We start from the raw sequence: 72089 nt of genomic DNA on the forward strand, positions 1-72089 counted from the left end.
GGACAGGTTGTTATCTAGGGTCACACCCAGATTCAGTATAGCCAGTATAAAAAAGTAACTGTTGATAATAATAATAAACAGGAATTATATTTGCAAAGTAGCCTACTTTGTTTCCAAAAAAAATGTTTTCACTCCTGTCGGTTAGGGGGGGCCTCATCTCACAATGTCTCTTGGGGCTCCAACTTGGCCAGGGGCGGCCCTGGTTATACAGTATACTCAGGAATCCTGAAGTAAAATTTTAAGACCCTTTCCTTTTAAGACCTCATCGCCACTTTCAGTTCTAACCGGTTACCTTGGTGACACACTTCACCTCACATTGACTATATACAGTATTGATTGTCCTTCCTCCTTATCTTCCAACCATTTGGACGCAGACTTGCATTTCCCCATAACGATGTTGTTTAACAACCGGCGTAAACGGACCTCCGCGCTATCAAGCAGTGAGCGTGCGATGTCCTGTTCAGATGACGTCAAACCCAACGGGATGCCATCAATAAACTACACAGAATCACACTACACACATACGCCATGATTACATTCAGGCAGACTGTAGAATACAACCTCTTTGGACCATTTATATACTTATTGAAAACAAGCTACAAAATGTAACACCTTGGAAAATGCCGTTTAATACTTTTTTTTAATAGCCTTAATTTTTGCTAAATTGATTGATCAACTTTTAATACTTAAGACCCCGCGGACACCCTGATACTAAACTGCATATCTCTCACATGTACACTGAGTTTTCTTTCTACAGTAAACATTTAGAAAGGATGAAGGCACATTGTGAACCATGTTAATGCTTCTTTAGCTTTCAGAACATTAACAATGCTGTCATCTTCTGCTCTTCGTTAAGTGAACACACCACTTCCACAGTGCATCTGTGACCTTCACACACTGAAAACAATGAGCGTACAAAACAGGATGTTTTTATATTTCAAATGTTACTGCCACCATTTTCATAAAAATGCACACAATAAAACAAACACTTTAAAAAAACATACAATTGCATTGACAAGAATGCATGATTTGACTGTTCCAGCTCCTTTGTCGAAGCTAGAATATGTTCAATACATAAATGTATGAACAATTCTACAATGAATTATTTTCCATGCCTTAAACACTTGGACATACAAATACACAGCAGAGGATGAAAAACATCAACAAAAAGATCATATGTAAAAGAAGCAGGTGTTACACCGTCACACGACAAGCAGTTTGAAATGTTCCGACTCCAGTAGAAGGTGGAGATACTGGGACGAGGGGGATGACCTGGTTTCAGGAGGTTCTTTTGAGGTGGAATAGATTTCTTTAAGAACAGGTTATCAAAGGTTTGTCAGTTTGCATTCAACCTCAACAATGACAAAAATGTGTCAATTATTTATTCAAAATGTTCACTCTTGGGATTGACTATTGTTCCGTGTAAAATTAGCATGAAATCTAACAATCAACCTCCTGGTTTTTGAAAGTGGTGTTGCTTGATTTCCATCTATCAGACTTGTTTGCATGAAACGGAAGCAGCTGTTCTGAGGAGCACCTTCAAACAGAAGCACAGCTTTAGCACCTACTGCTGATGTTTGATGAACAACAACACTGGTGATATGCCATGAAAAGTAGCCTACATGTCTGTGAACCATCGGTCTCTTTTTAAATGGGTGTCCATTCATTTCAGTATTCAAATAAACTTCCAAGGATTCAGAACTTTTAAAATGCCTTAATGGGCTTTAGATTTACAAATCACGGAAACCTGAAACTTGTTTAAGGTAGGTCAATAATCAAAAGGTGAACTCTACTTGGCAAAGTCTGTCAGCATTGTGTCGGCTGAATCAAGATGCTCATTCGGATGGAATGGTTATTTAAAGTTAATCTATTTAAAGTGTACTGAAATGAATCAAACTGTCGTCAGTAATATCAAGTATAGACTGTTTGTAGTCAGTGGGCTTAGACATGGAAACATACTAGCTCTGTGCTTCAAACAACTACACATGGACAGGCTGCACTGTTGGGGAACTCCAGGGCAAGTAGCCCCTGTTCCAAATCATCAATATAACGAACAAGTCACCCATACACATTCAAATGTCCCCTTGATGATGATTTCTGTCACATGGCTTCATGACACTCTTTCATCAATACAAGTTAGTTCTCCTCTTCCTCTCCCTCTTCCTCTTCCTCCCCTCCAAATGATAGAAGGCTGTTATTTTTTACTTTCTTTCCAGACTTCACCTCTTTCTTCACTTCCTCCCCCTCCTCCTCCTCCTCTTCTTCATCACTCTTCTTCTTCTTCTTCTTGCTGGAGCTGGCCTTGATGCCCTGGAATTTGTCTGAGGAGGAGCGCTTGGCTGGTTTCTTGAAGAGGATTTTACCATCAGGAGGAGCTGCATCGTCATCTGTGGACAGGACGGATGCATGTGATTCATCAAAACAGTCAGTGGTAGGTCCCTGCTGATGCCTTGGCAAAATACAACACTTGGAGCCTATCGACAGAAATGTCAATAAAACATGGAACTGGACTACATCGTTCCGTTTCTGTCCAGAACAACAAAGAAACCCTTGCTGGTGTTACCTGCAGGACGCAGCTCGTCCTTGATCTTCTTCACGTCCTCTGCGCTCAGGTCCCCCCCCTTCAGAACCACCACCTGAGGGAGCTCGTCCTCCCGGTCACTGCCGCTGTCATCATCCAGGACTGGCATGGTCTGCAACTGAGAGGAAGATAAAACACAGACATGTATCTAATGAGAGAACTAAACCCGTGTGAAATGTTTCGTTCATATCTTTCCAGGCAAAGCGGTGTTCCGAATCAAAGTGAACGTGTTTTGTTAAAATGACAGACAATGATTCAATCAACAGACTGTCACTGAGACCCAATACAAACACTATTCTGGTCAAAAGAAAGCTATTATTTCACTAAAATGTGTTAGCGGTGTGCAGGCTTTGTGTTGCTAGCTTAAACGTAAATACAGGAATACAAACCCCCACGTTATTTACATATTCACCTTGGTTTCAACACTCGGTCCTTCTTTATAACCAACATCCTTCTTAAACTTCTTCAGAAAGGACGGCTCCGCGGGTTTCACCCACGTCACGCCACTGGCCTTGCTTTTGTTCATTGCAAATAAGTTAATACGATCGAAAGACAACAAATGTTTGCAGGCCTAAATCTAAATACACTACGGTTTCACCAAAATCCTGAGTACGTCATTAAGATGGGCCGCTGCAAGTCACGTGCTCTCAGGAGCTACTGCAATTGGGCGACCTTTTCTTCTTCTACTTATTTCTCCGCAGACAAGCCACATTTGAGTGCACTGCTGCCTCCCACCGGAGTGACACGACGTGACACAGGAAGTTGACTGTCAGTGGGCTGTCTCCTCTATAAAGAGTCTGAAGCTGGCCATGGACTCCTGCCGCAGTCAGTCAGATATGATTTCAGGATCTTTTTACGCGGTATTTGCCGGCTTTTTGGCAGCCACTGCCTCTCTGTCCGCCAAGCTGTCCCTCGGTGCCGAGCACCTGAGAGGGATGTGCGTGTCCGGGCTCAGCTGGACTCACATACCCGGAGAGACTGCAGCCTGCGATTGGGTGAGGAGGACCGCTTCAACACAACTCTGGGTCTTTAATACTTTCCGGAAATGTTAGAAGAAATACATGCATATAACTCGAGGGTCATTTTCACTTAGTTTGGGACATGGTACTGTGTAGAATCTAGTGAGTCTAAACGAGTGAAGTTGTTCAGTGTTCAATCTTTTCTACTTGTATTGTGTTGTAACATCTTGTACAACATGCTTTGGCAATACTATGCTTTTGATATGGCCGTGCCAATAAAGTTCCTTTGCATTGTAGAGTCTTTACTGTAAGTGTAACATATTGAATAGGAGGACAATCACAATCATCTATCAATCAATCACACAATGTATTTATCCCGGGAAAATTCGGTTTTGTGACAATTGCTGTATTTAGAATGAAATAAATGAATGATATATTTGTAATATACATAAGAAATGTGTTATTAGAAGTTGTTGTGCAATTAAAATAAATATAATTAGAAGTTAGTTAGTTATTTACTCTAAGAAGTTAGAGTAAAATGTCCAAAACATATTAGATTAAAATAAATAGACCTTTTCTTAACAGTAATGGTAAAAGTTACTTTTAACTATATGCTGCAACTCTATTTTCCTACTATTGATTTATTCTGCTACATCAGCGAAAGCACATACAGATTTGGCCACAAACAGTTGCTCTCAAATAATGAGTCAGGCCACAATGGTACACACACGCACACACACGCGCACACACACACAATGTAACAATCATGCAAGTCTCTACACGGTTTAAAGCTATTGGGTGTAGAGCCTCTATGCTCTTACATTCGCCCTGCTGGCATAACTAAGTGTTGCTGAACTGAAAGGAGCAAGAATAACCTGTGATGTTTCATTTGTAGCATGCAGTTCAATGAACACTCATCAGTGAAGTGAACAAGTAATGCCTTTTATGTGTTTAATAACTAACTGGAACTGTTGTGGGCTAATAGTGCAAGTGGTGCTGGAATTTCTATCAAAGTATGGTGCCACTTAAAACGGTAAGGAGCCAGATGTGAACCCAAGTGAACAGAGAAGAGTTGTCCTCTCTCCTCCTGTGTGCAGCTGCTGCTCCCTCTGCGGCTGCTGTGTGCCGGCCTGCTGCTCTCCTGTAACGCTGTCATGTGGGCCTTCTTCTCCAAGGCTCTCAGACACTGCTCCTCTTCAGCCAGGGCCACGGTCACCACCACTGCGTCCAACTTCATCTCCTCAGTTAGTATTACCCATGATGCATTTTCAAAAGCAATGATCATTTGAAAAGAAAAGAACTTGGCAGCAAATGATTCTGAAGGTGTCCAGTCTCTTGTGTCTGTGTTTCCCAGCGAGTGTCTTCTGTCTGTGTCCAGGCCTTCCTGGGGAGGCTGATCTTTGGAGAGAGTCATGCAGCTCTCTGGTGGGTGGGGATCTCTCTGACTCTGTGTGGCCTGCTGCTGCTGCATGGATCCACGCCTCACACACTCTCACCACAGGAGGTCAAGAAGCACAGCTGATGGAGCTGAGGTCCATGCACACAGACACTGTTCTTCAGTCACAACTACCTGTGACAAGACTGACGAATAATGATGGAAGGACTCAGTGATCATTCATTGTCAAAATGCAACATTCAGTTGTAGTTAAGTGCATTGTGCTACACAAGAAACACATTGACAGAACAGAGCAGCTGAAGAGTGGATTCCTGAAGTGCATTTTTTTATTTGCAACAGAAAGAATTTAGAGAGAAATATCTGTGGGCAGAGCTTAGCACACATGGGCACGCATTCCAATCCCTACTCTGCCTTCTCCGATGTTCATACCTGTATCATGTTGTATGCCAAATGTGCTCCAGGAAAAAGAAGCAAGAAAAGACGAGCAATTTAATCAAAACGATCACAAAGTGAATTGGAGCTACCGGTCGCTGCATCAAGTGTTGCAATTTTCATAATTTCATGTGCTAAATGTTTAAACAGCGGACAGTTGCTCAGAGCTGATGATTCAGTCACCAGTTCAGTGTAGGACGTGCATTGATCTGTTCATGCAGTTGTTTTGAAAAGGAAACGTCATTGCACAGCTTATTTTGATGGGGTTTGAGATCAACTTTCTTACTGACATTGGAATTGATAAGATGGCAAGAATACCAGGAGAGTAGTTTTACAAATCCCTAGTGTGCCTGTGGGAAATGATTCTAAGCACCACAGAGCTAACTTTCAGGACAGCTGCTTCAAAACTTGTTGATTTGCATTTTTGAACAAATAAGTACATCAGAGTCATGGGGACTTTTGCTGAATGTGTTAACGAGATCTTATCTGTATTAAAAATAACATGAATAAAGGATGCCTGCTTTATCTACAAGGTCAGAGGAGGGATCCCTCTCCCAGGATGGACAGACGTGCAATGGACATTGTGTGTAAATTGAAAAGATAATACATTTACAACATAGGTAGTCCAAATGCTTGGAAATGCATGTGTGTGTAATAGGAAGATAAATCCAGGGATGACAAAAGACAAAAGGTACACCCTTCAAGGTGCCATCAAAAACATTCGGAATAGACAACATACAACAACAGAGACACGCAGCATTCATACTAATAACGAAATAAAATGCAGGAATGAATTCACTAGTAGAGTAAATATGTATGTGTGTATAATAAATTGTCCTTAAGCCACGTTTGCACAAGAAACATGAAGAGCATTTTCTTTTCGGGAATGAAATCATTGTTAGAGCGGGGCGAGGGGTGAACTGCACCGAGCTCACATGGAGTTGATTAGATTTCAATAGAAAGATACAAGTGAATGTATTTTTAATATCTTACAGAGTGGGACAGCTGCTCTTGCATATTCTTCCAGCACAGCCGACTAAAAAGAAAACGCAGAACATCAGCACAGCACAGGCCCTGGACCATAGTTGTGTTTCACAAGGAATGTTCCAGTCTACAGTGCATATGTAAGTGTGCAGCATAGACTCAAGACAATAAGTGGATTTGATTTGTTCCTGAAGTCATGCAGGTGCCTGGAGGAACATCTCGTCAAACAGAAGGGACATCACCCCAGGGGCGGTTCTAGGGGGGGGAGGGGCAGTGCCCCCCTAACACTGACCTCTGACCCCCCTAACAATGAAACGTTTTTTTTTTTTTTTTTAAATGTATATTTTCTGGTACTCGGTTTGCCAAAAACCGCAGGATTTTGTTGCTGTAATGTGAGATTGTGCAGACACCCTTATGTAAAGTAGAGATGTAACTGTTCATTGCCTTTATTTCTATATAAATATGGTGTTAGTGCAAACATTGCACTATAACTTAAGCTGAAGCTAACAGTAATAACTATAAGATCTATCTGAAATAAATAAGTGTACTGAAACAAATACTAATAACTGTATTGCATTGTTTTCTTATGCGCAATTACTTCATACTGTCTAGTTCTCTTTTTCGTCCTGCATTTATTGTGCCCCCCCCAGTCAAATTGGTCTAGAACCGCCACTGCATCACCTGCCATATCTTCTTGTTCTGGAGCAACAAGCAGGCCATCAGAAATGACAACGTTGTGATGGACAAACAGCTCATCCTGCCAGCGTCCTTGGCAGCTTTTGAGGGACTCTTCAAACTGCACTTCGTTTTGGGTGTAAGTTATGAGAACCCTTTGAGGAACATGGACACATTCCTTCAGACAACTCTGTACGGATGTGGAATTCACAAAGGAAAGTTCAAAAAGTGAAGGATTACAGAGCGAAAGTAATGAACAGTCCATGGAGTACTGTGAGTGCCACAAGTCGGTGTTTTTCCTTTGGATGCTCGTCACAGAATAACAAACAATGTTTCGTTGCTACATTTGTGGTTCGTCGCATCATGCACCAAGTATGGTAATCCAGCACATAAAGTACTTTTGGTGGATTCTCACGTCAAAAAGATCTTGTGTGTGCCCAGCGGGGATGTTCACTACAGATCAGAAGTTTTGAAGTGTTCACAAAGCATCTAAACAGTTGTCATAGCAACATTAGTATCGGCCCTAGAGGCAATGTTAATAACCCAACAGCACAGAGTTCCCACGAAGATGCTTCCGACATGGACTTGGATGAGATGAATGAATCTAAAGACCTGTGTGACATCATGCATGATATACTGGAAGGTGTCGACAGTATGAAACAAAGTTGATGTTTGAATACTGGAATGAGAATGTCTGGAAAACATACTCCAATGTACTGGCTTCATGGATACAAAGAACCGTCCATCACACATACATCTCTTTCTGGCGTATTGTTGCACATTCGTTGTACATGGGTAGGGCCTACTACATTCTTTACTAACATTGTGTGGATTTATTTGCTACTGTTAATATTATTTCAAAATGTAACTCTTAAAGTATATATTGTAACTCCTCATAGTGTGCTTTTTGACTATTTAGGAGTTTATTGTATGCTAATAGTGTTACTCTGAATGTATATGATTATATATAAACCCTCAGACCCTTAGGGTGCATTCACACCTGCCTTGTATAGTCCGGTTGAATCGAACCCTGGTGCGTTTAGCCGCTTGGTGCGGTTCATTTGGGTCGGTGTGAACGCAGTCCGAGACCTCTTAAGTGAACTAAACAACCGGACTCTGGTCCGCTAAAATAGGTGGTCTCGGAACGTTTGCTTGCGAACTCTGGAGCGGTTCATTGCTGGTGTGAACGCAGTCCGCACCAAAACATAGGAAGCGTAGTATTTACGTGTCACAAGAACACGGATGTCTTCAAAATCTTTAGCGAAAGAGTCTTTCAAGACATCTGCGGTTGTTAATTTAAAGAGTGAAGCAGAATTAAGTGTTGAACAGTGTCGTGTAAAGTAAAAATGCACCGTCAACTACATAAAAGTAAGAACACCCGTCGTCGGTGAAACGCCCTCCTTACTGCAGAACGTCTCTCATTATATGTGTTATAATGTTTTTTAACGGACGTTGTCTGATTATATAATCATATGCGCGTGCCGCTAGTGTCTGTTGATCTCCAGATTAACAGCAGCATAAGAATAACCTGCTGAAAGTGCAGATGCTCCATGGCGGAGGCTCCGGTAGAAATTGCCGGGATTTGCGTTTTTACCCCCTTAATGTCTGACCAATGGTTGAACAGCATTTCCGTGCACATGACTTGTGTTTAAAGTTTATAGTCCGTTTGAGTTTTGCCCGTGTGAACACAAACCGAACCTTCTGAAAAATGAAACAATGTAACAAACTGTGGTCTGGTGCGCACCAGAGAGCGGACTATTAGGTGTGAATGCACCCTGAGTGTCAGCAATAAGTGAATTTGGAACATCGACTAGTACCTAGGGGTACTGGAGGGGTTTCAGTGATACCCACTGCATACGCCTACATACTGTAGAAAGATTAAGGATCACATTTTATTTCCATACAACTAAACATCTTGAAATCAATGAGCCGTGTTGTTTTATGCAGAGAAAATGTAAAACTGTGGCACAAACAAGCAAATAATACAACATCAGTCCACAAGGGATGAGGACAACCAGACGGTCCACACGTACTTTCATTGGGCTTGAATGGGCTTCAGTCATTTTGTTGAACCACTGTCAATAAAAGATGACTAATTTATCGTGTTAGAAAGTTCACACTCATTCCACAGTTTGTGCCTTTCTTTGATGGAGCAATCTTTAATGAATGTGGACTTCAGCCCTCCTCAAGAGGGACTTGCATGTGTTTCTTGGGAGGTGCAGTGGAGACATAACCATATGTTTTGCTGAAGTCAAAATCTCACATCTTAGCTGTACCAGAGTTAGCTTTATGCTAATGTTACGTGTCACATGAAGCAGAACATCTGTTATTATCATATTTAGTACATGATTAGTGACGTAACAGTGTTACATCAGTGCTTCAGCAAAGTGACAAGGCGTAATGTAAGTAAGGCAGCAGCAGCAGGTTTTAGCCTGTGTGTACTTATTACTCTTTAAGGAAAAACAAATTAACTCAGAAAGAACTTGATGACTCAAAGTGAAACTTGCATGGATCAATACCCCGATCAGAAGTAATATTGTAAAATGCCCCATTCTCAATGAAGGGAGACTAACCTTTAAACAACTTAATGCATTTTATTTCAGTGGTTTCACCTCCACTGCAACTGCGTACATGGAACTGAGACAGTACAATACATACATATCATATTGCATATACACATCCCTTTCATTCATTCCTCTGTCTCAGTATATGTGACTTTTTATTCTACACATCTTTACAATGTTTCAACTCATAGTTTTCCTGAACACTGAGCGAAATGTCCACCCTCAGAAGAATCTCACTGTACTTGAGTTTGTGATATTCATGACGCCCATCAGAGCCTGGAGGCGTTTCCTGCTGTCAGCGTCATCAGGTCCTTGTGCATAGAAATGTTTTTACAATTCAAGTCAGCTCTGTGATGCTCTCTCACACACAGGGTGGGGGTGTGTGGAGGCTCTTCAGCCCTGGAAGGCGTGCAGCTCCTCTTCACTGAAGCCCTGCTGCTTCAACAAGCTGAAACACCAACACACAAGAGGGAGAGAGAAGAGGTGACCTCAGGGCTGAGTATCACTGCCATCATTCCTATAGTAATGATAACAATGTATAAACCTTGTATGTTGTGCTGTGAGTTTACACAGGGAAGGTGCCCATGAAATTGACTCTCAGAAAAGTCTTACAAATATAAAACCTACATGGGTTAAAATAATACCAACGGTTTGTAGTTGCAACCAGGCTTGAGGAATAACTGATGACATGTAACGAGATTAATTAATCAGGATACAGAAAAGGTACTGTAACATTTGAAAAATAATGGGGATTACAATGGCATAATACATTTTAAATAAAGTTCAATATATTATAGGAAGAAGCACTTTATGTTTTTGAAATGCATTAGGTGAACACCTGATTTGTTAAATGCATGAATTCAACTGGCAGCAACTGGACATGGAGCAGCATCAGGTTTGACTTACAGTGTGCACCACAGCCTAGCTGTGTGCACAAACTTCCTGTGCAATGTCCAAATACAATGACATCCTGTCTGATCAGGTTATAATGAATTGTGCATGTGTTTGACTCCATCTGACTTAATAATACACACCCTATTGTTATCTCTGTGAAGGCAGTGGGGCCACACACACACACGTAGCATTTGGAGCCCTCCGGCCTGGTAAGGAACTCCTCCAGCATGGACTCCTCCACCCGACCCGTCCTGCCGCTCCAACTGTCACAGGGATCAGAGAGCACGTACTCCACCTGAAACCTGACACACAAACACACACATTCTGAAGGTGTACACACACAAACTGAGGTATAGATGTAGCACAATCATGTTTAAAGATGGAAATCATCGGCATCTCACACTTCTACCTTATTACACATGTGTTGAGAAACATATTGTTATACTAAACCAAGTCTTTCTCTGTTGCCAAGGTCCATAACAAGTACAATACATTTAGCATGTGTTTGTGCACCAGGCAGCACATCATTTATTTCATTGTAGAGCACTGACCAAATTGCACAGACTGCAGCTGCCAAACGTATTTGAATAATAGACCACTGCAGCTGTTGAAGAAGGTTATCCCAGAAAGCTTCGAAACAGAACCCGTTTCTGATTCAAATCCACAGAGAGGGCTTTAAGGTAGAACAAACATTTGAATTTTCCCTCCTGTGAATCGTCTCTTCATCTTCCTTCTAAGAAGTATCTTTCTAGTCATTTGTTCAGATCTAAAACAGTCAGTACCTGTCAGTGTTAGCAGCCAGGTCATCCAGCTCACAGCGCCACAGGATGTCCTCCTCACGCCGGTTAAAACAGAGCAGCTTGGTTTTTCTGAGGAAACACAAACAAAGATGAGTGTCAGGCAAGGCCATGGAGTTATAATCAGGTGGTCTGAGTGCTTCATGTGTTGCAGTTAGTTATAGTCTACACTATAAATCTCACTTTAATTCATTCACAACAGACATATTTCCCCAATTTCAATTTAAAACATTTAAACCCATGACACTAAAATAACTATTAATAAAAGAAAGGGGATGCAATTCGAATGAGCTTTTTGCAAAGACAGCACAACATCAAAAAACATAACCAATCATACACAAAGCCTAAGAAATAACAACAAAAAGATCTAAAAATATGAATTTGGGAACTAAATAAAGGGCAGCAGGTCCGGGGAGTTCCCACCTCATGGTGTCGGTGTCCTGCAGGGCCTGCTGGATGAGGCGAGCCATTGGTGTGAACCCTGTGCCTGCTGCTAATAGGTAGAGGTGTGTGACATCATGAAGGGGGCGGAGACTGAAGGTCCCCTCTGGACCACTGATGGATACACAGTCACCTAGAGAGCAACAACAGACAAGAGGTCGGGAACACTTCTACGATCAGTCACTGCAGTGAGGGACTGCACAGTGGAGAGCTGTTATGATGCTTTAGGATTTAAAAAAAGCTTGAAGGCAGCAGAGCAGGAAGTGTGTTTATGACAACTTAAATAGAAACTCAGCCATGTTCTAGGGTCAGATCTATCTGTGCGGTGCAAATGAGAAGAGATTTAACTAAGAGTGTTTCTGCGACAGCTGTCCTGCCCTAAGCTAAAGCTGCATTCAGGTGTTCACGATGAGAAGGCAAAGAGTAACATTGATAAGAACACTACAAGGTCTACCCAGGCTGCATAGTCAAAAGTAGCACACATTAGCAGCAGCGTGTACCTTCAGTGGAGTACTGACACAGGATGTGTTCAGGTACAGCACTGTTGTGTGGGTTCATCCACGCTCAATGCAACATCACTGTAGTTACAACAGAAGAAGAATAGCTGTTTAGACCGGGCCTATTCAATAATAATAATAATAATAATACATTACATTTATAAAGCGCTTTTCCTGGTTTTAATAATAATAATAATAATACATTTTATTTATATAGCACACTTTAAAGACAACGTCATCTCAAAGTGCTTCACAAAGCTATAAGGAGAAAATAATAAAATAAAAATATATCTAAAAAGGAGCATATTGAATAAAATATGGTAATATAAAAAATTAAAATAAAAAGGTTAAGAGCATAAAAGGTTTTAAAAAAAAATAAATAAAATAAAGGACGGTCAGTAAAATGCGGTGCGGAACAGGTGGGTCTTGAGGCATTTCCTAAAAACTGAGAGTGATGCCGAGGTCCTTATGTTCTCTGGAAGCAGATTCCACAGACGTGGACCCAGGGAGGAGAAAGCACGGTTTCCCATGGTGACCAGTTTTGTCCGCGGAACAGCCAGGAGATTGGAGCTGTCTGACCTGAGGTATGGGAATGTTTTCTGGTTAGCAGTTCCTGTAGGTAGGTGGGGCCAGTGTGGTTGATGGCGTTGAAGACCATTATGAGGACTTTGTAGTTGATCCGGTGTGTTACAGGGAGCCAGTGGAGTGAGTGAAGGATGGGGGTGATGTGCTCCGATTTGCGTGTTTTTGTGAGTATCCGGGCGGCACAGTTTTGTACATATCGTAGTCTCTGAGTGGTTTTTGTTGGAATGCCTGCAAGCAGAGAATTGCAGTAGTCAATGCGGGAGGTGATGAAGGCATGGACCAGTTGTTCTGCATCCAGTTTGGTGAGGGAGTGTCGCATTTTGGAGATGTTTCTCAGGTGGTAGTATGAGGCTTGGCAGACCGTCTTTATGTGTGCTTGGAATGAAAGGGATGAGTCCAGTTTCACACCTAGGCTCGTTACAAGTGGGGAGAGGGGAATGGAGTGGCCATTGATGCTGATATGAGGGATATCAGTTGTTTGTGTTTGATGTGGTGTTCCAATCAGAATGGCCTCTGATTTGCTGCTATTCAGTTGGAGGGAGTTGTTGCTCATCCAGTGGTGTATGTGTTCCAGGCATCATGAGACATTTGAAGTGCCAGATGTTTATCCGGGGCAGTTAGGAAATACATCTGTGTGTCATGGGCATATGTGTGGAAGCTGATGTTATGGCTCCTCAGTATTTGTCCCAGGGGCAACATGTAAATTCAAAAGAGCAGTGGCCCAAGGACTGACCCTTGGGGTACACCAGAGGTGACACAGTGTGTGTCGGAGGTGCTTTTTCCAAGACGGACATATTCCTGTCTTCCTGTGAGGTAAGTACGAGTGGAAAAAGTCCAGAGCCTTGCCAGCGATTCCCACCTCCTGGAGTCGCGACACATGATGCGATGGTCAACAGGGTCAAATGCTGCACTTAAGTCCAGCAAGATGAGTAGGCTTGGGGAACCAGAGTCAGCCGCCATCAGCAGGTCATTTAGAACCCTGACCAGAGCTGTTTCAGTGCTGTGAGCTGGTCTGAAACCGGACTGGAAGGTTTCATAGAGGAGGATGTTGGGGAGAGACAGGTTGGTTTTTAAAAGGATTTTGTGTTTCATATCATATCCACCTGAAACCTGAGAGCTGGCACTGAATTAGTATGATATATGAACTCAAAACAAGAGATTTAAAGAACATTCCTAAGGAAAAAACAACAAACATTAATAAACAACCAACATAGGGTATTGCAATGTGGGGATAATTTCAACTTGAAATCAAATGCATTGTTTCATACCAGCAGTTAGCCTGCTCCTGCATTCATCTTGTTAATGAGTAATTAGCATTATATTAATATCTAATTTAAATTCTGTTTTAGAACCACTGTGCAGTACCTGGAGAATGTACTGGGCAAAAGTGTTGTGGTACTTTACTCCGGATTGTAAAGAAGAACTTGCCAAGTGGAAACTTTCAGATAACCAGTTAAGCCCGAAGGTCCCCCCAGTGGACCCCTCCCACAGTTTTTTTTCTCTCACATGTCTCAGGGCTTCTTAACATTTATGAAACTATTAATGTTTCATACCCTTTTAAAGGTAAGAAACTCCGCTAACTGACAATAAGAACAATTGTTAGCTAAAAAAAACACAAGAGTAATACCAAGCCTTTGAATTAGCATTGAGCGAAACAATGCTAACTAATGCTAACGCTTTTTTTACACACAACACACGGTAGAAATGCCCGTATCTTAACTGCACAAACAAGATATACGATTTAAAGCTGAGACTCCACAGATTCCACACATTTAATGTCATCACTGTAAGACCTCGAATTCCTGGAGCTATCAGCCAGAAAAGAGAAAGTAAACAACATCCGGTTCCAAAAATATTACAATAATTACGTCTTACCTTTTTTGATTTGTGATCAAAAGTTGTGTTCAACGGAATAAAAACGCATCTCAAGGTTAATCCAATGTCTTTGAGTCACTTATAATTTTTTACTGATAATCAATCATCATATTTATGGCAATATACTCGGTATAAGGTATTGCCGTCCAGGCTTGCACTTTCAGATATGCTTCGTTTGCTTCTCTATTACGTCCGCTATGGTAATGTTTACGTAGATTTGGGAACTGCCCATCGATTCTATTGGTTCTGATGGTTAAGAAAAAGGTGTAAATCACACGAATCGACCAATGGGTTCCAGAGATATGGTCCTGCGTAAAGTATAAAGAATGCCAGCCAGCTTAAGTACATTACGCAGCCGACTTCATTTATTGTTTACAACGTAACGAAGCAGGAATTGCAGCAGGACCCAGAGCACACGGAGCACAGAGCGGACAGCAGATAACGGAATTGCAGTTTTATTGCTTATAGATTATCAGAACATTTCAAAGGGGACACAGCCCCATTGGATATTAATCTATGGATTAACTACATCATCGTTTTTATCGTTGTAATGCCATTGAAGACCAGTTTAGACCAGACAACGAGGAAGGTAAGTCATTGTTAGCCTAGCGCATTAGCGCTAGCGCCATTTGTTTTGATGTACGTTTTTGTTGATAACGTCGTGAGTTTGTATCTTTCAGTGTTGGGCTGTTCAGGTGGGCACCGTTAGATTCTGTGTCTCCTTGCGATCATAAACAATGTGTTGGATGTGCAGCTAGGATAAGTAATAAGGGAGCGAGGAGTGATTTTCGGTGCAGTAATAGGTTCGCATTTTTCGCTCGGGGCTAATTCAGAGGCTCACTGTAAGAGTAGGCCTATGTTTTATTTTATTTTATTTCACAACAGTTGTATTTGGATGGAATGAATACCTATAGTGATAATTAAAAGTAATAAAATGATTTTTACAGTGAAAAAGTTCAAATGGAACCGATGGTTCCCAAATTACCCAGAGGTGAGTCCGCTTAGACTTTATTTTTCTAAATCTCTCTAAAAAGGTCACATTTCACTTGTTTTGCATCAATCTTGATACAGGGTACTTATTATATGTTATAGTTTGGATTCCTAAAGCTTTTAGTCTACTAACCCATCATGCAAGGGTGGTTTTCACTATAAGTAAAGGTTTTTTTTGGACATTAGAATTGACATGTTTTTACTATGTTCCATCTGAATTTACTTTAAAATAAAAAACATCTATATTGATTCTGACACTTCTACATCCAACTCACAGATGTAACCTTGCTTTGAGAATTTTTTTTAATTAATTTACCCCTTTTAGAAGTGAAGATATATCATTTGTTGTGTTAGTGGCATTTTCGAGCCTGAAACCTGAAAAACAGGCTCAGGGCTTAACTGGATAAGCAATAGTAGGCTCAATAGGTTTTTATACAATAAAAATGTTTCTTAAATAGTCAAATCTATACTGGGTTGCTAGTTTCCCACCTAATTAAATTGTGTGGGCTGGTAGCTGGAGAGGTGCCAGTAACTCCTTTGCACTGCAGAGGTGTCTCGAGCAAGGCACTGAACCCCAAACTGCTTCCTTCTGCCTGAAAAAAACTTGGTGTGTGTATTGTACTAGATATAATAACAAAGTAAACAACTGAATTTATCCTCGGGATATCTTCTAAACAACCCATACATACACTATAAGTAGGCTAACTCTTGCTAGCATCCCACCAAGTAAGCCTGAACAACAGCACTGTGCTAACTGTTGCCTCATCACACAAACACTGGTTCAAACCTTGTGATGTTGTAATGGTCGTGCCTTTGGAAGCACTTTGGGTTTCAGTATCTTCAGCACAGGGGATCAAACCACCATTCTTCTGATTGGTCAAACCAACTGTAGCTCCTGAGCTACACCCTCACCTGCACATTCATTTACATACATCTGACCCTCAGCCTCTCTCCCACACAATCCTCTTCCTTCTCCCTTTCCTTACATGACCCACAGGGACTCTGGTTGTTACTCACCGATGTGCAGGCTGCTGAGATGTGGGGTGAACACTCCGTCAGGATACACTTTGATCATGAGGTAGAGGTCGGATTCCTGCGAGGAGTTGTGTGAAGCTGCTGCCAGGCTCTGGTCCACTGGAGTGTACGGCCTCACCACTTCTGTGTCTGGATATGAACATAATGACAATTATATAGAACTTCTTAATATCATACAGTGCTTCCCACAGATCTGAAATATACTTGGGGGGGGTGGTGATAGCGGGGGGTTGAGGTGACGTGCAACAACATTAACATTAACCTTTCTGTTGGTCGCTTGTTAGCAGACCCTTCACGATGGCAGAGCGAACAGGTACAGGCAGGGCCCATAGTGATAGCCCTATAGTTTAAATCTACTACCCACAAATAAACATATGGACATGGGTTACTATTTTTTTTAAAAATGGTAAATGTATTTAGGAACATAAGTGATTTTAGATTTTAAGTGGGAGTGGACCTCAAATCTTCTAGGGGGGTCCGGGGGCATGCTCCCCCGGTAAGATTTGGAGTTAAATGCATCAATCTGGTGCACTTTGAAGGGAAAATAAAGAGACTAGATCTATGCAGGGGTCGGCAACAGGCAGACGCCGACCTATACGTACCCGGAGCTATAATCAATACATTAATAGGGGATTTTTCGGCACCTCCCGCTTTTTTAACGCTGATTTGGGTGACTTGTGTAATTCGTGGAGAACCGAAGAGTTTTCGTTTTGGGGGTGGGGAGTCCGTCCGTCAGTCCGACTGACGGACAACTTCTCACTTCAAAAAAGAAGAAGAAATCTAGACCGCAAAAATAATTAAACAAGCGAGTACCTGTTTTTCCTGGCCAAGGACAGGTTCCTTGAACACAACACGAGCGTAACGTGTCTTCACGTGGTATAGGTCTCGTCTGAAAGGAGTGCTGACAGAGAGCACCGGAACGCCGCTCCAGCCCTATTATTGCAGTACCCATAAGGAGCCGTCCACATGCCGCAGTGTTTGCGTGGCTGTGTCTTTAGTTGTAAGCACAGTGGCGATCTGTTATTATTAGCATCTGGTTAGCTAGCTATGCTAACGAATTTAAAGAGCTTTTCTACAACCAGGTGGAAGAGAGCTCTCTCCTGAGAGGCTCAAATAACCTCAGCTCAGTGAGGTTAAGGCACACCTTGATATGATCATTATAGTTATTAATGAGACTAAATGAAAAACAGGTATAAAATACTATATGACAGTAACAAAAGAGTTGTTAAAAACAACAAGAATAGAGTTTAAAAGGGGAGTGATTTGTAAAATATCCAAAAAGAAAAATCTGCCTACAGTTCTGTTTCATATGGGTGTTGAGAGATGTATCCATAGATCTCTTCATGTTGCTCTCAAAGTGCACCAGATTGATGCTTTTAACTTCAATATTTAAAAAAAAATCTTCCCGGGGAACCATGCCCATAGAGGAGGTTATTTATAACTTAACATCTCTGTCTCCTATTGATCTGAGTATATTATAAAGAATAGCCAGTTAATTGAAGCATTATAGCACAGGCCTTTGTCAGATGGTATATTACGCTGTTTTTTTTCTGCTTCGAATAGTTCTCTCTTTTTTTCACCATACCTGTGTTTGCATCACTGTAACCAATGAGCACCTACGTATGAGAATGGCCCTGACTCCATGTCAGCCCAGATTTACAAACTCCTGGCAGGACAAGCTCCAGCTCAATACTCGCACTGAATTTAAAAAAAGTGAGTGAGGGACTGCAATACAAGAGGGAAAGAAAGAGAAACTTTAAAACTGTTCAATTGTTATGATGTGTAAAGACTGATAGTGTTCTATAATCGTCTGAAACTGTTAAGTCATGATGTGAAACGGTTAACAAAGAAAAAGGGAAACTCAAGCTGCTGCTACACTTTATTTTATTCATCTAAAATTAAGGGCTGCATTTTTAAATGCAGCCTGAGAGGAACATTACACATATCCACAGTATTTACTGTATATCTGTATAGTTCAATGTTAATTGACAATAAATATTGTTTATGAATTGTACTTTCTTTATTTGATTGGCAGTATTACATGCAGACGTTGATAAAGCTACAGGTCACTTCAATATATATCACACTAATTCATAAAGCAACTTAGACATTTTGAAGTTCCGGACCTTTGCATGGGGACATTTTCTCTAACTGGACCTCGTTGAATTTTAGTTGAATACCCCTGATCTATGGGAACACCTATATGAAACAGAACTGTATACATTTCAATAATCATAAAATCATGGCCATAACCAATAACATCTAATTTCCAATATGAAAAAAACACTGAAACTTGTTTATTTATTTATTTTTGGTTCATTTATAGTTGTGAGTGTGTCCGTGCTCCTGAATCAGCCTCTCCTGTCTCCCTCCTCTCCCCCTGCTCCTCTTTGAGGCAGCAGCAAAGACTAGTTTTAGCTCTCAACAAGTTTTAAAAGTGTATCTTACCTTTTTTCACCTTGTTAACTTTTTATTTTTTATTCATGCATATTTTACTAATCACTATCCTCTCAAATGGAAATATGTGTTTACATAAATGGTGACCAAACCGTTTGAGACCCACTGAGAACTTAGACTAAGTTAACTATCTAAACACTCAGAGTCCTTTAGCTCACCTGAGCTGAGGTTATCCCGAGCTTGAATGACACACAGAGACCAATCAAGGGCTTTGATTTATGATCTGTATGACAGTGGCCATGTCGGCAGACCACATCATGTAGACAGCCAGTCACCCTGTGAGGCAGACCACATCATGTAGACAGCTAGTCACCCTGTGAGGCAGACCACATCATGTAGACAGCCAGTCACCCTGTGAGGCAGACCACATCATGTAGACAGCCAGTCACCCTGTGAGGCAGACCACATCATGTAGACAGCCAGTCACCCTGTCTGAGGCAGACCACATCATGTAGACAGCCAGTCACCCTGTGAGAGGCAGACCACATCATGTAGACAGCCAGTCACCCTGTGAGAAAGACCACATCATGTAGACAGCCAGTCACCCTGTGTGAGGCAGACCACATCATGTAGACAGCCAGTCACCCTGTGAGGCAGACCACATCATGTAGACAGCCAGTCACCCTGTGAGGCAGACCACATCATGTAGACAGCCAGTCACCCTGTGAGGCAGACCACATCATGTAGACAGCCAGTCACCCTGTGTGAGGCAGACCACATCATGTAGACAGCCAGTCACCCTGTGTGAGGCAGACCACATCATGTAGACAGCCAGTCACCCTGTGTGAGGCAGACCACATCATGTAGACAGCCAGTCACCCTGTGTGAGGCAGACCACATCATGTAGACAGCCAGTCACCCTGCGTGAGGCAGACCACATCATGTAGACAGCTAGTCACCCTGTGTGAGGCAGACCACATCATGTAGACAGCCAGTCACCCTGTGTGAGGCAGACCACATCATGTAGACAGTCAGTCACCCTGTGTGAGGCAGACCACATCATGTAGACAGCCAGTCACCCTGTGTGAGGCAGACCACATCATGTAGACAGTCAGTCACCCTGTGTGAGGCAGACCACATCATGTAGACAGCCAGTCACCCTGTGTGAGGCAGACCACATCATGTAGACAGCCAGTCACCCTGTGAGGCAGACCACATCATGTAGACAGCCAGTCACCCTGTGAGGCAGACCACATCATGTAGACAGCCAGTCACCCTGTGAGGCAGACCACATCATGTAGACAGCCAGTCACCCTGTGGAGGCAGACCACATCATGTAGACAGCCAGTCACCCTGTGTGAGGCAGACCACATCATGTAGACAGCCAGTCACCCTGTGTGAGGCAGACCACATCATGTAGACAGCCAGTCACCCTGTGTGAGGCAGACCACATCATGTAGACAGCCAGTCACCCTGTGTGAGGCAGACCACATCATGTAGACAGCCAGTCACCCTGTGTGAGGCAGACCACATCATGTAGACAGCCAGTCACCCTGCTGTGAGGCAGACCACATCATGTAGACAGCCAGTCACCCTCTGTGAGGCAGACCACATCATGTAGACAGTCCAGTCACCCTGTGTGAGGGCAGACACATCATGTAGACAGTCAGTCACCCTGTGTGAGGCAGACCACATCATGTAGACAGCCAGTCACCCTGTGTGAGGCAGACCACATCATGTAGACAGCCAGTCACCCTGTGAGAGGCAGACCACATCATGTAGACAGCCAAGTCACCCTGTGTGAGGCAGACCACATCATGTAGACAGTCAGTCACCCTGTGTGAGGCAGACCACATCATGTAGACAGCCAGTCACCCTGTGTGAGGCAGACCACATCATGTAGACAGCCAGTCACCCTGTGAGAGGCAGACCACATCATGTAGACAGCCAGTCACCCTGTGAGGCAGACCACATCATGTAGACAGCCAGTCACCCTGTGAGGCAGACCACATCATGTAGACAGCCAGTCACCCTGTGTGAGGCAGACCACATCATGTAGACAGCCAGTCACCCTGTGTGAGGCAGACCACATCATGTAGACAGCCAGTCACCCTGTGAGGCAGACCACATCATGTAGACAGCCAGTCCCCCTGTGAGGCAGACCACATCATGTAGACAGTCAGTCACCCTGTGAGAGGCAGACCACATCATGTAGACAGCCAGTCACCCTGTGTGAGGCAGACCACATCATGTAGACAGTCAGTCACCCTGTGTGAGGCAGACCACATCATGTAGACAGCCAGTCACCCTGTGTGAGGCAGACCACATCATGTAGACAGCCAGTCACCCTGTGAGAGGCAGACCACATCATGTAGACAGCCAGTCACCCTGTGAGGCAGACCACATCATGTAGACAGCCAGTCACCCTGTGAGGCAGACCACATCATGTAGACAGCCAGTCACCCTGTGTGAGGCAGACCACATCATGTAGACAGCCAGTCACCCTGTGTGAGGCAGACCACATCATGTAGACAGCCAGTCCCCCTGTGAGGCAGACCACATCATGTAGACAGTCAGTCACCCTGTGTGAGGCAGACCACATCATGTAGACAGCCGGTCACCCTGTGAGGCAGACCACATCATGTAGACAGCTAGTCACCCTGTGTGAGGCAGACCACATCATGTAGACAGCTAGTCACCCTGTGTGAGGCAGACCACATCATGTAGACAGCCAGTCACCCTGTGTGAGGCAGACCACATCATGTAGACAGCTAGTCACCCTGTGTGAGGCAGACCACATCATGTAGACAGCTAGTCACCCTGTGTGAGGCAGACCACATCATGTAGACAGCCAGTCACCCTGTGTGAGGCAGACCACATCATGTAGACAGCCAGTCCCCCTGTGTGAGGCAGACCACATCATGTAGACAGTCAGTCACCCTGTGTGAGGCAGACCACATCATGTAGACAGCCAGTCACCCTGTGTGAGGCAGACCACATCATGTAGACAGCCAGTCACCCTGTGAGGCAGACCACATCATGTAGACAGTCAGTCACCCTGTGTGAGGCAGACCACATCATGTAGACAGCCAGTACACCCTGTGAGGCAGACCACATCATGTAGACAGCCAGTCACCCTGTGAGGCAGACCACATCATGTAGACAGCCAGTCACCCTGTGAGGCAGACCACATCATGTAGACAGCCAGTCACCCTGTGTGAGGCAGACCACATCATGTAGACAGCCAGTCACCCTGTGAGGCAGACCACATCATGTAGACAGCCAGTCACCCTGTGTGAGGCAGACCACATCATGTAGACAGCCAGTCACCCTGTGTGAGGCAGACCACATCATGTAGACAGCCAGTCCCCCTGTGAGGCAGACCACATCATGTAGACAGCCAGTCACCCTGTGTGAGGCAGACCACATCATGTAGACAGCCAGTCACCCTGTGTGAGGCAGACCACATCATGTAGACAGCCAGTCACCCTGTGTGAGGCAGACCACATCATGTAGACAGCCAGTCACCCTGTGAGAGGCAGACCACATCATGTAGACAGCCAGTCACCCTGTGAGAGGCAGACCACATCATGTAGACAGCCAGTCACCCTGTGAGGCAGACCACATCATGTAGACAGCCAGTCACCCTGTGTGAGGCAGACCACATCATGTAGACAGCTAGTCACCCTGTGTGAGGCAGACCACATCATGTAGACAGCCAGTCACCCTGTGAGAGGCAGACCACATCATGTAGACAGCCAGTCACCCTGTGTGAGGCAGACCACATCATGTAGACAGCCGGTACACCCTGTGTGAGGCAGACCACATCATGTAGACAGCCAGTCACCCTGTGAGGCAGACCACATCATGTAGACAGCCAGTCACCCTGTGTGAGGCAGACCACATCATGTAGACAGCCGGTACACCCTGTGTGAGGCAGACCACATCATGTAGACAGCCAGTCACCCTGTGAGGCAGACCACATCATGTAGACAGCCAGTCACCCTGTGTGAGGCAGACCACATCATGTAGACAGCCGGTACACCCTGTGTGAGGCAGACCACATCATGTAGACAGCCAGTCACCCTGTGTGAGGCAGACCACATCATGTACACAGCCAGTCACCCTGTGAGGCAGACCACATCATGTAGACAGCCAGTCACCCTGTGAGAGGCAGACCACATCATGTAGACAGCCAGTCACCCTGTGAGGCAGAACCACATCATGTAGACAGCCAGTCACCCTGTGAGGCAGACCACATCATGTAGACAGCCAGTCACCCTGTGTGAGGCAGACCACATCATGTAGACAGCCAGTCACCCTGTGTGAGGCAGACCACATCATGTAGACAGCCAGTCACCCTGTGTGAGGCAGACCACATCATGTAGACAGCCAGTCACCCTGTGTGAGGCAGACCACATCATGTACACAGCCAGTCACCCTGTGAGGCAGACCACATCATGTAGACAGCAGTCACCCTGTGTGAGGCAGACCACATCATGTAGACAGCCAGTCACCCTGTGTGAGGCAGACCACATCATGTACACAGCCAGTCACCCTGTGAGGCAGACCACATCATGTAGACAGCCAGTCACCCTGTGAGGCAGACCACATCATGTAGACAGCCAGTACACCCTGTGAGGCAGACCACATCATGTAGACAGCCAGTCACCCTGTGAGAGGCAGACCACATCATGTAGACAGTCAGTCACCCTGTGAGGCAGACCACATCATGTAGACAGCCAGTCACCCTGTGTGAGGCAGACCACATCATGTAGACAGCCAGTCACCCTGTGTGAGGCAGACCACATCATGTAGACAGCCAGTCACCCTGTGAGGCAGACCACATCATGTAGACAGCCAGTCACCCTGTGTGAGGCAGACCACATCATGTAGACAGTCAGTCACCCTGTGTGAGGCAGACCACATCATGTAGACAGCCAGTCACCCTGTGTGAGGCAGACCACATCATGTAGACAGCCAGTCACCCTGTGAGGCAGACCACATCATGTAGACAGCCAGTCACCCTGTGTGAGGCAGACCACATCATGTAGACAGTCAGTCACCCTGTGTGAGGCAGACCACATCATGTAGACAGCCAGTCACCCTGTGTGAGGCAGACCACATCATGTAGACAGCCAGTACACCCTGTGTGGCAGACCACATCATGTAGACAGCCAGTCACCCTGTGAGGCAGACCACATCATGTAGACAGCCAGTACACCCTGTGAGGCAGACCACATCATGTAGACAGCCAGTACACCCTGTGAGGCAGACCACATCATGTAGACAGCCAGTACACCCTGTGAGGCAGACCACATCATGTAGACAGCCAGTCACCCTGTGAGGCAGACCACATCATGTAGACAGCCAGTCACCCTGTGAGGCAGACCACATCATGTAGACAGCCAGTCACCCTGTGTGAGGCAGACCACATCATGTAGACAGCCAGTCACCCTGTGTGAGGCAGACCACATCATGTAGACAGCCAGTCACCCTGTGTGAGGCAGACCACATCATGTAGACAGTCAGTCACCCTGTGTGAGGCAGACCACATCATGTAGACAGCCAGTCACCCTGTGTGAGGCAGACCACATCATGTAGACAGTCAGTCACCCTGTGTGAGGCAGACCACATCATGTAGACAGCCAGTCCCCCTGTGAGGCAGACCACATCATGTAGACAGCCAGTCACCCTGTGTGAGGCAGACCACATCATGTAGACAGCCAGTCACCCTGTGAGAGGCAGACCACATCATGTAGACAGCCAGTCACCCTGTGTGAGGCAGACCACATCATGTAGACAGCCAGTCACCCTGTGAGGCAGACCACATCATGTAGACAGCCAGTACACCCTGTGAGGCAGACCACATCATGTAGACAGCCAGTCACCCTGTGAGAGGCAGACCACATCATGTAGACAGCCAGTCACCCTGTGTGAGGCAGACCACATCATGTAGACAGCCAGTCACCCTGTGAGGCAGACCACATCATGTAGACAGCCAGTCACCCTGTGAGAGGCAGACCACATCATGTAGACAGCCAGTCACCCTGTGAGAGGCAGACCACATCATGTAGACAGCCAGTCACCCTGTGAGGCAGACCACATCATGTAGACAGCCAGTCACCCTGTGAGGCAGACCACATCATGTAGACAGCCAGTCACCCTGTGTGAGGCAGACCACATCATGTAGACAGCCAGTCACCCTGTGAGGCAGACCACATCATGTAGACAGCCAGTCACCCTGTGTGAGGCAGACCACATCATGTAGACAGCCAGTCACCCTGTGAGGCAGACCACATCATGTAGACAGCCAGTCACCCTGTGAGGCAGACCACATCATGTAGACAGCCAGTCACCCTGTGTGAGGCAGACCACATCATGTAGACAGCCAGTCACCCTGTGTGAGGCAGACCACATCATGTAGACAGCCAGTCACCCTGTGTGAGGCAGACCACATCATGTAGACAGCCAGTACACCCTGTGAGGCAGACCACATCATGTAGACAGCCAGTCACCCTGTGTGAGGCAGACCACATCATGTAGACAGCCAGTCACCCTGTGTGAGGCAGACCACATCATGTAGACAGCCAGTCACCCTGTGAGGCAGACCACATCATGTAGACAGCCAGTCACCCTGTGTGAGGCAGACCACATCATGTAGACAGCCAGTCACCCTGTGAGGCAGACCACATCATGTAGACAGCCAGTCACCCTGTGAGGCAGACCACATCATGTAGACAGCCAGTCACCCTGTGTGAGGCAGACCACATCATGTAGACAGCCAGTCACCCTGTGTGAGGCAGACCACATCATGTAGACAGCCAGTCACCCTGTGTGAGGCAGACCACATCATGTAGACAGTCAGTCACCCTGTGTGAGGCAGACCACATCATGTAGACAGCCAGTCACCCTGTGAGGCAGACCACATCATGTAGACAGCCAGTCACCCTGTGTGAGGCAGACCACATCATGTAGACAGCCAGTCACCCTGTGTGAGGCAGACCACATCATGTAGACAGCCAGTCACCCTGTGTGAGGCAGACCACATCATGTAGACAGCCAGTCACCCTGTGTGAGGCAGACCACATCATGTAGACAGTCAGTCACCTGTGTGAGGCAGACCACATCATGTAGACAGCCAGTGACCCTGTGAGGCAGACCACATCATGTAGACAGCCAGTCACCCTGTGTGAGGCAGACCACATCATGTAGACAGTCAGTCACCCTGTGTGAGGCAGACCACATCATGTAGACAGCCAGTCACCCTGTGAGGCAGACCACATCATGTAGACAGCCAGTCACCCTGTGAGGCAGACCACATCATGTAGACAGCCAGTCACCCTGTGAGGCAGACCACATCATGTAGACAGCCAGTCCCCCTGTGAGGCAGACCACATCATGTAGACAGCCAGTCACCCTGTGTGAGGCAGACCACATCATGTAGACAGTCAGTCACCCTGTGTGAGGCAGACCACATCATGTAGACAGCCAGTCACCCTGTGAGGCAGACCACATCATGTAGACAGCCAGTCACCCTGTGTGAGGCAGACCACATCATGTAGACAGCCAGTCACCCTGTGAGGCAGACCACATCATGTAGACAGCCAGTCACCCTGTGTGAGGCAGACCACATCATGTAGACAGCCAGTCACCCTGTGTGAGGCAGACCACATCATGTAGACAGCCAGTCACCCTGTGTGAGGCAGACCACATCATGTAGGACAGCCAGTCACCCTGTGAGGCAGACCACATCATGTAGACAGCCAGTCACCCTGTGAGGCAGACCACATCATGTAGACAGCCAGTCACCTGTGTGAGGCAGACCACATCATGTAGACAGCCAGTCACCCTGTGTGAGGCAGACCACATCATGTAGACAGCCAGTCACCCTGTGTGAGGCAGACCACATCATGTAGACAGCCAGTCACCCTGTGAGGCAGACCACATCATGTAGACAGCCAGTCACCCTGTGAGGCAGACCACATCATGTAGACAGCCAGTACACCCTGTGAGGCAGACCACATCATGTAGACAGCCAGTCACCCTGTGTGAGGCAGACCACATCATGTAGACAGCCAGTCACCCTGTGAGGCAGACCACATCATGTAGACAGCCAGTCACCCTGTGTGAGGCAGACCACATCATGTAGACAGCCAGTCACCCTGTGTGAGGCAGACCACATCATGTAGACAGCCAGTCACCCTGTGTGAGGCAGACACATCATGTAGACAGCCAGTCACCCTGTGTGAGGCAGACCACATCATGTAGACAGTCAGTCACCGGTGTGAGGCAGGACCACATCATGTAGACAGCCAGTCCCCATGTGAGGCAGACCACATCATGTAGACAGCCAGTCACCCTGTGTGAGGCAGACCACATCATGTAGACAGCCAGTCACCCTGTGAGGCAGACCACATCATGTAGACAGCCAGTCACCCTGTGTGAGGCAGACCACATCATGTAGACAGCCAGTCACCCTGTGAGAGGCAGACCCACATCATGTAGCAGCCAGTCACCCTGTGTGAGGCAGACCACATCATGTAGACAGCCAGTCACCCTGTGTGAGGCAGACCACATCATGTAGACAGTCAGTCACCCTGTGTGAGGCAGACCACATCATGTAGACAGCCAGTCACCCTGTGTGAGGCAGACCACATCATGTAGACAGCCAGTCCCCCTGTGAGGCAGACCACATAATGTAGACAGCCAGTCACCCTGTGAGGCAGACCACATCATGTAGACAGCCAGTCACCCTGTGAGGCAGACCACATCATGTAGACAGCCAGTCACCCTGTGAGGCAGACCACATCATGTAGACAGCCAGTCCCCCTGTGAGGCAGACCACATCATGTAGACAGCCAGTCACCCTGTGTGAGGCAGACCACATCATGTAGACAGCCAGTCACCCTGTGTGAGGCAGACCACATCATGTAGACAGCCAGTCACCCTGTGAGGCAGACCACATCATGTAGACAGCCAGTCACCCTGTGAGGCAGACCACATCATGTAGACAGCCAGTCACCCTGTGTGAGGCAGACCACATCATGTAGACAGCCAGTCACCCTGTGAGGCAGACCACATCATGTAGACAGCCAGTCACCCTGTGTGAGGCAGACCACATCATGTAGACAGTCAGTCACCCTGTGTGAGGCAGACCACATCATGTAGACAGTCAGTCACCCTGTGAGGCAGACCACATCATGTAGACAGCCAGTACACCCTGTGAGGCAGACCACATCATGTAGACAGCCAGTCACCCTGTGTGAGGCAGACCACATCATGTAGACAGCCAGTACACCCTGTGAGGCAGACCACATCATGTAGACAGCCAGTCACCCTGTGAGGCAGACCACATCATGTAGACAGCCAGTCCCCCTGTGAGGCAGACCACATCATGTAGACAGCCAGTCACCCTGTGTGAGGCAGACCACATCATGTAGACAGCCAGTCACCCTGTGAGAGGCAGACCACATCATGTAGACAGCCAGTCACCCTGTGAGAGGCAGACCACATCATGTAGACAGCCAGTCACCCTGTGAGAGGCAGACCACATCATGTAGACAGCCAGTCACCCTGTGAGAGGCAGACCACATCATGTAGACAGCCAGTCACCCTGTGAGAGGCAGACCACATCATGTAGACAGCCAGTCACCCTGTGTGAGGCAGACCACATCATGATCACAGATGGTGGTCACGGACGAAAAAACCTAAATGGGTCGCGAAATATACTTGGGCGGCCGTTAATATACCTGGGCGGCTCGCCCAAGTATAGTCTATGTGTGGGAAACCCTGTCATATAACATATCTCATTCATGTTCCCCCTCACAGCAGCTTTAGTCCTACTCTGTAATGAATGATGCGTTGAGGGAGCCTCAGAAAAGTGATGTGTCTGTAATGATGAAGAGTAACACTTCTGTGCCTACAGTTTTCACTATCTATGATTTGAAAGATGTCATTTACTCTTGTTGGTGTCACCTTATTGATATCTTAATACAACTCATATTTAACCATTTCAAAGTTTGAAATACGCTGTAATGACGGAGCGATCGATGTGTTCTTCTTTTCATTCAAATATGAATCACAACAATAATAAAGTGATCAACTGAATATATTTAATAATTCTTTAATTTTTATATTTACTGTAGGGTTCAGTTTAAGCATAGGGACCTTATTAGAATGTCATATACATCTTCTTATCACATACTTCTATCAAATGAAATCTAAATCCCACATTTCCATATCAACTCACCAATATGTGCAACCTGATCTCACCAGAATGCGTGACTCCACCACGCAACCTTAACACCGCATTGCGTGGTGGAGTCACGCATTCTGCTACATTTACGTGTCGGCACCACGCAAAAAACCCCAATGTAAAGTGAATGAGGCTCTTTTGTCGTGGTGCACACACGCATTTCTACAACGTCCCGCAGTGAGCTTTTATTCTATAAAACGTTTTTTAAATCTACTTTATAGCTTGTAGAAACTCACGGGAGACTTCTTTTATTTTATTTGTATGCATAATCATTTTTATTTGTCATCAGAATGTATTATGGTGCATTAGTCACACATTTTTGTTCTCAAAAAACAGTGCATTGTGTGTAATACAACTGTGATTTTTATTAAATTCGTTAGTTTTTAAGGAAGGCCAGAGCTTCAGCTGTGTCAATAGATTGTTCCCTTTAGTTAACGTTATTTAAAAGATAATGATCATGTCCCCTTTATTGTATTACGAGCGTCCATTCCCATTGGATAACAGAGAATTGTACACCCGGAAGTAAGTATTCTCCTTACTGTCGATTGATTTTACAGTGATATCTGAACTACTCATCAACTCAAAAACACCAGATTATCCTTGTTAATTACACAACATTGATTGGTTTAAATTGTGTACAATGCTTTTGTATTTTTCCCCTTCGATTCGGAGAAATGAATATTTGTTCGGAGTTTTTGGATGGCAGAAGACACTACACTACCCAGAATCCTCAGCTATCGTTTGGGACTACACCATGTGCTTAGCTTGACAAACCCCGTGATCAGTCCTCAAGCTCTGTGATTGGTTGACCTCCAACTGCATTCCATATGAAAAAAACGTTTCGTAAAAGATCAAATCATACTTTATTCAGCAGTGCTTGCTTTACTCTTTGAAAGTCATCACATGAATGCATTGTAATAAATGGTTTGGCTGCATTAAATATTACACATCTATCGTAGTTCTTTATTTATCTACAGAGATCGGGCTCAAAATAGACCGGAAACTATTCTTTTACCGTTCTGTTTTAATTTCACAATAAAGTTAGTAGTAATAATCTGTTTTGATATTATTGTTTTTTATTAACTACTAGACCGCTGGGTCATGTTAAGACCATCTTTTCTGTGTTACTGTGGGTTTTTTCCATCGCTTTTGTTACAAATATCAAAACAATAACAACATATATCCGTCGTAAACTAAACCAGAAACAGCAGTATATTTTATTTTGTTAACACTGTAAACTTGACAGTTTTTTAACCCGCACCACCTACTGGTTAAAGCACGTTATTACACGTTTGGAGTAATTGCAATGCAGGTAGATTATGTTGCTTTTTAATGACTGTTTAAAATGCATTTTTCTTAATGTCTTTCATTTTTGTAAAGCACTTTTGAATGTTATATTTGATGAAAACATTTAAATATTAAGAGTACATACAAAATAGTGGGAAAGTAGAAGGTCAATGATATAAATATAGAATAGAAAATATCAAGAAGATACTGTAAATAATATCTACAACAAAACAGTTTAGTGCCTGATAGGAGGATGTGCAAAACAGACAAACTAATAAGGCTTTATTTAAACATTAAATAATACTTTAGGTTAAGGTCTTCTTTTAAATAAGAAAAAAGCTTTGGGGGTATCTATCTACAGATACATATTAAGCCTGACAAAGTGCTTAACGTCTAATATATTGCATGGTTTGTTTTGGAACTTGACAATCAACTTTCCTGCAATGTTAACTATGTTGAAGCACTTATTTTAACTGATATTATACACATTAATTATACTCTTATGTAGATAGTATAAGAAATGTGCAGAATATGACAGTTTAATGGTGGAGGTACACACATATTGATAGATGTCTTGTAATGCACTGTTGAGGAACCTGTGACCCAAGTTTTTCTTTCATTGCATAACTACACCGTAGTTGTGTATATGATATGTCAATAAACCTTTGAAAATCTTGAAATCTTGAAAGGGATGTGCAAAATATCAATTATATGCAGTCTTTAATGAACGATTAGAGAATAACGAGTAATGAATATGCTTTATACGGATCTGCAGATAAATGTTTAGTCTTCTCGAGCACCAACTATCAAATATCTCTCCTGATTGTTGGCACTTGACAATCACCTTCACTGAATTGTACTCAGGTGTAACTAAAGTCGGATTTAAGGGTTGTTTATATTTCACATCATTAATCCAAATCTGTAAAGTAACTAAAATAAATGTAGTGGAGTAAAAACACCACGTTAACCTTAAAGAAAGCCCTCAGGATTATAAAAGACCCCCATCACCCCAGCCACAAACTGTTCTGTCTGCTGCCGTCTGGCAGGCGGTACCGCAGCATCCCGACTAAAACCACCAGACTCAGGGACAGCTTCATCCCACAGGCTATAAGATTATTAAACACCTGAACTTAGAAACAACATCCATAACATTCATCTGGCTGCTACTTAGAAATTATTTATCTAATATATCATATTCACAATGTAGTGACTGCTTTTTTGTCTTTTGTTTTCTTAGTTATGTTCTCTTTTATATGTGTGTGTTATGTGTTATGTGTAACGTTGCTAACTTCTTGGCCAGGTCAGCATTGAAAATGAGATTGTATCTCAATGCTTTTATCTGGTTAAATAAAGGTTAAATAAAAAATAAAAAAGATTCCAATCTGTATATAGACTCTTATTGCACTATTTCACTATTTTTTCTGTGTATCTGTTTTATTGTGTTGCACTGTTGGAGGAGCCTGCGACCTAAGAGGGGGTGGGGGGATAGGACACGTTCGATTCTTATTTTGAATAGTGTGCCGTCGATGGGTTTCATTCCATTTCAAGGTGCTTTTTGACGCTCCGTGTAAACTTCGCGCACTGCCACTCCAACATCCAATCACAGAGCTTGAGGACTGATCACGGGGTTTGTCAAGCTAAGTACATGGTGTAGTCCCAAACGATAGCTGAGGATTCTGGGTAGTGTAGTGTCTTCTGCCATCCAAAAACTCCGAACAAATATTCGTTTCTCCGAATCGAAGGGGAAAAATACAAAAGCATTGTACACATTTTAAACCAATCAATGTTGTGTAATTAACAAGGATAATCTGGTGTTTTTGAGTTGATGAGTAGTGCAGATATCACTGTAAAATCAATCGACAGTAAGGAGAATACTTACTTCCGGGTGTACAATTCTCCGTTATCCAATGGGAATGGACGTAATACAATAAAGGGGACATGATCATTATCTTTTAAATAGCGTTAACTAAAGGGAACAATCTATTTGACACAGCTGAAGCTCTGGCCTTCCTTAAAAACTAACTAATTTAATAAAAATCACAGTTGTATTACACACAATGCACTGTTTTTTGAGAACAAAAATTCGTAACTAATGCACCATAATACATTCTGACGACAAATACAAATGATTATGAATACAAATAAAATAAAAGAAGCCTCCCGTGAGTTACTACAAGCTATAAACTAGATTTTAAAAACGTTTTATAGAATAAAAGCTCACTGCAGGACGTTGTAGAAATGCGTGTGTGCACCACGACAAAGGAGCCTCATTCACTTTACATTGGGGTTTTTTGCGTGGTGCCGACACGTAAATGTAGCAGAATGCGTGACTCCACCACGCAATGTGGTGTTAAGGTTGCGCGGTGGAGTCACGCATTCTGATGAGATCAGGTTGAATATGTGTTGTCAATTTCCAAAGTATTGAACTTGTATGGACATCAAATGAATATCTTATCCAACATTAATCCTAACATTGGCTTCTGGCCTTCATTTCAAGTCGAAGACAACAAGACAAGAACTTCTGATAGAAATGAAACATTAGACAGCATTACACTTCCCCTTTTCTTGTGACCCAGTATACCCAGTACTCAAGTTGTTAAAAAAAAATCAGGGGGGATGGTGGATTTTATCACATGGGGACATAATTTGTGCTGATAACCCGCAGAGGGTGGGAGACCAACCAGCATAAAGATAATTATTATACTCCTAAAACAACATGCATGTTATGGATGTTCAGATACTCCTGTCATTGCTCTTGACCAAGGCACCTCAGAATTAGAGTCGGTCCCCGGGCTGCCATGGCACCACTAACATTTAGGGTCAAATGCAGAGGACAATTAGTGCAAAATATTTTTTTCACTTTAATTTAAAGGGGGGGAGGGGATACAAAAATGTGGTTATAATGGAAGTCTATGGTACAAATCTTGTAGGTTAACAGTCCCTCATTTATTATTCAGATGGATCAGCTGATTATACTAATAATAAAGTCAAAATCGTTTTTAGAATATTGAATTATAGTGTATTTTTTCAAAAAAGCAGTTACTGGTATACGATCAAAACTGGTATCTAAAGGGTTACATTTGTATCGTAATTAATTAAATCATTATGTAAATGAAACACTTCATAAAAAATTTGAGGAAAAAAATCAGAAAAATATTGATCCGTCATCATTTTATTGCAGTTCAAATACAAATATTTTATGTTAACATTCCCAATGTTACTTTTTTTAACAGGGCATTAAGTGCAAATTCAAATTGTTTACAAGATATGAAAATATATTAAAAGATTATACAGATAATACAAAATAGGACCAATGTTGTCAATGGCTGCCTACTCCACTCTCCCCCATCTCATAGAAGTTTCCAAAGATTTTCATAATCATGCTTTTTGGTCTCCATTTTTCTGGCTCTTGCTTTCGGATTGTTAGCTAAGCAATGGCTTTGAAGCCAAGTCTTGACACATACCTCTGGTCTGAACTTGTTCAGTGGAGGGCCAACACACTTGATGAAAAGCAAGGCTGACATGCTTTTTACCTCTAGGGGAGCTTCTAGTTGTGGTTAAAATGTTCATCTGACTAAACCCACGTTCACACTCAGCTGTGGAGATGACCAGAGTGTTCACTGCTTGAAGGAGGGGTTTCAGCTCTTCTGGTGCTGGTGGTATCATTTCATCAACAGTTTTGAGTCTTACCAGCTAGCTAACACGAGAGAAAAACGTAGCTAAACTCCAAACTAAGTTGTTATTGCTGCTTATGTCCATAGATTCCACCTTTGGTGAGTAAAGTAATGAGTAATGACTAAGATTACTGACTCTTGACTTACCTGAAATGTTATTTTTAGTATTTTTTAAATATGAAGTCCCTCAGATCGCGTTGTCCTCCTGGTCGCTTGGCCATTGTGATGACCGTTACCTGCGCTTCTGGCATCGATCAAACAGGCGCATCACGGCGCTCTGGCGCGCTCTAGGGCACTCGCATAGTATAGCGTCAGTGACTTGGTAAAAATGTCATTGCGTGTGTGCGTGCTCCCTCGCCCACAGTATTTTACTCAAAATGCGCAAAATTAATGTTGAAATAGCAGTAATACCAGTGCCACGTTCATTGATAAAATTACATAAGGGATGGAAAGGGGGGATGGCAGTTTTAGAAAGGGGATGATTTTGACCGTTTTTATTTCAACTCGAGTACTGAGTATACCACACATAACAACTTGCTGGAATCACTGAAGGTAGCAGTGCACATTGTTTTCTTACTTTGAAGTTTCTAATGTTTGAAGAAGAACTTTTGCTTCAGCTTAGAGGAGCACATTCACTGAACATAGTGCAGTGCTGTCCTTACCTTTGATGAGGGCTTTGAGGTAGACATGTTTTCCCACAGGCACGTGCATGACAGTCCCACGAGGAAGTTGCAATCTGAACACATGGCTGTTATGGTTCACCTCCGTCTTAGACACCAACACACAGTCCCGATAGTACAGAGCTATGAACAGAAGATCATTGATGTAGACTCATTATTCATTTTGTAAACTTAGTCTTGGGTTCCTAATTAAGGAAGCAAATGTCCAATCTTATCTGGTGAACAATTTTAAAAAGTGGCAGAATGTGGAGAAAGAAGCAGTTTGAGATGAGCACACAACATTTTGTACTTTTTGGTATCTCTGTTGGTAAATTTAAATGTAATCATGCAAACATTCCAACATAACAAAGTAACTGTATTCATTGTTAATGTGGTTTAATTTGAATTCTTTCATTTCCCGCACCTCTAACGGACTTTCAGTCATACAATAACTATCCCCCCCGAGCCTACAGGCGGATGCTGAGGTGGTGGGGGGGCAGGCGAGCAGCAGCAATAGCAAGGCGTGGGCAGCAGATCTGGCAGCTTAAATGGAGCGACAGGTTTAGGAGAATGTGATTGGCTGGTTGGAAGAGGGACGAGGTGCGTCACGTGTAAATGTATCATTGTTGCTCGAGCTGACTGCCAGAACCAGCTCGCAGGCTTTGCCTCATAAGTGGTGTGACACAATTCATGTCAAAACATATCTACCTATGTCAAATTCAAATGATGCGCTACAAATAAGAGGACAAGGTTCAAGGTTCTTTAAAAAAGAAAATCCAAGTGGAAAGATTACCTGATCTTGGAACTTACCTCTGTCTTTTTTGCGTAGAAATGTGTTGTGAGATTCTAGTGGTTGACCGAGACTTGTCCATTTTCCTTTGGCCTGTTTGCGTATGCTGATCTGGATCTTTCCCACCGAGAAGCCAGTGTTGGCTATTGGAGAAGAAAGGACAGTTTCAGGAGAAGAATATTATAATAACAGATTCTGCCGATTATATTAAATGAAGACGGTTTCTCACCCTCAAGGTTTCCCTCAACTTCATCAGCCAGACCTGTAAAAGCATGAAAATGACACCAAGCCGATTTAGATTACCTAACTATAATACACCAATTAATGACAGTTAATAACCACAAGTTATGCAATGATAATGTTTCTTGCAGGATTCCTTGTAATGTTATAGTCACTCTTAGGGCTGCACAACTAATCAACATTTGAAGCACATTGTTTGTTAAAGGATAAACATTTGTTAAAATACAGTTTTGAATATAATATTGTGGAGCTGCAGCAATATCCCGGCATACAAATCGCATCCTACAAACTTAACAAAAAGGTATTTTTTTGGTACAGATCCACCCTAACTAATCACACCAAGATAATTGTAATATTTATTTAATAATAATGAGGATTATGATTCAAGACTAAGCAATCCCCCTGATATCATATCTCAGAATAAAATATTATCATTTTAGAAAACCTATCGTGAAGATGTAAAGACCAATAATCATTGCAGCACATTTGAGATGTGGAACTAGTATAGGGCCGCTGGTATCAAATGATCCTGAGGCCGTACACTGATTATGAGCGACACATTTATTCACTTTATATGGAGTTATGCAATATTATCTTCCGTCTACATTTACTGATTTTCTTTCTATAGATATACTGTACTTGTTCTGCTGCCTGCATATAGAGTGGTGCAGTTAAGACGTATAGTTGTACTGTAGGCCGATCCGGAAGTAAGCTGCGCAAGGGTTCCCTCGACAAAAAAGCAATGGGAGTTCTCCGTAGGATTTTGGAATATTGTAGAAAACAAGGTCTGTGGAAAACAAAACCTGTTTGATAGATGCTTGGAAATGTAATCGCCAGAAGCAAAAGGCTAACGTCATGCTATAAACTAACTACAGCGCCCATATAGTCCTATAGCGTCCTATAGTGTTAACTTCCCGTCTGTCTTCTTCTGCTGTTCCCGTTAGTGTTAACTTCCTGTCTGTCTTCTTCTTCTGCTGTTCCCGTTAGTGTTAACTTCCTGTCTCTCTTCTTCTGCTGCTGTTCCTGTTAGTGTTAACTTCCTGTCTGTCTTCTTCTTCTGCTGTTCCCGTTAGTGTTAACTTCGGCCCATTCCCAAACAGCCCTACCCCTACCCCTCCGTTTGCGCGTTCACGCGGAGGGTCCGCCATATTGAGGGCTGTTCCAAAGCAACGAGTGTGGAGGGGGAGTGGGCTATCAAGCCCTCAAACAGCGAGTCTGCAGCGGTGCTGACTTGAGACCGGTCTCTACCTGACCGGAGTCACGCTGTGTGTGTCCGTCAGGAAACACGCTGTTTACAAGTAGTTCCAGCAAACATCCACTGATAAATTGCGATGTTAACAACCTCATGATAACCTCACTTTGTTTTTAACTTAGGATCATACCTGTGTTTAGTCTAGAAAAAGGTAAATGTGTGCATTTTATTATAAAGTTGTGTATATTTACAGACCGTTGCAAAAACTAAGAAGCTTATAAACATCAGGTTTAAAACTAAAAGAGCTTTGAAACACAATGAAAGATGTTTGGAGTTTTATTTGAGTTATTCATTTAAACTTTTTGTCTAAGAGATGCTGATTTGAAACCGTTGTTACATACAGTTACGGCATTTCCTGTTTCTGCCGGAGAGAGGGGAGGCCGTCCCAAAGCTTGCTGCTGTATTTACTCCCTCCATCTGACAGGAGGGAGCCTCGTTGAGCTGCGAGTGTGGCTACAGACGGAGTTCACTCCATCACGGAGGGGTAGGGTCGAGGGAGTGGTTTGGGATTGGGCCTTCCTGTCTCTCTTCTTCTGCTGCTGTTCCCGTTAGTGTTAACTTCCTGTCTGTCTTCTTCTGCTGCTGTTCTCGTTAGTGTTAACTTCCTGTCTGTCTTCTTCTGCTGCTGTTCCCGTTAGTGTTAACTTCCTGTCTGTCTTCTTCTGATGATGTTCCCGTTAGTGTTAACTTCCTGTCTGTCTTCTTCTGCTGCTGTTCCCGTTAGTGTTAACTTCCTGTCTCTCTTCTTCTGCTGCTGTTCCCGTTAGTGTTAACTTCCTGTCTGTCTTCTTCTGATGATGTTCCCGTTAGTGTTAACTTCCTGTCTGTCTTCTTCTGATGATGTTCCCGTTAGTGTTAACTTCCTGTCTGTCTTCTTCTGCTGCTGTTCCCGTTAGTGTTAACTTCCTGTCTCTCTTCTTCTGCTGCTGTTCCTGTTAGTGTTAGTGTTAACTTCCTGTCTGTCTTCTTCTTCTGCTGTTCCCGTTAGTGTTAACTTCCTGTCTGTCTTCTTCTGCTGCTGTTCCCGTTAGTGTTAACTTCCTGTCTGTCTTCTTCTGCTGCTGCTGTTCTCATTAGTGTTAACTTCCTGTCTGTCTGTCTTCTTCTGCTGCTGTTCTCGTTAGTGTTAACTTCCTGTCTGTCTTCTTCTGCTGCTGTTCCCGTTAGTGTTAACTTCCTGTCTGTCTTCTTCTGCTGCTGTTCCTGTTAGTGTTAACTTCCTGTCTGTCTTCTTCTGCTACTGTTCCCGTTAGTGTTAACTTCCTGTCTGTCTTCTTCTGCTGCTGTTCTCGTTAGTGTTAACTTCCTGTCTGTCTTCTTCTGCTACTGTTCCCGTTAGTGTTAACTTCCTGTCTGTCTTCTTCTGCTACTGTTCCCGTTAGTGTTAACTTCCTGTCTGTCTTCTTCTGCTGCTGTTCCCGTTAGTGTTAACTTCCTGTCTCTCTTCTTCTGCTGCTGTTCCTGTTAGTGTTAGTGTTAACTTCCTGTCTGTCTTCTTCTTCTGCTGTTCCCGTTAGTGTTAACTTCCTGTCTGTCTTCTTCTGCTGCTGTTCCCGTTAGTGTTAACTTCCTGTCTGTCTTCTTCTGCTGCTGCTGTTCTCATTAGTGTTAACTTCCTGTCTGTCTGTCTTCTTCTGCTGCTGTTCTCGTTAGTGTTAACTTCCTGTCTGTCTTCTTCTGCTGCTGTTCCCGTTAGTGTTAACTTCCTGTCTGTCTTCTTCTGCTGCTGTTCCCGTTAGTGTTAACTTCCTGTCTGTCTTCTTCTGCTACTGTTCCCGTTAGTGTTAACTTCCTGTCTGTCTTCTTCTGCTGCTGTTCTCGTTAGTGTTATCTTCCTGTCTGTCTTCTTCTGCTACTGTTCCCGTTAGTGTTAACTTCCTGTCTGTCTTCTTCTGCTACTGTTCCCGTTAGTGTTAACTTCCTGTCTGTCTTCTTCTGCTACTGTTCCCGTTAGTGTTAACTTCCTGTCTCTCTTCTTCTGCTGCTGTTCCTGTTAGTGTTAACTTCCTGTCTGTCTTCTTCTTCTGCTGTTCCCGTTAGTGTTAACTTCCTGTCTGTCTTCTTCTTCTGCTGTTCCCGTTAGTGTTAACTTCCTGTCTGTCTTCTTCTGCTGCTGTTCCCGTTAGTGTTAACTTCCTGTCTGTCTTCTTCTGCTGCTGCTGTTCTCATTAGTGTTAACTTCCTGTCTGTCTGTCTTCTTCTGCTGCTGTTCTCGTTAGTGTTAACTTCCTGTCTGTCTTCTTCTGCTGCTGTTCCCGTTAGTGTTAACTTCCTGTCTGTCTTCTTCTGCTACTGTTCCCGTTAGTGTTAACTTCCTGTCTGTCTTCTTCTGCTGCTGTTCCCGTTAGTGTTAACTTCCTGTCTGTCTTCTTCTGCTGCTGTTCCCGTTAGTGTTAACTTCCTGTCTGTCTTCTTCTGCTACTGTTCCCGTTAGTGTTAACTTCCTGTCTCTCTTCTTCTTCTGCTGCTGTTCCCGTTAGTGTTAAACTAACTTCCTGTCTGTCTTCTTCTGCTGCTGTTCCCGTTAGTGTTAACTTCCTGTTTGTCTTCTTCTGCTGCTGCTGTTCCCGTTAGTGTTAACTTCCTATGGTCTGTTGTCCACAGCTGAAGTTTAATTGACAGGACTTGACTGCACAAAGTCCCTTGATGCTTAGCCGCAGAGTTTAAGCGAGTATTAACAACCTCTGAAATGTACAAATTGACCAATCAGAATCAAGTATTCCACCAAGTCGGCGTAATGACGTACAGCGTCTTCGACAACTTCTGTAGTCCTATTCAGCCACTTGTTAACAACCATCGTTTTTCAGACACGTCAACTCGTTAATGTCTTCAATCTGTGTCACCCACAGACCTTATTTCCAGCTATTTTCCAAAATTCTATGGAGAAATCCCATTGGCTCTGAGAGAGCAATGCTAACTCACTTCCAGGTTTTAGGACTCATTCCTGCACCACTCTATAGCTTTAGGAATGTAACTGTAATGTATTAATCCAATTGTATTGGATGCCCAGCCTATATCCAGTAGGTCATCCTGGCACAAACAAATAAGCAGGCCAAATATATTGATACTGTGTAGCACTCTCAAAAGCAGAAGTTTCAAAAGAGGGAGTAAACTATAAGTGTCTCTTTGTTAAAGCACATTCAAATGTAGAAAGTCTTATCTCTACTCACTTAAATGTATCATGTAGGACATTTTCCCCAGCAGCACTTCCAGTCGCAGAACACCCCCTTTGAGGTCAACAATGGTACAGCCTGAGCTGGGGATCTGACAGAAATGTGCAGAGTTATGTCAACCATTGATACAAGTCCCTCTGGGGCCAGTTAGTAATCTCATCATTCAAATGTTTGTATAAATATAAATGCATCCTTCAAACTGTTATTGAAATGCAACTCTGTGTTTCAAACTTTTATTCAAATATGATTTCATACTACAAATCTGTATTAAAATATAATAGTAACAGGCTAGTAATGCCATTTACATGACCATTGCATGTATGATATGTGTAATGTGTATTTGTAAAGCGCTTTGAGCATCTGGAAAAGCGCTATAATAAATGTAAGGAATTATTATTATTATTATTATTATTTATAATCTCAAAGATTTCAATTAAAAGTTACAATGTATAGGTCTGAGCCACCTGCTCCAAATAAATAGGAGGCAGTGTTTCACCTCTACTACTGGCTGCATAACATATACATTTATCAATTATCATACGTATTTAGAAAGCCTACTAGTCAAAGTCAAAGTCAGCTTTATTGTCAAAATTGTTATTGTGTTATACATCCGGAAATCTCAAGATACCGTTTCCCGCAGTCCCACAGTGTGACATATATACATAAAACAAAACTAAATGATGGTGTGCTATTGTGTGTATATTTTAGTTGAGGTAGTTTGGCATGTCTATTGTATTGTAATCTTAGGAGTATTCCAATGTACAAAATGCATCAGGGATGTGCGTATGGTCGACGAATGCTTACCTTTCTTTTAGCATAAACCACCAGATGAACGGCCACATCAGTCTGGAACCAGTCGTACCTTCACAAACACACAGCAGAACATAACAACGTCATTGAGCATTTTGAAATGCTTTTAACTTCGACATATGTGCATTGATATTTTTTGTATATGTACTATGTTTTTTTCATACCGAGGCCGAGAGTCTTTGTCTGGGGGAGGAGCCAGCAGCTGAGGGGGGGCAAGGCCCATCGCTGATGGAGGAGGCATGGCAGCTGTGAAGAAAAACGTTAGTCAGTCAAATTCTTATTCACATGATTTACAAAGCAGCAGCAAGGCAGAGGGGAAACTTAAACAAAAAATAAAACACTATAAGATAAAAGGCATGCATTCATATTTTAAAATGAAAAGTTATTTAAAACAATCTTTCAAAATGTTCATCAAACAACAACATTGTTGATAAAGATTATCAGTGATGTTACACACTCCTGCTGAGAGTCTTCAGAACCCTTCATAGATGACTCTCAGTCCTTCCCTGAGGATTGGCTGGGGGACTCTAGTTTAACCATCAATGCAACTCCTGGGATTTCTAAGGTGCCGTTTACACGAGGACAAAACGGGTTGTATCCGCTACTTTTCTCTCGCGTATAGCCTGTTCGTTCACACGAGGCCGACACGGAAACGCGGAAACGGACCCCGCAAACGAAACGCTCTGGGGGGGCAAACGGCTCCGTGTAATCGCCTCTATACGATCATTTTCTGATAACGATAAAATAGCCCCGCCTCCCTCTCCCCACGTCTCCCTCTCCCCACCTCTGCTGCTCAGCTGCTGGGCTGTCAGGAGAGGGGGAGGAAAATACAGGCTCCTTTTATTATTCTTATATTATTATAGAGTCGTTATCAATTTGTTTTAAAGCTCAATAAATAACAAAGAAGACCTTTGACCGGCACTTTTCAAATTTTGTCCGGAAGATTTCAACTTTAACGGACATGTTGACCGGCGAAAAAAAATGTTAACGGAAACTCTGCTGCACGGTTCCCTCGTCCCTTGGAAGAGGCGGAGAGGTGGGTGTTATACACTGGGGCCCAATCCCAAACCGCCCCCTACACCCTACCCCCCTGTGTGCGCGTTCGTGCAGAGGGTCCGCCATATTAAGTGCTGTTCCAAACCAACGAGTGTGGAGCGGTGTGGAAGGGGAGTGAGCTATCAAGCCCTCAAACAGCGAGTCTGCATCGGTGCTGACTTGAAACCGGTCTCTACCTGACCGGAGTCAACGCTGTGTGTGTCCGTCAGGAAACACCAGAGGTGGAGACTCGAGTCACATGACTTGACCCGAGTCGGACTCGAGTCGCATATTTTTGGACTTGAGACTTGCTTGACTAACATTGATAACAGACTTGACTTTGACTTGACGGAGAGAGAGAGAGAGAGAGAGAGAGAGAGAGAGAGAGAGAGAGAGAGAGAGAGAGAGAGAGAGAGAGAGAGAGAGAGAGAGAGAGAGAGAGAGAGAGAGAGAGAGAGAGAGAGAGAGAGAGAGACCTCGGTTTAACCATAACAGCATCAGGAAGTTTCAACATGGCAGTGAATGCACTCAAAGAAAAAGCAAGATGAGCTCTAAATGCAATTAAGAGAACATTTTATTTTATAATGTCCAAATTCCAATTAAAATCTGGCTCAAAATCTTTGATAGTGTAATCCAGCACATTGCGCTGTACGGTAGTGAAGTATGGGGTCCACTCAGTCACCAGAGCTATACCCGCTGGGACAAACATCCAACAGAGTCTTTACATGCAGAATTCTGCAGATACATTTGACGTGTTCAGAGAAAAACACCAACAAATGCATGTAGAGCAGAATTAGGCAGAGACCCACTGATCATTAACACTCAAAAGAGAGCACTGACATTCTTTAACCACCTTAGATCCAGCCCCGAGACACCCTCCACTCCAAAGCCCTCCAAAGCCAAGAGCTAACCCCAGAGAAGAGTCCCCTATGTCAGCTGGTGCTGAGGCTAGCTGCCCCCTCTCAGAGCCACTCTGACCAGTCTCTCAACAACACTGCTCTCCAAACACCAATCACAGTCAAACGCATTATAACACAATGTAAAGACAACTATTTACAACATTGGAAAGAAGAAACTAAAAGCCAAAGTAGATTAGAATGTTACCTGGCTCTAAACAGAGAGTATGAGCTGGCAGAATATCTCTCTACTGTCAGAGATAGAAAGCAGAGACAGATCCTAACCAAGTACAGGCTCAGTGACCACAGACTGGCAATCGAAACAGGAAGACTCAAAAGTTCCTGGCAACCAAAAGAGAACAGAATATGTGGTCACTGTACGACAGGTGAGACTGAGACAGAGATGCACTTCCTCCTGAAGTGCCAAACATTCAACGAAGCAAGGAGCGTTTACTGGAACAAGTTGAACTCTGTAATCCCAGGTTTCAAGGAGGTTGATGACCTCTCTGAGGACTGAGAGTACTCCTAGGTCTAGGAGAAGGAGACAAGGCACATCCTGCTGCCCAATATGTATACACATGCCACAACCTGAGGGACAGTGAATCACACACACACACACACACACACACACACACACACACACACACACACACACACACACACACACACACACACACACACACACACACACACACACACACACACACACACACACACACACACACACACACACACACACACACACACACACACACACACACACACACACGTGTTGAAATGTAATTGTATCACTGTATATATATATCATCAATAATATGTAAACATTTGAAATGTATGTTAATGTTGTTAATTATCTTGTATTGTGATGCTTTGGCAACATTGTTTAATTTAACTAAATAAAGCCCCTTTGAATTGAATTGAATTGAATTGAGAGAGAGAGAGAGAGAGAGAGGAAAATAGATGCCTCGTTTATTTCCCCTGTGTTATTATCAGAAGTTACTGTAAACTTTTGAATAATGTTTGTAGAAGTGCATCATTCTTTGATTTATTGTAAAATGAATCTGAACTTTTTGATCTGTTATGATGATAAACTGAAGCAATTTCTAAATTAAATCAATTAAGTGAGTTTTAAATCGTCCTACTTAGTTTATAAGGAAATTATGAAGAGGAACAAATTAAATGATTTGAAAATGATATCTATGTAGGTGCTGATGCTGTTGGCAGTTCTAGTGTTAACATTTAAATAAAATATGTGTAATGGCAAATGCCATCTATGATTTTCTTACCTGGAATTCTGCCTTTTTGAACAGACTTTTTGAGTCCTAGCTATATTGTCTGCAGTTCTAGGGTTAATATGAATCTAATATGATTGTCATCGGTCTAAATTAGATTTCAAATGATTAACTGTGTATGTAATGAAGATCATATTGTGGGTGGAATCCATTTTCATAACCACTGTCTTTTAACTGATTTAAATGCGGAAACTGGGCTTATTCATCAGAATTTCGTATGACTTGACTTGACTTGCTTGACTCTCACCAGTGACTTGGGACTTGCTTGATACTTGTAGGTCAAGACTTGAGACTTGCTCATGACTTGCACATGTAGGACTTACTCCCACCTCTGGGAAACACGCTGTTAACAAGTAGTTCCAGCAAACATCCACTGATAAACTGCGATGTTAACAACCTCATGATAACCTCATATGTTTTTAACTTATGATCATACCTGTGTTTAGTCTAGAAAAAGGTAAATGTGTGCATTGTATTATAAAGTTGTGTATATTTACAGACTGTTGCAAAAACTAAGAAGCTTATAAACATCAGGTTTAAAACTAAAAGAGCTTTACAAAAAAGTTACACAATTAAAGATGTTTGGAGTTTTATTTGAGTTATTAATTTACATTTTTTGTCAAAGGGATGCTGATTTCAAACCGTTGTTACATACAGTTACGTCATTTCCTGTTTCTGCAGAGAGAGGGGAGGCTGTCCCAAAGCTAGCCGCTGTATTTCCGTCCACACAGCAGCATTAAAAAATCTTCCAACGCTTCTGCCCATTCATTTGAATGGGGTGACGTCACGTTGCCTCACTTTTCGCCGAACTGCATTGTGGGAAGCAAAGCGAAGATTTCCAGGATTTTCAGGATTCAAAAGTTGAGCAATGTTCAACTTTTGAAGCTGAGGTGGAAGCGTCAGCCAATCAAATCCCGTTTATGCAAATCTGACAGTACAAGGTGCGCTAGCCAATCAAACCGCGTGCAAGCTGGGAGAGCCAGACCACTGCAGTTCATTTTCTATATTCCTGAAAATGGAGGAGAAATTAGTTATTGCGGTAGCAAATCACCCGGTTCTTTATGACCAGTCCCTATTAACTTACCGGGATACAAACCGGAGGAACCAGGCATGGAGGGAGGTGGCAGAGACAGTGGGTGAAACTGGTAGGTTTTCGCCTGTTTGAGGATTTTATATCCAGTTTACTTCGTTTTAACATTGCTATTGCTTTGTATGTCGGGGGCGGGAGATTCATGTGATTGGTTGTTGGTTGCGTTGCTCGCAAAAAATCCCCAAGCTTCAGACACGCCCACCTCCAAGATTTTGGTGGCTGTGTGGACGTACCATAACCCTTAATGGAGGGAACTTCATTCAGCTGCGAGTGTGGCTACAGCCGGAGTTCACTCCGTCACGGAGGGGTAGGGTCGAGGGGGTGATTTGGGATTGGGCCTATATGTACAGCAGGAGAACACGCCGTCCACCGCGGAGAATAAACAGAAGGGCAACCATGGCAACCATGCTCCGGGGTCGCTGCTTTTGGTGTATTTTGTGGCGGCAGCAGCGCCACTTACAGGCCCTGCATATGTACTACAGCGTTTCCAGCGGGTCGAGCGTTCTCGTGTGAACGGACACGTTAATTGAGCCGAATGCGTGTGAACGGAAGACTTTTTTGAAAACGAATTCGGTGCGTAAATGTATGGGCTCAGAACAGTCTCATAATACACACATGCACACAGAAGGATTCACACTTGTATTTCATGATCCGCAAAAGGATTCACACTTGTATTTCCGGATCCACACTTGTGTTTTTCAATGCACACACAAATGTATTCCGTTTCATATACATGTAAATAATATCCAAATATAGAAAAAAGTTTTACATATGTATTTTTGATCCTCACATATTTGTTTTCCGTTTAAATCCTCTGCACCTGCAAACACAAACCGCTTTCTGTGCACGGATCGCTGTGCATTCGTGTGTGGGTTTTTAGAGACTCCCCTGACGGTCAGCCGATTCGTACTTGTAATTATTTCTATCTATAGCCAATCAGATGTCTCCTCAATTCTAAACCAATCACATGAGCGCGCCCCCACGAGGGTATGATTTCTTGCGGTCATGACGTAGCGCTTCATGTACACATTTTGCGCAGTCCGGAGCTGACAGGTCCATGGAGCCTGCCTGCAGGCGCTAATCTCAGGACACCCTCCACTCTCAGTACATTGCCACTTTCCGAACAGGAAATGCACGCAAATACAATCTTTTATATTATTAAGGTACAGCGCCACTTTCCGAACCATTGATGAATGCTTGTGTACACAAAAACGGCAGGCAAAACCGTTTTAAATGTGTGTTTCCTGTATGGCAAATACAGCTGCTTTATTTATGTCTGTATGAAGTTGTTGTGAGTGTGGAGGGAGCAGCTACAGGTTAGCTTAGCCTAATCGATCAGTGCACTACGAAGCCAGTGCTAGACAGTGACCTCGGGGGGGAGCCCCGCCGGTCATTATCGGCCGATATTCACTCTTAATAGTTTGATCGGTGCTCTCTATAAAGGCCGATCAGGAGAGCTGGATCTGATCGATATGGACATAAACGCGAGTGAAGTATAACCAGACGCGAGAGAGAGATCAGATCAGCTGCTGAGTCTGATGGAGACACGCTGCTCTGCATGATCACCTGATGCTCCGCCCTCTGTTTAGCGAGCTGACCGGACTGCGCAAAATGCGTATATGAAGTAATCTTACCCTCGTGGGGGCGCGCTCATGTGATTGGCTTAGAATGGAGGAGACATCTGATTGGCTATAGATAGAAAAAATTACAAGTACGAATCGGCTGACCGTCAGGGGAGTCTCAAAAAACCCACACACGAATGCAAAGCGATCCGTGCACAGAAAGCGGTTTGTGTTTGCAGGTGCAGAGGATTTAAACGGGAAACTAATATGTGAGGATCAAAAATACATATGTAAAACTTTTTTCTGTATTTGGATTTTATTTACATGTATATGAAACGGAATACATTTGTGTGTGCATTGAAAAACACAAGTATGGATCCGGAAATACAAGTTTGAATCCTTCTGTGTGCATGTGTGTATTATGAGACTGTTCTGAGCCCATATAAACGCAAACGTACCCGTTTTGTCCTAATGTAAATGGGGCCTAATGCTGCGTTCACACCGGACGCGATGCGATGTTTGGGGGCGGCGCGATTACATGTAAAGTCAATGCAGAGACGCGGACAGACGCAAATTCGCTCCGACGGCGAGCAGGAAGCGGTGGACGCGGCGCGAATCACGCGATTGAGGCGATTGAACGGTGCCGCGTCAAACGCGAGAGTTCAATTTTTTCATCTCGAGCAGCATAAGACACTTGACTAATGAAAGAAAACCTACAGTGAATACATTAGTGGGAATGTGGCCCTGAACTCAGGGATAGTGCTTGGTGCTCTCTACTGTGTGTGTTACATTTGGTTAACAGAGGTAAGGTTGCAGAACAACGACAGACGACATGTGAGCACACTGATGCAGAGATATGTGTAGGGTGTGTGTGTGTGTGTGTGTGTGTGTGTGTGTGTGTGTGTGTGTGTGTGTGTGTGTGTGTATACCTTTAGTAGTAATAGTGGCCATCCTGCCAACCAGGCATTCTTTTAACATGGACTCATAGTTTACCCAGCGATGGACCTATGCACAAACACCAGAACATTCTTTTTATTATTTATTTATTTTAAATCCAGAACTATCACGGTGAAATTATATCACTACACCTCTACTAACTTACACAATATTTCAAACATACCAAATAGTTAAATTCTCCTTAAAAAATATTTACTTACTTATCAGGTTGAAACATTTATTTTACTTTAATACCTAGAAATGATGGTCACGTTCTTTCACGATACCCTTCCATACCTGGTCAAACAGGTCGGTGCCATCCATCCCAGCCGCCTTCATCAGCTCCTCTTCTCCACCAGGGTGGTAGTCCATGTAGGGGGTCACATTGTAAACCATACCTGAACACATACAGAGAGAAAAGTAGCTTAATGTATACTTCTTTCTGTTAGCTGGTATTTACCAGACTGACAGCAATCATTTGTTGGATCTGTGAGGGTTAGAGTTAGCAAGGATGAGTCAGCTCTCATCACTGCAACTAGCGAGCAACGATACGTCATAACTGAAGACAGCACGCCGTAGTTATGGAGGCTTCAATATCTCAACTGTTCTTATAAGGGACTAAAGCAAAATCTATGCTGAGTGAGCTAAACCGGATGTAGCCTGTGGTCCTTATCTCTGTGCTGGCAGGGAAATGATTCTCTCTGCAGATTAGAATCAGAACTGTGCTTACTTGAAAAGCAGAATATATAGCTATAACGCTATGATGTGTGTCTTTGTTGCGCTGTGCTCCGATGTGGCAAAGCATGATGAAACTATCTGTAAAGTCTACAGATAAATCATTAACCTATTACAACTGCCCAACAGATCAATTCCACCTTTAAGATTTCAGCCAAGACACATTAAAGACTATGCAGCGAGGACACCATTTCTTACATTAAAAGCTAAACTCAAACTGAACGTTTTAAAACACCCTCAGCAGCCTTAATGTGTCTTTGCACACAAGAAATAGGTTCTGATGAAAAATAAAACAAAGGCAATAAAAAATCCAATCTTCCAATTAAGTATGACACACTTGTTCTCCTTGGACCATGCACTTACAATCTTATCATATTTTGTATTAGAAATGATGCATTGTTTTGTACATACATTATACAAACATAACATAAATGAAATGTGTGTGTGGTCACGTTAGAGGACGTGAAGTTTAAAAGGCATGGGGTTTGAACTGATCATAACCATCAAACCTGTTGTATGTCGCTCTGGATAAATGCCTCAGCTGAAATGTAATGTAACCTGCTAAATACTACAGCTAACATGCAGCTTCCTTTATTCATCTATCAAGTATGAACCATACCCTGTGCAGTCAGACTACTATGCCGACTCACCTCGTATGCAGGTCCAGCAGTCGTCTCTTGTGTTGTGTTTCTGCAGCTCTTCCTTGGTAACTTCAATCAGGCGCCCTCTGAGCCCGGTCAGATCCTTTCCACTCTTAGAAAAGCGGATCCAGTCCATAAGACTATGGCCAGGCTTCAAGGCCACCTAACAGGGCAAGAGCAGAGTCATGTCACAGAGGAACACCTGGATATGTATTCTCTTCTGGACATGTGTGAAGGACCAAGTTTAAATCACAGCAACGTCATGTTGAGTCCGTTTGCCAGACAATATAAAGAACATACCAATAGATATTGCTGTTATTTACACATTGGCTCATGATAGATTGTTTTTGTATATAATATGCTGAAATAAGGGCTTTGGGCTGTGAAGAAAATGGTAAATGGTAAATGGACTGTACTTATATAGCACTTTATCCAGTCTTTAAGACCCCTCAAAGCGCTTTACATACTACATGTCGTTCACCCATTCATACAGAGCAGTGTAGCTTACTCTAGGAACTAACATTCATACACATTCACACACCGTTGCCCATCCGGAGCAACTCAGGGTTAATTATCTTGCCCAAGGATACATCGACATGTTGACTGCATGGGCTGGGATCGAACCCACAACCTTCTGGTTGGAAGACGACCGCACTCCCTCGCAGCCACAGTCGTATATATATAGGACAATTTATTGATTGCTATTTTCCTATATTACACCCATATTACACAATAACACCCAAATTAAAGCCTAACTATACCCGGGCCATATTACTCAGTTATTACACCCATACAATAGTGTTTTTAACACCCACGTAACACCAATATTACACAGTAATTATACTGTTATTACAGCCATTTTACACCTATGTTACACTGTAATTACAACCATTTTAAACAATATAACACTACACATTAGGACTCTCAAATTACTGTATCCCCCATGATACATAAACCATTTAAGGGTTCCAGTAGACATTCATTTTACTAATATTATGTACCTATGTCTCTCTAACAATATTAAACTGTCAGGTTTAGGGGAGGTGTAGTACATTTTCTATAGAGAGAAGTGCTTCAGTGTGCCTCACCTTGTTCCTTCCGGACTGGCCGGACGGAGCGACCCGCTGCTGGGAACCCGGCGCAGGGAACGCCTGGGTCGGGATGTTCAACATGTTGTTACCGCTTCGGAGGCAGCCCCAGTTTGGAAGAAAACCTAAATAATGGGAGTTTATTTAGCACATTAACGAGCGTTTTGTAACCTAGTTACACTGGCTTCAAGATATTATTGGTACACGTTCCTCCCTGTTTGTGACACATCTCTGTTGAAACTATGTTGAGCAGTTCTGCTTATCTAAAGGCTAAGCTAGGCTAATGAGACATTGATGGTTACTACCTTTAGGAACTAATGACAGCAAAGCATACATTCTCGCATTAAATCGCAATTAAAGCTCAAATGTTCCGTGTTTATAGCAATAATTAACAAGCCACAATAACAAGTAGCTCGAAAAATAATGATTAAATGCGAGCTAACTTCTGTTTCTTGGTTCCGCCGCCATGTAAACTACAAGAAAATGTCGCACAATTTGACGACGACGGCAACAAATGGCGTCATCCAGTTGCGCCTGAAATCGGTTTCCCTGTTCTTTTTTCTCTCATCCTTCTATAATACTACCAGCGCCATATAGATAGAATATATAAAATTCTATTATATTTAACAGATACAGGAAGTATAAAGTCAGCATTTACAAAGACATCCATACCCAACTACAAAGTCATTTGAGTTACTTTAGCAATGTTATGTCACGTAAATACATATTCTGACATTCCAAAGCAGCACAGGTGTAATTAATAATGGCTGCATAGCAGTTGTGCCCGTTTTCAGGCAGCAGTAGGTCTATATTGTGCATTATTGCTCACTAATGCATACATTGGGTCATAATTAATAGTATGTAGTATTACTTCTATACTTTTTTTATTCAAACTGACTTGACTAAAGTGCCAGAAACCCACCTGAAATTAAACTATTGAGTAAAGTGGTGAAAGACGAAACATTCGGTCTTTTCCTTGATCCTCTCTCACTTTCATCATCTTCAGAATCCTCATCTGAATCTCTCTGGTTTTCACCTAGCATTATGAAAACATCTCACAGCGTTGATGTTGAATATAGCCGTGTTTACAGTTTAAGACAGTGCACCTCCGGGCTGAGGCTTTTCAACAGGATAATCTGCTAAGAGGATTCAAGGACAAGGACTTCAAAATAAACGTCCATGGGAACGTAAAGACAGCTGTTGTGTAATGCTGATTACTATAAAATACACTTTTTTGGTATGTTTGCACTTGGAGAAAAAGCGAAAGTGGGAATGTTAATGTTATTAAAGGCTCCGTTATATCACACAGGCTCCGCACTCTACTGGACTCTATAGGCTTGTTTGAGACAAGCGAGACCTGCGCAGTTGCGATCAACGTCTTGCTAGTGCGTTGCATGATGGTTAGGTGTTTAATCAGCGATTATATAAATATATACAATTTCAGAATCAAACAGAGCACTCTCATAATAACGTAACACTATCAGAGACTGGATATATCCCCCCTCCCCCCCCCCCTCTCTGGTCGCTACAATGAGGGAAATAAATTACGGGCCAAAAGTTTTATTTACAAGTATTAAAAGTAAGCAGAGGACACCAAACCAACTGAGACCTGTCTGTCCGCTGCATCTACGCACACACTGTACCGCACACAGCTAACAGCCGTTGTGTATTTTATTATGTGAAGCACATAAATGGTTTTAGAAAAATATCGACTCTTTGTTTGTAGATATCTACTAAACTAAAGCAAATAAAGAGAGTAGGCCTGTTATACTGAGTGATATATATTATACACACTATTACTCTGCTTTCTGCACGGACCTCACAGCTGTTCTCTCTGTAAACATCGCGTTGCGATGAGAGCAGTTAATAAATAATATCCAGGGGATGGATGCAGAGCTGTCATTGGCTGAGATAAATCTGGCCGTGCGTCACGGTCACGACTCTTTGAAACATCTCTGTTGCCGGAAATGCATCCACGAAGGAGCCGTGGAGGACCGTGGAGGACCCATCAGTGTATCCTCGGTTATAGCTCCTCCAGAGAGCCTCCTTGACGCTCGATCCTCGGTCCTCGAAGTGCATTTAGAGAAATTAGATGTCCTTCAACATGGCGCGCTGAAATTCATTTCCGGGTCACTACCGGAGGACCGAGGAGTCGAGGAGGGGGATTTGCTGAAATGAGAAAGGGCCATACACATGTAGGGAGAGCCAATTATGTCACAATTGTCACATTATGCCTCCCCGTCATGAAATGCCCCCCTTGTCACGGGAACGCGCATTTCTAAATGACACGTTTACACCTCTAAATGACACGTTTACACCATAGGTTTACACCTTAAAACGAAAAGTTCAGGGTTTTTATTAATGGTAATTTTCAGACTGTGAGTTGTTTAGTGGTAGCTCATAGTCTTGATTCTTCTGGTTTAACCCTTGTGTGGTGTTCGGGTCAAATTGACCCGATTTCCATTTTCAATGAATAAAAAAAATATATAAGGATATTTTCGTTCAACCTGAAACTCAATGGCCGGGGCTTATTTATTGTGAAGGACATGTGGAATTGTTTTAATTTTTTTCCACTTATGAAAAAATGCCCACCCGCATTTATGTCCTTCAGGTTCGGGTCAATCTGACCCATCAGATACAATACCAGGACAGACAGACAGAGAAAAACACACAAACTACACAAACACACACACACACACACACACACACACACACACACACACACACACACACACACACAGCACACACACACACACACACACACACACACACACACACACACACACACACACACACACACACACACACACACACCACACACACACACACACACACACACACACACACACACACCACACACACACACACACACACCACACACACACACACACACACACACACACACACACACACACACACACACACACACACACAACACACACACAGAACCTGTTTGATCCTGTTTTCCCTTGATCTTTACCCTTTGTAGTGTGTACACAAAACTATCCTAGAACATTATAAACATTTTAGATCTTCCAGAAATATATAAACATTTTACATTTTCTCGCACTGTCCCCCCTGCACGCCGGAGGAGGGACTAAACAGAGACATAACCTCAGTGTAGTAACAGTGTAGTGCAGAACTACAATTATCTACCAACAAAATGGCCAAAAGATATTCTGCTCAGAGCCTTGGAGCTAATAATGGATGAGAGTGAGTGGAATGCATTAGAGGAACACGGTGAAGTGGAACAGGAAGACATTTCTGAAGATGAGGATAATGTGGAGGAAAACTCAGAATTTGACAGCAAATTGGAAGATGAACTTGACTCAGAGCCAGCTGCTGGAAGACCCCCACAGCCAGCCGCTGAAGGACCCCCACAGCCAGCCGCAAGAAGACCCCCACAGTCAGCTTCTGGAAGACCCCCACAGCCAGCTGTGAGGTCTGTGGACCCTCAAAGGACTCCAAGACACAGACTACATGCAGCAACTGCAACAAGTACATATGTGCTATACACACGAAGAAGTTCTGTACATCATGTGTTTCCTAAACGGACCTTGCCCATTGACTCACATGATGTTCTGTAGCGTCACTTCATCAATATATTTTTTCGGATATAATGTATTTTATGAATAGTGACTGTTAATTGTTTTTATTTGCTTTGTGTTTATATCTGTTCTATGTCATTTATATGGATGTTTCATTCCCTCTATATTTCACAGCCAAATACTTTTGGCTGTGTGGTTATTGTGTTCCAATTGCTGATAAATTGCTTTATTTCCTTCAGGGCTTTGATTATTATATGACAGATTAAAAATAATAAACATTAATGAAAAAATGTTTCATTTACATTTGTCCTAGAAAAGCATAAGCAAAATGTAAACTTAGTTTTTATTACAGTGTATTTTTTTTTAACATAAATTACATTTTTATCACAAAAAACAATGGACACTTCCATTGTTAAATTTGATCTAGCAAAAAGTATTTTCAAAAAAAAAATAAAAAATGCTTGAGGGTGGGATTCATAGAAACATATTTTGGGGTGGGGTGCATTTTATGACAGGCCAAACAATATAGTTGCATTGGTTGAAATGACAGTGGACAGCAGGGGCTGAAGCCAAACGGACCACACAGATGCGTGTGGTATCAAAAGGGAATTGGGAGACCTGGGTCTATCAGGATCGGGAAAACAAACCGTGAGGTAATCCAAAAGCCAGGCAGGTAAGAATTTAACCAAATCTTGACTCTTCATCGTAAGGTGGAATGCATCTGCCAGAGCAGCATCTCGCTGCTGAACCCTGACCGCTCCTATCCATCGATGAGCGCAGTTAGTCAAAGAGAAGGTATAATCTGATAGTTCCTGCTCAAAAGGATCTGCTGGGCCCATATCTCTGGTCGGTTCGTTCTGTTACGGTGTGTGTATTAAGCAGGACCCAAATGCAGATTCAAGTGACAAAAATAACCCCTTTATTTCAAGGCTAAACGATTTAACAAAGACTGAACAGAACACTCACCGCAGACCAAGTCATTACACAAGACGAACCGACAAAGACAGACAGAAAAAACAGAACTTAAATACACACAAGGCTAATCCTCCAAACAAGACACAGGTGAGGAGGGAGGAGAAAACACAGGGACCAGGTGAACACAATCGGGTAAATTAGACACACCAGGGAAACTAACGACAGGGAACCACAGACAGATCTAAACAAGACAAAACACAACGCAGACAGAAAACCAAAGACAGATCTAGACAAGACACAACGCAGACCGAAAACTAAAGACAGATCTAGACAAGACAAAACACAACACAGACAGATCGTGACAGATGGAGCAGTAGGTGGGACTGATGGAGCAGCAGGTGGGACTGATGGAGCAGCAGGTGGGACTGGTGGGACTGATGGAGCAGCAGGTGGGACTGATGGAGCAGCAGGTGAGGCTGATGGAGCAGGCCTGTCATAAAATGCCCCCCCCCCCCCCCCCAACAAAAAGAGGTTTCTATTAATCCCACCCTCAAGCATTTTTCAGGTTCTAGGACTGGTACCAATAAATGGAGCAAGTTTCATGAATGTGACACTTTTATTTTGTAAGATAGCAAGGGGGGGGCATATTGTGATGGCCAGGCCTGTCATAAAATGCCCCCCCCCCCAAAAAAAGAGGTTTCTATGAATCCCACCCTCAAGCATTTTTCAGGGTATGGTTCTAGGACTGGTACCAATAAATGGAGCAAGTTTCATGAATGTCACACTTTTATTTTGTACGCATAGCGTATATAATAATATGCTGACAAAGACTATGTAACATTTGTAAACATATATTTTGATTATTAGATGACTATATGTAAAATTAAACAATACATTTTAAAGCACGTTTATACAGACAGGACGTAACAATAATGATTAAAAAAAAAAGATTAAAAAAAAAATAAAACTGAAAAGGAAGTGACGAATGCATTTCGACACCTCAAATACGGAGCGAAAAGTTAAACCAGAAGAATCAAGACTATGAGCTACCACTAAACAACTCACAGTCTGAAAATTACCATTAATAAAAACCCTGAACGTTTACTTTTCGTTTTAAACATCGTTCTATTTCGTCCCTACTGACCGCCAGAGGCGGTGCTTTAAGCACTGGATCGCGCGCATGCGCAGCTCGAGTACCAATAACAACAAAGTCACCTGTGACCCACGTGACACCGGCTATATCAGCCGGTGTCGTCAGAGGATCTGTTCCTTTCATCTTCTCGCTGGGCGAGGGTACAGTGGCTACATTTTTGTAGCCTACAGCGTTCAGGTTTGAACGTTTGATCTGAGGGATTGCTCTGCAAGCAGCTGGCCGCGTGCAGCTTCGTGACTGACAGTCGGAGCTACGGGTCGTTAACGCGTCCTCCAGGAGCTGTGGCCGGCTGTGCAGAGCCTCGACAGACAGGTTGGTGTCAGCTTGTTGCTGGTGATGGCTGTGTCCCCGCACCCTCTCCCAGCCAAGTTGTCCTGATTGCTGTCTTATTTTTTGTTGGCTTAGACTTTCTGGTGACGACAGTGTTCCCGCTTCCTCTCCCATAAAGTTGCCCTTATGCTCTTTTGAAAGTTCTGCTTGTGGCGTTGTGCCCGAGCTATCATTAGCATTTGAGTCCCAGCTTTGGCTGTGTCCAGGGTCGGCGTCATGGGGGGTCATTCGCGGGCCATGCCCCCCCAAATGAGTCACTGTGCCCCCCCAACGCAGGGTGGGCAAGCCTTGTCACTTTGCCGATTTTTTCTTTTTTTTATCATATAGGCTAAGTGAAAACGTTTCCACTAAAGGTTTTTTGTGTGAAATACATCAGAAATAAATAATACAAATATAAAACACAGCCTGAGGTGTGCTCACTGCTGCTCTCTGATTGGTGTGTTGCTTGACCAATGACCCCCGACCTTTTTTTTGTTATCATTACGTGGCTGAGTGTTTAGATCAGAGGTGCCCAGTACGTCGACCGCGGGCGACCGGTCGCCCGCGGGGGCAATGCTGGTAGATCGCGAGTCATTCATAAAAAAAAAATCCTGTTCCGTTAAAATAGACAAAACAGGTTTTGATCCCTCCTCCCTTGGCCTCCCTGCCACTTAATTGAGGAGTTTACTTGATTGACAGAAAAAGCGACCTATCGCTTTCCAGTCTGTTGAATGCAAAGCGATACAAAATCAGTCAAGTGCCGGGAAAACTCAAATTAAGTTAAAGAGACAAACAACAAAATTAGTGCGGGACCGAGCAAGAAGCTAAAGACATACCACTTCCACCCAGAATGGGAGGAAGAATATTTGTTTGTGATGTCACATTCAAAGGTTATTTGCTTATTTGTAAAGCAAGCGTCGCTCTGCCAAAGAAAGGTAACGTGGAGAGGCATTATCGGAGTGTTCACAAGGCATATGACAGCGACTTCCCTCCGAGTAGCGAGTTGAGAAAGAGAAAGGTCTGTATTATTGCTACACAAATATTATCTCGCAGTCTTAGTGTCGCCAACTCGTTTCTAACATGCAAAAAGACAAACAAATGTCGGTGTATTTTCGATCTTTCCAATCGAGACGAGATCTCTCTCCCCCGTCTGTGCGCGAGGGGGCGGGGCAGTTTACACACACGCGGCTGCTACATGCAGCAACACACGGAGGAGATGGCGGAGAGAAGCGCTCCAAGGTGTGGTTACATGTTACCCGTCTTGAGGTGGACAATGCTCCTTGCCAAGAGAGTTCAGCATGTGAGAGCGGTAACACGAGCAATGTGTCAAACATTTAGCAAAAGTGCACCGCATGCAGACGGAGGAATGCACCGGGTTCGACTGTCTTTCTAGCAGCTCTGTAGCCCCATCCACGAGTAACGTTTCCACGTCAGGTGTTATGTATGCTAGCAGCAACACACGCAGTTAACTCATTGATTCAAACATGGGTTAATGATTAGAGGAAACTGAGTTACTTATTTAGTTAAAGTTTCAGCTATTCTGTTTACAGTTCTGTCATCAGATTATTTAATACGATTTGTTAAAACATTGTTGTTTCTTTTGATGTGAAATATTATTTATTTAATTTAAATAAAAAGCAATGTTAGTTTTGTTCACAATTTGTTAATTTAATAATATGTATTTTTGAATCAAGTATTCATCTTTATTGTCTTCATTGTTAGTTTCCACATGCCTAAAACAACCTCAAGCTAAATCTAAAAGTTGATGGCTAAACAAGAGGGTTTGAGAAATTGTGCAAGGCATACAGTAATATTCTGAATAGTCGATTAGTCGTTTCATTAATCGATAGATTAATCGATTATCAAATTAGTCGTTTGTTGCAGCCCTATTATCCCATGTATAAATAAAACGTGTTATTCAGCAACCCTTGCAATTTGGGATTTTATTTTTGGTTGGTAGACCTCGGTGAGCTGGTCATTTCAAAAGTAGCTCACCAGCCCAAAAAGTGTGGGCACCCCTGGTTTAGATGAAAGCCCAGTGGCGATCTGTTAATCTGTTACACTGATTATACAGTAAAGCCATCAAAAATAATATGATATACAGTACAGTACAAGTACATGGGTCTCTGTGTTTCATTCAAGCTCTGTGTGTGTGTGACACGAGCGCATTTTGTGAGTGCGCGAGCGGTAACGTGGAATGTTGTGGTTAGCATCTGGTTAGCTAGCTATGCTAACGGATATAAAGGGCTGTTTCTACACCAAGGTGGAGGACAGTCCTCTCCTGTCAGACTGAGAGGATCTTATAACGTCAGCTCAGTGAGGTAAGGACTCTCTCAGTGTTTAGATAGTTCACTTTAGTGTAAGTTATCTCAGTGGGTCTCAAACGGTTTGGTCACCATTTATGTAAGTATTTTCGAGGAATACCTTTATATGATCATTATAGTTATTAAAGAGAGAATAAATGAAAAACGGGTATGAAATACTATAGGACAGTAACACAAGAATACAGTTTAAAAGGGGAATGATTAGTGAAATATCCATAAAGAAAAAGTAAATCTGTGTACAGTTCTGTTTCATATGGATGCTGAGAGATGTAGGCTATCCATAGATCTCTTCACTTTGCTCTCAAAGTGCACCAGATTGATGCATTTAACTTCAATATTTTAAAAATAATCTTCCCGGGGGAGCATGCCCCCAGACCCTCCTAGAGGAGGTTAGGTCCACCCCCACCTAAAACATGTTCACATGGATAGGATACTAAATACATTTGCACACTTTTTATATGATGGCCTATGTCCATATCAAATCAGATCAAGTTTTATTTATATAGCACATTTTTCAACGATTTTTGGTCGAGCCAAAGTGCTGTATATACAGTATAATACAAAAATAACCTACAGTAAAGACACTTTACAGCAAATACAACAGCACAGTTTGTGCAGAATATCAGTATGAGAAAACGACACCCTCTGTCCTTATATGTTTCTGTTTTGGTGGTCGTGCCACAACCGTGCATGTATGCACAAGTCATAGGTGCACTATACAATAGCACTACACCCCTGCAATGTGTGTGAAAGACAATAGACTTTACAGCATGTTTTTTAAAATTGAAGTTGGTGTTTGTGTGTTGGTTGTTGACGGCAGTGTGTGCCCCCCCTTGGTAAATGATTGCCCCCCCCCATTCAAGTTGTTCTAGAGCCGACCCTGGCTGTGTCCCTCATTCAATTTAGTATGGAAAGCCAAGAGTGTCATATTTTAAACCCGTCTTTCGTTTAGATGCAGAGAGTAAGGTAGGCTAAGTACTTTCTATTTCTTAGAAGCTATTATCTGGTCTTAACATTTGTGTTCTGACTTGGTCGCTTGATTGTTAGCAGCAGCCCCTTGGCTAACACCTTGCTGTTAAGCTTAACTATTAACTATTACTGCTCTTAGTACTAGACTCCTAGCACTAGGATGATATGCAGAGAACATCTTCACTGCGGGTGCTGTGTGCTCCGCATGTGCAGTTACTACTGTAACCATGGCCTACGGTTCTATGCGGGCTGTTCTCTTTCTTAGAAGCTAATTATCTGGTCTAACATTGTGTTCTGACTTGGTTGCTTGATTGTTAGCAGCAGCCGCTTGGCTAACACCTTGCATGTACTGTTAAGCTTCATTATTTAACTCGCTCCCGGTAAACGCATGGTATGGTTGCAGTAGCGCTATATCGTTGTATTTACTGCTCCTAGTACTAGACTCCTAGCACTAGGACGATATGCAGAGAACAATCTTCACTGTGTGTGCTGTATGCTCTGCATGTGTGGCCATTAAGGAGGATTTCATCCTCCCAATATTATATTATCTAGTGGGCAGCCGTTTGGCTGACACTTTTTGGCACCGGCCACAGTTACTACTGTAACTAAGGTTCTAAGCCGTAAGTACTGGCCATAATTACTACTGTAACTACGGTTCCAAGCCGTGTAAGTACTGGCCATAGTCAATACCGTAACTACGGCTCTATGCTGTGTAAGTACTGGCCATAGTTACTACTGTAACTACGGTTTTAAGCCGTAAGTACTGGCCATAGTTACTACTGTAACTACGGTTCCAAGCCGTGCAAGTACTGGCCATAGTCAATACCGTAAACGGCTCTATGCTGTGTAAGTACAGGTCATAGTTACTACTGTAACTACGGTTCCAAGCCATGTAAGTACTGGCCATAGTTACTACTGTAACTACGGTTCCAAGCCGTGCAACTACTGGCCAGAGTTACTACTGTAACTACGGCTCTATGCTGTGTAAGTTCTGGCCATAGTTACGACTGTAACTACGGTTCTAAGCCGTGTAAGTACTGGCCATAGTTACTACTGTAACTACGGTTATATGCCGTGTGAGCACTGGCCAGGGTTACTGCTGTAACTACGGCTCTGTGCTGGTCTCTTCTTTAGAAGCTAGTTATCTGGTCTTAAACATGTGTGTTATTTGACTTGATCTCGCTTGATCGTTAGCAGCAGCTGCTCGGCTAACGTCTTGCGTGTACTGTTAAGCTTCTTTATTTTACCCAACTAGGTGAAGGCAGTGCTCTCGCTCCCGCTCCCTCTACCGGTAATGCGGATGTAGCTACAGTACATCCCTTTTTCTGTTCGCTGAGTAGTAGCACCGCTCTACTCTTCCCGTTCAGCAGGTAGCTGGTGAAGGCTGTGTTCCCGCACCCGCTCCCGGTTACGCTGCATCTGGCATTCGTCTCTAACTCAACCAGTGAAGGCAGTGTTCTCGCCCCCGTTCCTGGTAGACGCTGAACTGCCTCGTTTTTCCGTTAAGCAGGTAGCTGGTGAAGGCTGTGTTCCCGCACCCGCTTCCGGTTACGCTGCATCTGGCATTCGTCTCTAACTCAACCAGTGAAGGCAGTTTTTGCCCCCACTCCTGGTAGACGCCAAACTGCCTCGTTTTTCCGTTAAGCAGGTAGTCGGTGAAGGCTGTGTTCCCGCACCCGCTCCCGGTTACGCTGCATCTGGCATTCGTCTCTAACTCAACCAGTGAAGGCAGTTCTCGCCCCCGCTCCTGGTAGACGCCAAACTGCCTCGTTTTTTCGTTAAGCAGGTAGCCGGTGAAGGCTGTGTTCCCGTACCCGCTCCCGGTTACGCTGCATCTGGCATTCGTCTCGAACTCAACCAGTGAAGGCAGTGTTTTCGCCCCCGCTCCTGGTAGACGCTGAACTGCCTTGTTTTTCTGTTAAGCAGGTAGCTGGTGAAGGCTGTGTTCCCGCACCCGCTTCCGGTTACGCTGCATCTGGCATTCGTCTCTAACTCAACCAGTGAAGGCAGTGTTCTCGCCCCCGCTCCTGTTAGACGCGGAACTGCCTTGTTTCTCCGTTAAGCAGGTAGCTGGTGAAGGCTGTGTTCCCGCTCCCGGTTACGCTGCATCTGGCATTCGTCTCTGACTCAACCAGTGAAGGCAGTGTTCTCGCCCCCGCTCCTGGTAGGCGCTGAACTGCCTTGTCTTTCCGTTAAGCAGGTAGCTGGTGAAGGCTTTGTTCCCGCACCCGCTCCCGGCTACGCTGCATCTGGCTACCTACAGAATGGCTCATTCATGTAGCGCCTGTGTGGCTTCTTTTGAGCCCGAGGACGGCCACGACCGCTGCCCCTCCGGCCTCGGCCGCCTCTGGCGGTCAGTGGGGATGAAATGTGAGCATCTGAGGGAGATTCTCACGGTAAACGCCTGCATGAGCTGTAGCTGCATGCCTCGGGCGCTCAGAGTGGCTAGAATCACTGAGGTGGAACGTCTGGCAGCAACCAACAGACACCTCTCCTTGTCACATCCTCCTCCAGATCAATTCGGCCGTTTCCGGTGACTTGAGGGAGCGATGGCTATATGTGCTCCCCCCAACAGGACTAGAAACAGGCTGTCCTCTAAAGTGGATCGGCTAGCTGCCGATAAGGGCATGATGAAGTCGCCTCTTGGCCCTTCAACCTGGGCCCGGTGTAGGGGCTGCTAGCGGGCCGCCTGTCCCCCCCCCCCCCCTTCGGTTGGCGCAACTCCTTCGGCTGGTGCACCTCCTTCGGCTGACGCACCTCCTTCGGTTGACGCACCTCTGTATGAGGACGCCTTGTCGCTGGTACAGACTCGTCACCAGGTTTCGCTGGCCCAGTCACCACTAACGGAGGCATGTAGGAGAGTCCTCCGTAGCGTACCAGTCAAGCCAATGACTTTCGTGCCCCAGGTCGCCCGCCTTCCAGGCGGCCTCGTGCCCCAGAGTCTTACCGGCGCCCCCCAAGAGGCTCCGGGGGCCCGGGGGGCTGGGCCCTGAAATCCCGGGGGCGGTCGTCGGCTGCTTTCCCAGCAGCAGCTCAGTTACTGGGCGGTCTGTACTTCCGTCCCTTGGGTGGTTTTCACCTTAACCCAGGGGTACGGACCGCAGCTCCGGCCCCTAGCCTTCGGCTGGGTCTAATTGACAGTCGTCAGCGATCCGGCAGGGGCCCTAGCTCTGGCCCAAGAGTTGGCCGTCCTTCTGTCCAAGGACGCAATCAAGCCAGTAAGACCCTCTGCTTAGCCCAGGGGGTTCTACTCGGCGTACTTTCTCGTGAGCAAGAAAGTCGGCGGATTTCGCCCGATCTTGGACCTCAGAGGAATCAACAGATTCCCGAAGGTGCTGCCATTCTATATGCTGACCACTGCATATGCACAGGTGGAGTGGTTCTCAACCATGGACTTGAGGGAGGCCTACTTCCACGTGGGCCGGGCAAGATGGTGCCTTATATTCAGTTCCTCCGGCCCTTGGGCAGACTGGCAGCTGCCTCGGCCGCTGGGCCCTTAGGCCCGCTGTCGTTGCGCCCCATGCAGATTTGGCTGAACAGCCTTCACTTGGACGCCAAGTGGCACAGGCACAGGGAAGTCAGGGTGTCGCAGCATTGCCTCCACTCTCTGTCACGCTGGAGGGGCAGGCCCTACTCCTAGTGGGCGTGCCCATGGGCGCCATCCCATCCCGCCAGGAGACCATCACCATAGGTGCATGTCTCTCAGGGTGGGGTGCAGTGCGGCAGGGCAGGACCGTTCAGGGTCAGCGGTCTGCCCAGGAGAGTGCGCGCCAGGTCAACGTGCTAGAGCTTCGGGCTGTGCAGCTTGCACTCACGCACTTTCTACCCCAACTGGGGGGCAAGAATGTGCGTGTTCCTTGGGGACAGCATGTACGTTGTTTCTTAGACAACAGTCCCTTCTAGATAGTGGACGTTCTCACTCCACTCTGAATTTATGTGGCTGCGATTTCTGCCCGACATGTTCGGGTCGACGGCGGGGTGCCACAGGTCGGTGTCCCTCTTTATGAGAGGGGCTTTACGGCAGCGTCCCCCTAGCACCCCGAGGGCTCCGGCTTGGGACCTGCCCCTGCTGCCGGATGCCCGATCATCTCCTCCCTTCGAGCCCCTGGCCCAGGTGGGGCTTAGGTGGCTGCCCACGAAGGCAGCATTTCTGCTTGCCATAGCGTCAGGGAAGCGAGTCGGGGAGTTGCATGTCCTCTCCATAAACAATACATGCCCGAGGTGGGACTCTCAGGCGTTGCCCTTTGGGCAAATGTGGCATTCCTGCCCGGGGTCCTTCCACAAACCCACTTCAATCAGCCTGCCCAGCTGGCACGCTTTGACATTCAGGAGTACGGCACGTCGAAGTTGCTGTGCCCTGGAGGTGCCCAAAGGGCGTATATCAAGGCTACTGCCTGTATACGGCAGTAGGAGCAACTCTTGATTTTGCCCTGGCGGCACTAAAGGAGGTTATGCCCTCTAACCAGTGGCTGCCCCACTGGGTTGTCGATACCATCTCACAGGCTTACGGGGCCAGTGGCCGCCCCCTGCCATCAGGCTGAGATGCCACTCTACAAGGAGCATCTCAACATCTTGGGCTGCCCTGAGGGTGGTGCCCCTGGAGACCATCTGCGCCGCGGCGTCGTGGGCGTCTTCTGGCACATTCTCCAGTTGTCATCAGGTCAATGTCGCCACTCCCCATTTTTTGGGCGTGGTCCTTTTGCCGAGCTCCGCTGTTTCCAGTGGTGAGCAAGGGCTTGGATTCTTCATGACATTGTTGGTATAAGTCATCCAGTGCTGAAAGCACCGCCTTTGGCGGTCAGTAGGGACGAAATAGAACGATAGTTACGGCTGTAACTACGGTTCTATGAGTCCCGGATGACCGCCAAAGTTCCCTGTCACTCAGAATTCTTGTGTGCTTGCGAGAAGATTCTGGGAACAGATCCTCTGACGACACCGGCTGATATAGCCGGTGTCACATGGGTCACAGGTGACTTTGTTGTTATTGGTACTCGAGCTGCGCATGCGCGCGATGGACATATCCAGTGCTTAAAGCACCGCCTCTGGCGGTCATCCGGGACTCATAGAACCGTAGTTACAGCCGTTAACTATCGTTTTAAGGTGAAAACCTATGGTGTAAACGTGTCATTTAGAAATGCGCGTTCCCGTGACAAGGGGGGCATTTCATGACGGGGAGGCATAATGTGACACAACACCGGGACGAAAGTAACACAGGACGAAAGTAACGGAGCGATTTTATCCGAGCCCAGACAACTTTGACCAGCCAAATTACGTCAGAATGATCAGCATTCAATACTTAACAGACCTACTAAATATCAGGTTTAACTGTCAGGAGTCCGTGTCTCTCCCCCACACTGACACTTATATATATAGAATTCTATATGAACTGAAGAGCCGCATGAAACTGGGCAAAGAGCCGCATGCGGCTCGAGAGCCGCGGGTTGGCCACCCCTGTACTAGGGCATTGCGTTCCAAGAATGCAGGGTTGTTGGTTGTTCCTAGAGTCTCTAAAAGTACAATGAGAGCCAGAGCCTTTTCTTATCAAGCTCCACATTTGTGGAATCAGCTTCCAGTTTGTGTTCGGGCGGCAGACACCCTATCCGTTTTTAAGAGTGCGCTTAAGACCTTCCTTTTTGATAAAGCTTATAGTTAGGGCTGATTAGATTCAGCCCCTAGTTTTGCTGATATAGGCTTAGTTTGTCGGGGGACATCTTACTTCTTCCTTCTCTCTGTCTATACCTGTGTACTCTCATGTTCCGATTAACCCAGCTTCCCCAAATGTCTTTCTTTTTGGTGTCTATATACGCTGGGATCCGGAGTCATGGATGATCCTGCGGTCCTGGATCGCGAGCCCTGGATCTTGAGTCGTGGCTGTGGTCCTGGATCATAGGTCCTGGATGGATATCCTCGTGGATTCATCTTCCTATTATACACACATGCATTTCCAAACATTTGGACTACCTATGTTGCAAATGTATTATCTTTTCAATTTACACACGGCATCTATTGCACGTCTGTCCGTCCTGGGAGAGGGATCCCTCCTCTGATGCTCTCCCTGAGGTTTCTCCCATTTTTCCCTTTAAACTGTGGGTTTTCTCTGTAAGTGTTTCCTTGTACGATGTGAGGGTCTAAGGACAGAGGGTGTCGTATTGTCATACTGATATTCTGTACACACTGTGAAGACCACTGAGACAAATGTAACATTTGTGATATTGGGCTATATAAATAAACATTGATTGATTGAACATAAACATTTTGTTAGCTTGTCATTAACTCAACAAGCATGATTTCATGAGCATATTTAAATATGTTTTGGTTATACACAATTTTAAAGGACCGTTTTCATCAGTTAAGCAGGAACTTAATCATTGGCCTAACATTCTTAAAATGTATGTTTTATTTGAAATTCTTAAGTAATAAAGTAGTCTTTATTTATATTTTTTAGTTGCTTTCTGGTAAAAAGTAATTGTACAAGTTGTATTGTGCATTATTGTGTAGTGCACTGATGCCATCAAGGATCAGTGATGTTCAGATGGAACTTCAGCATGCACTGCAACATGTTTCTCCTGCAGATGGCAGCACAGATTCAGAGACACTAATTCAGTGCCTTCATAGAGGTGTTGTCCTCCATAGCATGACAACAACAGCACAGATTAGCCTACTCTAAGATATGTCCTTACTGATAGACATTGCACACAGAGGGCTATATTTTAAAATACATGTTACACATTGGAATGAAATGCTCTGCCAGTGTGATAAGTGTGTCATGTTTGTTGGTTTTAATAGTGCTACATTTTATTAATTTGTCTCCCTTTTTTCTGTCCCCAGCTATCTCTCCCTTTCTTTGTGTAGATCCAGCACAGGGGCGGATAATTATTATTTCAAAACCATTTGCCAGATAATTACCGGCTAATCCCGTGTTTGGTCTGAAGACATTTGCCATGGTGCGGGGCCGTTTGGGGGCCCTTTCACAAACACTGGCCAAGGACCAGCGGCCTGCGCTGTGGGACCACAAGACCGGTGGTGGGGGTGGGGGGGTCTCTCTGGGACAAGCAGGGGTTACAAGACCCAGCACAGTGAAAATTAGAGGAATGCGTGTTAAGTGTAAATCTACACAAGATTTGATTATTTAGACTTATGTCTGCCTGAAGAGAATGTATGTACAGTACCTGTCATCTCTACGCAAACATTTCCCAAATTGGGATCAATAAAGTTCTTCTTATCTCTTATCTTATGTCTAAACTGTGGCACTTAAGCAGTCGTGCAGCAGTGTTCCTGCAGCAGTGTTAAAAGCCATTTCATTTATTTTCCCTTACACAACCTCTCTTTTTACAAACTACACCAGTTAACACTTTGTACCAGATAAACACTACACTAAACTATTTCCCAATCTAATTATCTCGATCCGTGTAGACAAAAAAAAGAGGACGGATATAATAGTGAAGTGTAGTGCAGTTTCTGCTATATTACCCTAGCTCATATTTTGCTGCAAAATGTAACACACAAATCAGCCATTACCATTTACTATTGCAAATGTTACATATAGAATATTCTTAAATCATAAAAATGTTTGGTGAATGTCCAAGACGAGTTATAAAAAAATTATACCATTAACTGCATCCAACTTTATCTGAGATGTGGTGATGTGCAGCCATGCGACTGATTTATTTTTATTTATAGCCTAATATTAGCTTTTTACGTTCGGCAATTTCATTTACACTTCAGCTATTATAAAAGTGGTGTTAATTTGTGGAGATTGTCCTGTTGAACAATATGCGTGAGTATTATAAACGTTTGTTTGACACAGAGCTTTTTTTGTGTGCAAAATGTTGAAATCCACTGGAAAAAACGTATTGCTTTTTGTCGAGGGAGCCCATGCAATGCTAACTTCTGGGTCTGCCTACTAAAAAACATCATCTATGCACCACTCTATGTGAAAAAGGCAAGCTAATGTGGGCTCAGCTTTGACATTAATTTCAACAGAAAGTTGATGCAAATGTTATAATCTTACAGAACAGTAGGATTTGTGTATGCAGGTATAAACATGGAGCTGCATTACTAAATGCAAAAGGGAGTGTTTCTCGTGTTCAACATATGTTTTGAATAGTGATGATCAGTTTGATCAGGACTCTCTTTATCCTTGACAGGATGTGACATTGTAGCTGTGACAGGCAGCATGAAAAACACTTGCACTAATGCAACCCATTAGACCTTAATGCCCATCTGTTTCCTCCTCTATGTGTTCCAGTCTTATTGCCAGTGTCGTCTCATTCACACCCGGTGAACTGTTTGCTGTTGTTGTTGACAGCGGCACACATAGTGCCATATGGCTGTATGTGCGGCGCACTGGACTGTTTTTCCTTCATTGGGTCAGTTGACTAGTCAGCTCGTGATACCAGTACACAGAGTTTCCATGGCAACACACAAGGCTGAGGCGGGAGGATCAACAAATGGCTTGGGCTATCATTTGATTCAACGTGCTGCACACTTGCCATTGTCACTCCAACACTGACAATGATATATTGCCCAACACATCAGATGTTACGGTTGGTGTTCAAATGTGTTTATATTCATTTGTCATTTCAAATTGATTACGGATAAGCGTTAAAATGCCTTTAAAAGATAAAATCACTAAAAGGCAACTTTACAAAATGTAATGTTATCAAGGAAATATTAAAGTATTAGAAATTCATCTTAAATTGTTCTGATAAACCCTGATTTAACTTGGTTTGATTGTTTGTCTACTGGAACATTTAATGTGAGGGGGATTTACCTAAATATATAAATATTCTTGACCTTGTGCCCTGTATTTAAAAAAAACTAAATTCATATATTTTGTCCACTTCGCAGCTATGAAACAAGCTAAAACACAACACCTGACATTATGTGTTTATAAAGCTAACAAGGCTTAAGTTTAAGCAAACTGTTCACACATCCAGCAGACAGAGAGCATCATCAAATCAAAATAACTGTCACACACGCACAGCATAACACAAGTTTGCATTTATGAGGAGTTATTACGTGTCAATAAATATAAGTCCAAAATTCACTCTCCCTTTTGCTCTGTTATTTTCTTTTAGCTAGATTGCTTCTAGCGTGCTACAAATATGTTAACCAGCTAGTTGCTTACTCTATCTCTTGTGTGGTTGGTGCTGTATGGCTAGCAAATAACTGGTTTGTATTATAGCAAAGTCGTGAACCAAAATATATGCGTGTCCATCCATCCATCTTCTCCCGCTTATCCGTGGTGGGTGCGTGTATAGTTGATTAATATTTCTCAGGGTGCATCACTACAAGTGACGCCCTTCACATTACACACATGCTCTGTCTCAATTTGAATACTTCCCTTAGTACAATGCCATGTTGTATTCTGTGAACAATTATGCAGTGCATTCATTTGAACCATTTAGTGTTTGCACACTGCTGATATGCCCCTACTGTTAGATGTTAGCTATACATGCCAACGATCTGTGCAGTACTAAATTATAGACTGCTCCATTTACCCAATGTAATGAACCGTAGCTCCTTTTTGACAGCATTTTATTGGTATCACATGTATAACCTTTATTTGTATAGTGCTGTGTTTACAGAAGCAGCCGTGTAAAGGACAGATATCTGAACAGGCACAGGTTCCCAGCTCGGTCCTAGCCGTCCTGCTGACCCTTGACCTCTGACCCTAGCTCAGGGCCTCACTTATCATTGGACCGATCTATTCTACCCCAAATGTTTGAAGTGATTATGCTCAACTTGATTGGCTGTGTCTAACACAGATCTATGTCTATAGCAGTTCAGCTACCAATAAATCACTCAGATAACTTTTTTGTTCCATTCACTGTGAAGGTTTTATAGAATGGAACTTTCTAAATAATTTTTTTTTGCAGTGCCCCTTTAATGATTTTCACCAGGGGGTTCTTTATTTATTCGTGTATCTGTAAAATATATAATTTCAGTCATTGCCACAATTTAAATATACGTTTATAAATGAAATGGAATGTTGTGTATCTCCAGCTTTGCTAAACTTCACCTAAGGGTTAAGAATGTGTCTGCTAGTGTCTCCTGAAACTTAGAGACGTGCATACAAGCCAAATGCCGTGGCAAACCTCTATTTATCATGGTGGGTCGGCAGGAAGGGGGGGGGGGGGGGTGCAGGAATATCCCTGTCAGTGTGAGGGCTATATGAGCAACCCTGTAGAGAAACTCTCAGCAGGACAAAACCAACTGAGAGCCCATTAGAGCTGCTGCTCAGCCGCCTGTCACAGCGAAACGTCCTCAGGGTGAGGAGAGGAGTGCAGGCTGACACTGGAAAATATCCAAGATATTAAAAGGGGAATATGATAGACCTCAGCTATTCCACTTCCCACAGATCCTGAACATTTAAGTATTGAACATTATTTGTATAGGACATCTAAACATTTCATGCACCTGTATAGTATAGTAGGAAATAAAAAGATATAGCCTTTATAGATAAAAGGATATTTTTTGGATGAATATACAAATCAATGTTCTCTTACATTATCCAATACTAAAAGAAAAGAGTAGAATCCATGGTTTTCATGCATACAATTATTATTTTCTTAGAACACATTGCATTATGCAATCTAAAAATGGCCCAGCCGTTTGGGTAGATAAAATAACCCAGTATTTTTTAGGGTGGATAGATATGCACACAAATCTAGTCTTGACTGTCACTAATCTTGAACCCCCACTTTACCTGTAACTATAGGCCACCATGACCACCTCCATACTTCAAAAACAGCTTGTTAGGGTCTATTTTATATATATATATATAATATATATATATAAAAAAAAATAAAAAAATAATTCCACTGGATTTATTCTCACAGTATTTACAATTCAGACTGACGTAAATGACAAGATTCAATGTTGAAAAGCAGAAGGATACTTTAGTGGATTGTTATTCCACAGCTTTCTTTGAATTGCCCCATTTTCCTTATTCAAACACACCCTGATCACCAGCACATTAGCTCAGGATAATGAAGTTACACAGGCTATAAGTACCATTCTGAAGTCAAAGATTGAATAACCTCATTGTAAGTAGAAGTCAAAGTGTAGTGTCCATTGCTATGAAAAAAATGGTTGTCTAAATGGCAATACCTGTGACAGCAAGGTCACCACCAGTCCGAATTCATTTTAGGAATCCTAAGCACCTTTTACACATGCATGGCTTCTATGTAATATAAACATTACATGGAGCAGCCCAATGTGAGAACCTGACATTAAAACAATCTCCTGTTGTGTGGTACATGTGTGAAAGGAAAACTCCAGATATTTTCCAGGGATAATGTGAGTAAAACATTATTGGTCTGTCCATCTTTCTGTTTATCGTCACCATCTGTTGTGAACTCTTATCACACAATTAGGGTTTAACAGTTGCTTAAATCATTTAAGTTAACATAATATGATTGAATACGTATTGCCACTTGTGTTTGAGTTTGATTGATTTTAGAAAAAGAAGGAGAGAGGAGGACACATATGACTGTCTACATCAATGGAACTGGGGTAGAATAAGTTTCATCAGAATTTCACACATCCAAAACCTGTTAACAGTAACATGTATCTGTATTTCTCACGGAAAATTAAGAACCACTTACTTCATGGCCCTGTATTGTACAAGGACAATACTTTATCCTTGTATCTCTGAACTTGTTTTATTTTTACCATAGATGCCCCAGTCTCGATACAAATACTTTAATATCTGTGTTTGTCCTGACAGAGAAAATTCATCTTGAGCAATAAGCAGCAGCCAATGGAGCTGACACTAAATACTGTCCTCCATAATGAGTCTGACCTTTGATAGCTTCTTAAATGTTCTGCACTTGTGGTAATTCATGGAAATAGCATGCTTGTACTAATTGCTCCGTGCCTTGTTGCTGACAGTCCTAATAAAGTAGAACAGGGTTTATTAATTACTGCTTACTGTGTGCTAATGATATCACACAAGCCCTGGGAGGTCAGGTCACAGAATAATCACTGTTGGACAGGTGAAGGTCTACTTTTGGCAACTTTCACATGGAACATCTCTACAGCCAAAGTTTTATGGACAAAAACCTTGCATGAGGATTATTTTTCTTTATAATCATCACAGGTTTGTTCTAGTTTCACTTCATCAGATGCTGATACACAACCTGTTACCTTTTGCATATGTTTACTATATCATGCTGTAATTATCATACATTATAGAGTGGTGCAGTGACGAGTCCTAAAACCCGGAAGTCAGTTAGAATTTTACCACTACTGGTTCCCTCGTCTCAGAGTCAATAGGCGCTTTCACACTGGAGTACTTTTCCAAGAAACTAGGCCGATAGTTCTAGGGATTTTGGTTTCACACCA

At 43.7% G+C, this 72089-nt stretch overlaps 3 protein-coding genes across 8 annotated transcripts; 1 reads left to right on the forward strand and 2 right to left on the reverse strand.

Annotated features, from left to right (window-relative positions):
* Nucleotides 1-907: 907 nt before the first annotated feature.
* kiaa1143 (KIAA1143 ortholog) lies at nt 908-3247 on the reverse strand. The gene is made up of 3 exons (XM_034196538.1): nt 2994-3247; nt 2564-2699; nt 908-2387 (listed from the first exon to the last, which is right to left on the reverse strand). Exons 1-3 carry the CDS (start codon nt 3105-3107, stop codon nt 2137-2139), a joined length of 501 nt encoding a protein of 166 aa, XP_034052429.1. The 5' UTR covers nt 3108-3247; the 3' UTR covers nt 908-2136.
* LOC117532935 (transmembrane protein 42-like) lies at nt 3123-6229 on the forward strand. 2 transcript variants are annotated; one of them, XM_034196539.1, is made up of 3 exons: nt 3123-3576; nt 4638-4784; nt 4895-6229. In XM_034196539.1, exons 1-3 carry the CDS (start codon nt 3391-3393, stop codon nt 5060-5062), a joined length of 501 nt encoding a protein of 166 aa, XP_034052430.1. In that variant the 5' UTR covers nt 3123-3390; the 3' UTR covers nt 5063-6229. The 2 variants fall into 2 exon arrangements, with proteins under 2 accessions (XP_034052430.1, XP_034052431.1); XM_034196540.1 differs by having other exon boundaries at nt 4919-6229.
* A 3372-nt stretch (nt 6230-9601) lies between these two features.
* On the reverse strand, nt 9602-52357 carry LOC117532939 (cytochrome b5 reductase 4). 5 transcript variants are annotated; one of them, XM_034196553.1, is made up of 16 exons: nt 52339-52357; nt 50521-50645; nt 49442-49595; nt 48354-48454; nt 48050-48125; nt 41410-41491; nt 41240-41297; nt 40433-40526; nt 36000-36032; nt 35791-35913; nt 34984-35124; nt 16688-16834; nt 11706-11856; nt 11268-11354; nt 10626-10787; nt 9602-10039 (listed from the first exon to the last, which is right to left on the reverse strand). In XM_034196553.1, the coding sequence occupies exons 2-16, from the start codon at nt 50602-50604 to the stop codon at nt 9985-9987; spliced, it is 1548 nt and encodes a 515-aa protein (XP_034052444.1). In that variant the 5' UTR covers nt 50605-50645; nt 52339-52357; the 3' UTR covers nt 9602-9984. The 5 variants fall into 5 exon arrangements, with proteins under 5 accessions (XP_034052444.1, XP_034052440.1, XP_034052441.1 ...); XM_034196549.1 differs by lacking the exon at nt 52339-52357 and adding an exon at nt 51443-51745; XM_034196550.1 differs by lacking the exon at nt 52339-52357 and adding an exon at nt 51512-51578.
* Nucleotides 52358-72089: the final 19732 nt, after the last annotated feature.

Source organism: Gymnodraco acuticeps, unplaced genomic scaffold (genome assembly GCF_902827175.1).
Source record: "Gymnodraco acuticeps unplaced genomic scaffold, fGymAcu1.1, whole genome shotgun sequence".
NCBI lineage: Eukaryota > Metazoa > Chordata > Actinopteri > Perciformes > Bathydraconidae > Gymnodraco > Gymnodraco acuticeps.

Bases quoted from the DNA above. Each gene is read 5' to 3' on its own strand.
- LOC117532935 (XM_034196539.1), top strand. From the start codon at position 3,391: ATGGACTCCTGCCGCAGTCAGTCAGATATGATTTCAGGATCTTTTTAC. The intron at 3,577-4,637 runs GTGAGGAGGACC...TCCTGTGTGCAG, and splicing joins AGACTGCAGCCTGCGATTGG to CTGCTGCTCCCTCTGCGGCT. The intron at 4,785-4,894 runs GTTAGTATTACC...TGTGTTTCCCAG, and splicing joins CGTCCAACTTCATCTCCTCA to CGAGTGTCTTCTGTCTGTGT.
- kiaa1143 (XM_034196538.1), bottom strand. From the start codon at position 3,107: ATGAACAAAAGCAAGGCCAGTGGCGTGACGTGGGTGAAACCCGCGGAG. The intron at 2,700-2,993 runs GTGAATATGTAA...TCTTCCTCTCAG, and splicing joins GACCGAGTGTTGAAACCAAG to TTGCAGACCATGCCAGTCCT. The intron at 2,388-2,563 runs GTAACACCAGCA...TCCTGTCCACAG, and splicing joins GGACGAGCTGCGTCCTGCAG to ATGACGATGCAGCTCCTCCT.
- LOC117532939 (XM_034196549.1), bottom strand. From the start codon at position 51,563: ATGCTAGGTGAAAACCAGAGAGATTCAGATGAGGATTCTGAAGATGAT. The intron at 48,126-48,353 runs GTATGGAAGGGT...GTTTGTGCATAG, and splicing joins GCACCGACCTGTTTGACCAG to GTCCATCGCTGGGTAAACTA. The intron at 41,492-48,049 runs GTATACACACAC...TTTTCTTCACAG, and splicing joins GGCCACTATTACTACTAAAG to CTGCCATGCCTCCTCCATCA.